Source organism: Labeo rohita, chromosome 11 (assembly GCF_022985175.1).
Source record: "Labeo rohita strain BAU-BD-2019 chromosome 11, IGBB_LRoh.1.0, whole genome shotgun sequence".
NCBI classification, from domain to species: domain Eukaryota; kingdom Metazoa; phylum Chordata; class Actinopteri; order Cypriniformes; family Cyprinidae; genus Labeo; species Labeo rohita.
In genome coordinates this window covers 9,160,302-9,231,602 of record NC_066879.1, presented here as the reverse complement: position 1 = coordinate 9,231,602, position 71,301 = coordinate 9,160,302, and the positions used below count along the sequence as shown (strand labels likewise).

The 71,301-nt window shown below is 36.5% G+C and overlaps 6 protein-coding genes across 8 annotated transcripts in view; 4 read left to right on the top strand and 2 right to left on the bottom strand.

Annotated features, from left to right (window-relative positions):
* The first annotated feature begins 1,608 nt into the window (after positions 1-1,608).
* nr2f6b (nuclear receptor subfamily 2, group F, member 6b) lies at positions 1,609-13,873 on the top strand. The gene is made up of 5 exons (XM_051122215.1): positions 1,609-2,088; positions 4,405-4,756; positions 9,366-9,460; positions 9,633-10,208; positions 13,137-13,873. The coding sequence occupies exons 2-5, from the start codon at positions 4,488-4,490 to the stop codon at positions 13,409-13,411; spliced, it is 1,215 nt and encodes a 404-aa protein (XP_050978172.1). The 5' UTR covers positions 1,609-2,088; positions 4,405-4,487; the 3' UTR covers positions 13,412-13,873.
* Positions 13,874-17,220: 3,347 nt separating this feature from the next.
* On the top strand, positions 17,221-22,781 carry tax1bp3 (Tax1 (human T-cell leukemia virus type I) binding protein 3). The gene is made up of 4 exons (XM_051122218.1): positions 17,221-17,381; positions 18,175-18,294; positions 18,395-18,472; positions 22,516-22,781. Exons 1-4 carry the CDS (start codon positions 17,343-17,345, stop codon positions 22,648-22,650), a joined length of 372 nt encoding a protein of 123 aa, XP_050978175.1. The 5' UTR covers positions 17,221-17,342; the 3' UTR covers positions 22,651-22,781.
* Positions 22,782-28,825: 6,044 nt separating this feature from the next.
* On the top strand, positions 28,826-47,614 carry slc1a6 (solute carrier family 1 member 6). Of its 3 annotated transcripts, none has more exons than XM_051122213.1 (10): positions 28,826-29,048; positions 31,752-32,009; positions 33,129-33,266; positions 36,191-36,398; positions 36,485-36,527; positions 36,722-37,035; positions 39,105-39,338; positions 42,080-42,274; positions 42,411-42,545; positions 44,243-47,614. In XM_051122213.1, exons 2-10 carry the CDS (start codon positions 31,793-31,795, stop codon positions 44,439-44,441), a joined length of 1,683 nt encoding a protein of 560 aa, XP_050978170.1. In that variant the 5' UTR covers positions 28,826-29,048; positions 31,752-31,792; the 3' UTR covers positions 44,442-47,614. The 3 variants fall into 3 exon arrangements, 2 of the variants coding, with proteins under 2 accessions (XP_050978170.1, XP_050978169.1); XR_007828678.1 differs by lacking the exon at positions 28,826-29,048 and adding an exon at positions 29,621-29,679 and having other exon boundaries at positions 42,411-42,607; positions 44,243-44,327; XM_051122212.1 differs by lacking the exon at positions 28,826-29,048 and adding an exon at positions 29,621-29,679.
* A 2,895-nt stretch (positions 47,615-50,509) lies between these two features.
* ccl44 (chemokine (C-C motif) ligand 44) lies at positions 50,510-53,733 on the bottom strand. The gene is made up of 5 exons (XM_051122217.1): positions 53,105-53,733; positions 52,630-52,759; positions 52,166-52,313; positions 52,047-52,079; positions 50,510-50,884 (listed from the first exon to the last, which is right to left on the bottom strand). The coding sequence occupies exons 1-5, from the start codon at positions 53,163-53,165 to the stop codon at positions 50,876-50,878; spliced, it is 381 nt and encodes a 126-aa protein (XP_050978174.1). The 5' UTR covers positions 53,166-53,733; the 3' UTR covers positions 50,510-50,875.
* A 4,252-nt stretch (positions 53,734-57,985) lies between these two features.
* On the bottom strand, positions 57,986-64,622 carry pole4 (polymerase (DNA-directed), epsilon 4, accessory subunit). The gene is made up of 4 exons (XM_051122216.1): positions 64,249-64,622; positions 60,451-60,535; positions 60,314-60,355; positions 57,986-58,237 (listed from the first exon to the last, which is right to left on the bottom strand). The coding sequence occupies exons 1-4, from the start codon at positions 64,489-64,491 to the stop codon at positions 58,224-58,226; spliced, it is 384 nt and encodes a 127-aa protein (XP_050978173.1). The 5' UTR covers positions 64,492-64,622; the 3' UTR covers positions 57,986-58,223.
* A 4,316-nt stretch (positions 64,623-68,938) lies between these two features.
* The window catches only part of LOC127172807 (serine/threonine-protein kinase NIM1), a 15,826-nt gene continuing 13,463 nt past the window's right edge, over positions 68,939-71,301 (top strand). The window contains exon 1 of the mRNA XM_051122214.1: positions 68,939-69,246. Coding sequence (XP_050978171.1) covers positions 69,225-69,246 — 22 coding nt within the window. The 5' untranslated portion in view covers positions 68,939-69,224. The remainder of the gene's footprint in view (positions 69,247-71,301) is intronic.

Below are 71,301 nucleotides of genomic sequence, written 5' to 3'. Positions count from 1 at the left end.
TTTTGGGTCTTGATGATGGCAAACTTAAGCCAAGGGTGCTGGCTCTAAAGAATGACTTGCTGATTCATGCCAGGTATGCTAATTTTTTTTTTGTTGCACAGAACTGTGGTCACAGTTTTTGTTGGCATAATGGCTGTTAAGGTAATATTTTAATGTAATTTATTTGAGCTGGTGTGCCTTTTTATTGCACAGAACTGTTTTAATGTCTCATGTTTTATAATAAATTTTTGTACTTTGTTTAATGATTTCAGATTTGTAATTTGTACTGTTAAGTTGTAAAATGTAGATATTTGAGTACAGGAAACTTAAAAAAACAAGGCAATCAGTTGCCACAAAATATTTAAGTAACATTACTACTACAATTTAAGTTATGTAAATTATATAATTTGATTTAATAACACTTAAAGCTCCTTAAACTAAGTTTAGATCAATTAAAAATTTTGATATATATTTGAGGGATATTTTAATTAAGTGAAATAATTAAAGTTGTCAGTACTCAAAACTTTGAGTTGCACTAAAGTAAAGATGAACAAAACACTAAATATATATTTTGATTTAAATTAATGTTTGTTTATAATTTACAGGTACTCAAAGTAAGTAGCTATATGCTTACTGATGATATTTAAGTTTGCAAACTTAAAAAAATAGCGGCAATCAGTTGCCTCAATTTTTTTAAGTTAGTAGAACTTATCCGGGTTTACAGTGAAGAAAAAAAGTCAGAATTGCGAGATGAAAATGAAATTGCGAGACAAAAGGGCAGATTTGTGAGGTTAAAAGTCTCAATGACCTTTTTTTAAATTATTTTAATTTAGTGGCTGAAATGAGCTTCTATATACATAACACAAAAGTGTCCAAGATAAAGAAAAAGGAATGAAAAAAGTAGTTTGCATAATTTACACTGTATGTCACATTGTCAAGTTTTTAGAAATGTATTAAACATGTGGTTAAAAAGCTTTTTTCACACTTTACACATTTTTAAATTTTTCAATTTTCTTTATGATTATTTTTTCTGTGATCAAAATCATTATGTCCAAAAAGTTAAACAATTTTTTTTTTTTGTTGAAAATCTTTAAATTATAAAAATCTTTTCAATTATAAAAGTTTTAGAAAAACTTTTATTGGGTTGTACCATCTGACATTTTACCACCTGAACTGGTTTGCTGGTTTCAGATGAGTTTTGACCCCTCAGGTCACGCTGAGAAACCAGCCAGACCATCCTCCAACTAAGACCAGTTTTGCTTGCTTTAAGACTTTTTTTTTCAGCAGTGCAAAAGCCAAACCAATCAGATGAGAAGACAAAAAGATTCCTCCAGCGAGAGTGATCTAAAGAAGCTCTAAATCAGATTAACAAAGCAGCCCAAAGCTCTTCACCACACCAAATGTCACATTCACACCAAAAAATAAATAAAAAAAACATATTCACATAAACATAAAACAATCATTTCTTACATGTACACAACAATTGGTGAAACAGAATGAAATGCTGGAGTTTTTTGACAACAACGTTTAATCTGAAGTTTGCTGAGGAACTTTCTACAGTTGTGAAACTAAAATCTTCCGCCATATTCTTTGATTTCAATCACGATGACACGTCTTCTAATGTTTGGATCTTCACTAAGGAGGTCTTCTCCGTCCTTTGACGCACGCTAAGTGTACCTATGGTCATCCCTGGAGGGGTTAACCGTGTGTGTGGTAACGCATTCCTGGTTGTTTGTGTAGAGTGGCTACAGCCCACTCACTGCTCTTTGACTCTATTACCCTTATAAGGCAGCCGGCACCATGGCAACCAGAGGGCTTGAATAGCAGTGTCAAATCCCTGAACACACAGACACACGCTCGCTCGCCCTCCACCACTCAGAGAGAGAGAGAGAGACAGAGACAGAGAACAGAGCGAGGCTTGTTGGCCAGTCACCACAGACGCTCGGGTCAGCTGTCTCTCCTGACCGTTGGATCTCATGATTTACTGATGAATGGAGAAAGGCAGGGCACGGGAAACAGCGGACGGCTAGAAGAGCTTAAGGTCGGTTCTTGGGAATGCTGAGGCCCCGCAGACCGAACGGCTGGACCAACCGGCACTGACGAAATAAGGTACGGAAGGACTCTCTCTCTTGTATTTGCACAGAGTGTACTGAGACTCAGCCAAAAGGTGCTTCCGTCTCTGCAAAGTTGCAAGAGCATTCAGGATTGTGTTGTTTAACCAAGCGAAAGAGCAAGGAACTTTCTTGAACTTTGATCCTTGAGGAACAGGGTGGGGGCTGAGCTCTGTTTATCATTAGCCAGGTTGCTGTCTGCATGTTTGGCATTGTGGTTTTCTGTTGTTTGGAAAGCAGCTCTTTATTAGCAGTTCAACCCTTGTGTGTTAAGCATAAAAAAGTTACACAGATGTTCTTGGAGCAAAACAATTTAAAAAAATTTTACTGTCCAAAAAATGGTCATAAAAAAAAAGTATATATATATATATATACAGTATATATATATATAGTTTGTTTACATTATGTCACTGTTGGTTTATGAAAACAGAAAAATTCTAATATTTTCCATATACTAAATGCTAAGCAGATTTTTAAAAATTATTTTTTTTAGATTATATATATACAGAGAGAGAGAGTGAGATCATATATAAATATATCTGTGATATAACTACTAAAAATACAAGAAAAAATCATTAATTTTCAGGATTTTAATCCTCTAAATGTGAGTTTGTTTACATGCTAAGCAGATTTTTTAAAATGATCTATTTTTAGGTTTTTATCTATCTATCTATCTATCTATCTATCTATCTATATATATATATATATACATATATGTATATATATATATATATATATATATAACTACTAATAAAAATCATTCATTTTCAAGATTTTAACCCTTTAAATGCCAGCTGAAAACACACAAAAAATATTATTTTCCATATACTAAGCAGATTTTTATTTTATCATTATTTATTTCTAGGATTATTAATCTTAGATATTTACAGCATTAGCTTTAATGCATTATTATTTTTGTGCACATATTTTTTTTAAAAATTACTTTTATACCTGTGCAAAAAAAAAAAAAAATAAATAAATAAAATAAATAAATGAATTGTAAAAATAAAAATATATTTTTTTATTATTTTTATACTTGTGCAAAAAAGCAGGTATTCGGTCCATAGGTCAAACCTTAGAAAAAAGTTATATCAGTTGGATAATAGCAAACAATAATAATAAAAATAAATAAATAAATAAATAAAAAGCACTGCAATCAGAATCAAGGCCTACTAACAAAGAATGCATGATTTTATGCTTAAATGGCACTAGGGTTAAATATTGCGATTTTAATGGGGTCATTTTTGTCCTTAGGTCATGAGTGTAGCTTTTTGTACCTAGTGTAAAGTAGATTAATAAAAGAAAATGTGGGGGAAATACGAAAATTTCCAATAAAAATAATGCTATTTGCATTAACACAGCCAAAATGATTAACAAAAAAATGTCCATGAGGATGCACAAGGGTTAAAGGAAGCAGTCTCTTTTGGATTATATGATGTTTAGATAACCCCAGAAGACCAGTTTATTGCTCTGAAATTGTTCTTTAATAGCTGAGGGAACTGCCGTTCTCAGTTATCAACTTTGTCTCAGATGTTTCTCTTAAAATTACTGAGGAAAAATAAAAGTAGGCACAAATGAGATCATTGCTGATGTACCGTAAAACCATAAAGCTATAACATGAATTCTTGGAAGACTCTGATGAGGAATGTTTGACTTTGGTATCTTCTGATCACAATGTTCTTCTGAAACTAGAGGAGACACTTATGAGATTAGAGGGGAGTTCTTCACATAAGCAAAAGGCTTAACTTAGTCTCCATTTACTTCCCTTTTAATCTCATTTCTGTTTAGGAGGTGATCTCATTTGCGATTTTTCTGACTAAAACGTGGACAAGTAAATACGATACACTCTGGCAGGTTGAGTCAAACCTACCCAAGTGACCTACAATACCCTCAACGTTTCCAAACACGGCCGCATGTTTCTCAGTAGCGAAGGAACTGGTTTAACTTGTCGGTTACTAGGGGGCACGTAGAGTAGGTTTTTCCTAGTGTAATGTCACGGCGGCTGCTAGCTGAGAAGGTTTCATTTCATCCACGTCTCAGAGCTGTGCAGCATGTGGATGAGCTTGTCTTTCTCCCTGAAGTCTGGGTGCGTTTATGTGTAATTTATTGTTTCCTGTGAAAAGGGCGAGGTAAGCTGTCCAACTCTGAAATGCTCATTGAATCAAAGGGATCTTGAGATCTTCAGAGAGGTTTCTGGTTAGGGTACAAAGCAACATGGATTGTGATATGACAAAAACACGTCAGGCCGGTGAGCCTCGGAGGTCTTCATAGAGCTGTTAAACCGAGTCTGACTTGTTTGACTTACTGTCTGCAGCTTAGAGGGATTCGCTCCGGGGGCGGCTCTGAATTCTCGACGCGGGAAGGTTTCTCAAGCAGCTCCTGCTGGTGAACACAGAGATGGCCATGGTGAGCGGGGGATGGGCCAACCCCAATGGCGGCGCTAATGGACTCGGTGAGAAAGGTTACCTGCGGGGGGAGGAGGAGAGCAGCTCGCCCCGGGCGGGGAACAGCGACGCCGAAGGTGGCGAGGAGGACAAGGCCTGCGTGGTGGACTGCGTGGTGTGCGGGGACAAATCTAGCGGGAAGCACTATGGCGTTTTCACCTGTGAAGGGTGCAAGAGTTTCTTCAAGAGGAGCATCAGACGGAACCTCAACTACACCTGCAGGTGAGAGACACACATTTGATCTATCATGACGTTAGCAGACAGGTTTATGTTTTCCACTTACATTACAGCAAACTAGCACACTAGACAGTTTTTTAGCAGGGAACTGTGTTGAGGCTCAACACATCTGAAGCATAAATAAACAAAAAGATTTGCGACTGCTCAGACGCAACAGCCAATCACACGGCGCCTTTCCAGATGCAGCTTGGCAAAGGAATTTGGCTGAACTTTCTGTGAACTCTGTTAACCTCTTACTGACATTTAAATTAGAGTGTATGTAGGTGAACATTTACATACGCATGAATCAGAGCCTGTAATAAAGGAGATGAGTAAATCGTAGTAATCATACTATAATCAATGCATGACGCTTTTTCTCATGAAGCATGTGTGCAAGTAAAACTTTTTTTGCTTTGTTTCACACAAACATACATATACATACATTTTGTTGGGTGTTTAAGTATCCATATTACTCTTTAAAGACTTCTGGTTCTTTAGCCGCAATAGGAGAATAACAGCATGCAGTAAACAATAAAACAGTGTACTTATAATTAAGATTTAAAATAATTAAAATAATATGGTAAGACACACCAATTTGCAATATCAAGCAGCAAAACGAGCTATTTTGCACAGCTAAAAATAGCTGGACGCGGATGAGACCGAAAGCCAGAACCATTACATTTCCTAATGGCCGCGCCCACTCTTATGGGAAGGAAAAGGTGGATAAACAATGCCAAAATACAGTGGGACTCTTGTTTTGAAATGCATTACCTTGCAGATTATTCAAACAGATGAGGGAGATAAATATGCCTTCTTACAACCATCTCTACAACATATTACAACGTAAACATGACGTAAACATTGTAATAGTTTCATCAGGAGAAAGTCATAAACAATCGCTTGGCATAAATGCGTGTAATTCATTGATTGCTAACTGCTCTGAAACCGCGAATCTGTTGAACATGCAACAGCGCTGCCTTTTGACTTTGAAATGAACAGCGCTCATATTTAAAGGAGAACTCCACTTCCAGAACAACAATTCACAAATAATTTACTCACCCCCCCTGTCATCCAAGATGTTCATGTCTTTCAGTCTTCAGTCGTGAAGAAATTATGTTTTTTGGGGAAAGCATTTAAGGATTTTTCTCCATATAATGGACTTCATTGGTGCCCAGATTTTGAACTTCCAAAATGTAGTTTAAATGCAGCTTCAAAGGATTCTAAACGATCCCAGCCAAGGAAGAAGGGTCTTATCTAGCAAAACGATCTGTCATTTTTTTTTGGAAAATAAAAATTTGTTTACTTTTTAAACACAAAAGCTGGTGTAGCACAGGCTCTGGGATGCACGTTCACGTACTATTGAATCATGTCGAAAGGTCATGCGGAACGTAAGCTAAACCACAGACCCAGTGTTTACAAAGCCAATGTGCAAAGACTAAGAAAGTGCAAGTAAGTCAAACACTGTTTACAAACAAAAACGTACAACGATGTCAGACGATTCTGAAGTTGTAGGAGAAATTAACATGGAGTTTTTCACCATACTGGTGAACTTGTGGTTATTCGAAGATGTGATTCGTAGTAGTGATGGGAAGTTCGGATCATTTTACCGACTCTGATCTTTGAGTCTCGTTCAGCAAAATAAACAAATCTTTTCTCAAGTCATTTCATTCATTTTAGCAAAATCAGCATCAGGTGAACTAATTCCAGTACAGACCATAATAGGATGTTGCGCATGCGCGACTGAACGAATCACTCCCTGAGACGACTCATTTTTCCTGAGTCACAAAATGAACAAATCGTTCAAGAACGAACCTGTGAACATGCATCCCAGAGCCTGTGCTACACAAGCTTTTGTGCTTAAAAAGTACACAAATTTTATTTTTCGAAAACTATGACCAATCGTTTCGCTAGATAAGACTCTTCTTCCTTGGCTGGGATCGTTTAGAGACATTTAAAGCTGCATTTAAACTACATTTTGGAAGTTTAAATTCGGGGCACCAATGAAGTCCATTATATGCAGAAAAATCCTAAAATGTTTTCCTCAAAAACCATAATTTCTTTACGACTGAAGACAGAAAGACATGAACATTTCGGATGACAAGGGGGTGAGTAAATTATTTGTAAATTGTTGTTCTGGAAGTGGAGTTCTCCTTTAATGAAATCATAGCCAAGATTAGTAAAAACTCGTAATAATCACAAATTAAAAAACAAACAAACAAACCCATCCTATGATTTTTTTTTGTGATTATTATGAGTTTTTACTAATCTTCAAAAAAACAATTGTTTAATATGAGCTTAACTTTTATCAAACTGAGTGATTCCTGAATACATTTTATTCATTCATCTATTCTTAGCTGCAAATGTCACCTGCTATGAATTTGATCAAGTAAGATTAATACTAATGTTATGATTTAGGCCATTTTCTGCAAGTAAAGATGACTTTCTTTAACATTGCATCAAAACATTTTAGTTGAACAGTATACATCTTGTCCTAACCATGTGTAACTTGACAAACAACTATCACTCTCTTAGCTATTAAGCATGCTGACAGTGACTGAAGCAACCAACAGTCCATCATTTGCTACAAAAATTGAGACAACTGGACTAACAGGAACTGCTGGCAAAGTCACAAGCTGAGCATAGTTCAAATGTATGTAAATAAACCACAGCAAGATACATCACAATACAGAAGTCTAGAACAGTGACTCGGTGGCTTGACCACCAGCTAAGTTTTTGTCTTAAGCAACTGTGATTGCAGCAGGGCATTTTGACAGTCATAGTTTGGATGGCTTCTGGATATCATATTATGTCGAAAGCATTTCTTTGTTGAGCATAGCCATATTTAACCAAGTCAGTAAGGCTGAATGATGGTTTAACTTATTTATAAAATGTTCTGGGAGCAAACAGAATTACAGAAATATCCACAATGTGCCGTAATAGCAACATGCTACATTTTCATTTTTCCATCCTGAAAAATACCCAGCCATTACAGCTGAATGTTGCACAAAGGTACATGGCTGTCGAAACACAATTGTGCATGTTGTGTGTATAATTGGCCTAACAGCAGATCTAACATTAGCCTTGCTGCCATGGGAACTTAAGGAATGAATGAACAGAATTGTGTCCTTTGTGTTTGTGCCAAGGTTATGTGATAATTTACCTGAGAATCACTGGAGAGCTCTTCACACATGACAGCTCAGAAAAGACAGATTAATTCACATTCAGCTTTGTTTGTTGGATTAATCCTGCAAGTGAAAATTTTTTTATGTATTAGTGTGTTATTGAGTTAGAATTTGTATCTTTTCAACTACGAAAGACTCTTTCATTTACATGATTTTTTTCATTTACATTTTTTTTATGGATGCCTGTTACGGCCATTAAATAAAGAATAAAAAAAGGTATATGCGACTCATTTTTTTCTCACAATTCTGACTTTTTTCTCAAAATTCTGTGATATAAACCCACAACTGTGAGTTATAAAGTCAGAATTGTGAGATATAAAAATCACAATTCTGCCTTTTATTCCCTCTCAGAATTAGGCCTACATGATATAAACCTGCAATTTTTAATTATAAGATCGGAACTGCGAGATATAAACTCACAGTTCTGACTTTTTCTCAAAATTGTGTGATGTAAACTCGCAACTGTGAGAAATAAAGTCTGAATTGCGAGATATAAACTTGCAATTGTGAGTTATATGTTCGATTCTGAAAAAAAGAGTGATATTTTCTCAGAATTGTCAGTTTATATCTCAGAATTCTGATTTAACCGACAACTGTGTGTTGTAAAGTTTGAATTGCAAGATATAAACATCTGAGTTTATACTGTATATATCTCGCAATTATAATTTTTTCCTCTCAGAATTGCGAGTTTATATCACACATTTCTGAGAAAAAAAGTCAGAATTGCGAGATAAAAAGTCGCAATTACCTTTTTTTTATTCTTTATTCAGTGGCGGAAATGGGCTTCCATAATTTTTATTGATCAACATTCAGTGAAGTTAAATTACTCTTGTTTTTTTGTTTTATATTAAACATACATATTGTGACAATTTATTGAGAGACACTCCATACATAATTTATTCATTCATTTATAAGGGAGATTGTGTCTTTAATTACTTTGAATCTGTTATGTAAAAACTAGTGTTTTGTGCTGTAATGTCAAGTCTCAATATAACAGTCTTCCCAATATCTGCCATTATTTTATAATATAGCATTCAGGGAAGATATGATCATAACTTTATTGAAATATTTGATATTTTTAAATCATGCAATTTGTAAATATTGATGTTCACCCTGTTGAAAAAACAGCATATGCTGGTTAGGTATGTTTTGAAGCATGGCTGCTGGTTTAAGCTGGTCCTGGTCATCTGCTGGTCTTGAGCAGGAGCTAGTTGCTTAGGAAAGCACATGACCAGCTTATGACCAGCTTAAACCAGCTCAAACCAGCAGCCATGCTTCAAAACATACCTAACCAGCATATGATGTTTTTTCAACAGGGCACACCTAGCAACCTTTCACTGTTGATCTGAATGCTTGTTATCTTTTGAAAAGTGCTAAATCTTAAATTATCTCATGTATTTCTTGGCTTAAAGGTATATAAACTATCTTCACAGGTCAAACAGAGAGTGTCAGATTGATCAACACCACCGTAACCAGTGTCAGTACTGCCGTCTGAAGAAGTGTTTCCGGGTCGGTATGAGGAAAGAAGGTCAGCAAACCAGTGATTTATATTTGTATTTATATATCTGACCGTTGTCCTATGTAACTTGCTAGTTTCATGTTACTTGTATCATTGTTTCTGTTTTTGTCATTGTATTGATCTTTCCTTCCTCTCCATTGTTTCTTTTTTCTTTTATTTATCTATTTTATCTATTTTCCAGCGGTCCAGCGTGGTCGAATCCCTCCCTCCCACGCCGGCATCAGTCCAGCCTCCATGGTTGGAGCGGGTGGTGATGTTGGAGGTGGTCACGGCATGGGTGCTGAATTCTTCAATGGTCAGCCGGTGTCTGAACTCATCTCTCAGCTGCTGAGAGCAGAGCCGTACCCCAACAGCCGCTACGGAGCCCAGTGTGGCCAGCAGCTCGCAGGAGGCAACAGCTCAGTCATGGGCATCGACAATATATGTGAGCTGGCGGCCCGGCTGCTCTTCAGCACCATAGAGTGGGCCCGGAATATTCCCTACTTTCCTGACCTGCCCGTATCGGAGCAGGTGGCCCTTCTAAGGCTCAGCTGGAGTGAACTGTTCATCTTGAATGCAGCTCAATCGGCTCTGCCGCTGCACACGGCACCCCTGCTGGCAGCTGCCGGTTTTCATTCCTCTCCCATGCCCGCTGACCGCGTCGTGTCCTTCATGGACCAGGTGCGGGTTTTCCAGGACCAGGTGGACAAGCTGACACGACTGCAGGTGGATTCTGCTGAATACAGCTGTCTGAAAGCCATTGCTCTGTTCTCACCAGGTGAGTGATGGACCAGTGTAAAAAAGTATATTCAATAGCACTATCTTCGATCCATTACTTTATCAGGATATTCGCAACAATGCATAAGTATTATCGTTGTTTATACTTAGGGTTACAAATTTGAACGCGTTTAAACTTTGCACATCTTTTGTACTACAGACACTTTCTTTGAGGAGAGCTGTAGTTATGTTATCAAATATATTATTTAAGCCTGCCAGATGGAACAAAATCCCATAGACTTGTATTCAGAGAGGGTTCAGTATCTATGATTATCATCTATATGACCTTTAGGGTAAAATGCTTGACTTGAAACAATGAGGAACCACATCGCAACCACCCAAATTATCCTAATATTGCATAGCCACTTAGTAAAAAACCACTAAGAACATTGTAACCACTTAACAAAATAGTAAAACCATTTAGAACACTTTTAATGTATATAAACGTGCTGAAACCTCACTGAAAACAGTGCATAGGAGCATGCTAAAACCTCTGAGAAAACATTACTAAACACATAACGAAATGCTAAAATGCATTAGAATGTCATTAATTGTGTAGCGACATGTTAAAACCACTCAAAACATGTTAATAAAAGCACAGCAACATGCTAAAACCACCCAAAACATGTTAGTAAAGGCATAGAAACCTGTTAAAACTACTTAGAACACGTTAGTAAAGACAAAGCAAAATTCTAAAATCTCTCATAACACATTAGTAAACACATATCATAGCAATAGTAACCACTCAGAACATAGTAAAGTTAAAGCAAAATGCTAAAACCACCCAAAACACGTTAGTAAAAGCATAGTGATTTGGTAAAACAACTCAGAACATGTTAGTAAAGACAAAACAAAATGCTAAAACCTCATTATTAAACACACAACACAGCAATAGTAACGTTCTAAAACCACTCACAACACACATATGTCCGCAAGATGTCTGTTAAAGATCACTTGATCTGGAAAGCATTTGCGGTGTACAAACATCTGACAGATGTCTGTAAGATATCAGTTTTACATACATTCTAAATCATAAACAGTCTAAAGACATCTAATAAACGTCTATTTGACGTGATGTTTTATTAACAAATTTCGGGAAGAGCATGCGCAGATAATTAACATGGCCAATTCATCCTCAATTCATTACACCATCTATCCAACCAGCACAAAAGAAAACCCCAATAAATAAACAAAGCAGTCTTACCTTCATTATCTCTAGTCTTTCAGCATCCCTCCACCACCCCGACTCCTCACCTTCAGCCCGTTCCTACCCCAGCATGCGGAGCAGCAAGGGGGGTGCTCTGGGTCCGGGCTAAAATGCCCTCTCCTGGACAGCACGCCAAATATGCATAACCTTTACTCAGTTTATTATATGTAAATGTGAACTCGTGAACTGACAGGAAACATCCTATAAACGTACTGCAGATAAGCAAACACTCAAAAAAGAAGAAGAAAATAAAACGTCTTCCAGATGTAAATGCAGACATCAACTAGGCTTTGATATATGTGTGCTATCAGGGTGAGAACATGTTACTAAAGGCATAACAAAATGCTAAAACCTCTCAGAACATGTTATTAAATGCATAGCAACATGCAAAAACCTCTGAAAACACATTATTTTATGCATAGCACAATGCTAAAACATATCAGAATATGTTATTAAATGTTTAGCGACATGCTAAAAAACCACCCAAAACATGTTAGTAAAGGCATAGTGACTAGGTAACCACTCAGAACATGTTAGTAAAGATAAAGCCAAATGCTAAAACCACTCATAACTTGTTAGTAAAGACGAAGCAAAATGCTAAAACCTCTCAAACACATAGTAACATGCTAAAACCACTCAGAACACATTAGTGTAAACATAGCAAAATGCTAAAACATATTAGAATGTTATGTGTAGCGACATGTTAAAACCACTCAAAACATGTTAGTAAAGGCATAGCGACTGGGTAAACCCTGGTGAAAAAAACAGCATATGCTGGTAGGCATGTTTTGATGCTAGGATGCTGGTTACGTATGCTTTGGTGCTGGTTTAGGCTGGTCCTTTGCTGGTTTATGCTGGTCCTTTGCTGGTCCTTGACCAGCAACATGACCAGCTTAAACCAGCAAAGGACCAGAAAAAACCAGCAAAGGACCAGCATAAACAAGCTAAGGACCAGCTTTAAACCAGCATCAAAACATACCTAACCAGCATATGCTGGTTTTTTTTCACCAGGGAAACCACTCAGAATATGCTAGTAAAGACAAAACAAAATGGTAAAACCACTCAGAACACATTAGTAAACACATAGCAAAATGGTAAAACATATCAGAACGTTATTAAATGTGTAGCGATGTTAAAACCACCAAAAGGTATAACAAAATGCTAAAACTGCTACTACTGTTAATAAAGGCATAGCAACTTGCTAAAACCTCTGAGAACAAACTAAACGCATATAGCAAAATGCTAAAGCATATCAGAACATGTTATTAAATGTGTATTGCACTCAAAACATGTTAGCAACGGGATAGCAAAATGCTAAAACCTCTCAAAACAGATTATTAAGCGCATAACATAGCAATAGTAACATGGTAAAACCACTCAGAGCACGTTGGTATAGCAAAATGCTAAAACTGCTCATAACGTATTAGTAAAGACATAACAACACGCTAAACTCATTCAGAACACCTTATTTTCAGTGGGCTTTCCACACACACTCTTTTCAAAATGTAAATGTTCCAGTAAGTTTGAAAATGAGTCAGCCGACAAATTTTAATTCTCTAGGAAGTTGTTCACAGATTTCTAAAAAGTTAACAGGACAAGTGTGGCTTTTTTTGAACCTTGGCTTTTTTAAAGAGAAAATATACTTGCCAAATATCCATCACATTTGCTGTTAGGATTTCACTTGCAGCTGTGTTGTAAACCATTTTTTCCTGTTTCCTGCAGACGCATGTGGGCTGTCAGATCCGGTGCACATCGAGAGCCTGCAGGAGAAAGCACAGGTGGCCCTTACCGAGTACGAGCGCATGCAGTATCCAGGTCAGCCGCAGCGCTTCGGCCGACTCCTGCTGCGACTGCCCGCCCTGAGAGCCGTTCCCGCCAACCTCATCTCTCAGCTCTTCTTCATGCGGCTAGTTGGAAAGACGCCAATCGAGACGCTTATCCGGGACATGCAGCTCTCTGGAAGCTCCATCAGCTGGCCGTACGTGCCAGGACAGTAGATGAACAATCAGAGGACTTGTTCCCGTGTCCCATCTCAGGCTGCTCCCATGATTCCACAGTAACCCTGTGGATAGATGTTGTGTTTGGGGTTTTGTTGATCGTGTATATACTGTATGTCTAAAAGAAGTTGACACATATGTTCCTATGCAGTTTAAATGAGCCATCCAGTACCAGGATACCTCATGTTTCACATCATGAGCAACAATTCTGTCAAAAACATTTGACGAGATGAATGATAAACAGGGGACTGATTATAAAGAAGACACAGATCTAAAGCTTTAAAGAAGAGCTTATAATACCTTCTTTTTCAGAGCATAGTGAGCTATTTTAAAGCTAGTGTAAATGTACATTACGAATCTTTATAACAGACTGCATTTGTGAGTTGAAAATGTTGGGATGTATACTTGAAAAAAAATCAACGGTGAACAGTGAATGGCTATGTTTAGAATGGAATACTAGCGTACTGCGCACTACTGTATACTGCTTTATATTGAATAGTATGTGAAACAGTATGAAATATGCAACATAACATGTCCCAAACACAGTACTATGCCACATTGTTATCACATGGCCTCATTATATCGCATGTTATATTATGTAAATATGGTACAATGCATTGTGGGATACAGTATTCTGCGCGGTGGGCTTTGGTTGTATACTGCATATACTGGCAAATGGGCATCCAGGTTTTACACACTATGCACGGTATACATACTATATACCAAAAAAATATTAAGAGTAGTATGGTAGTATGCTATTCTGAACATATACCATGTCTTTGATTGTTCTATTTAAACAGTTCTGGTGAAGTTTTCACTGGGGTGGAGAAATGGTACAAAGTTTTAGATTGCTGACAGTGGGGAATATCAAGTATTTTTGCATACTAGAAGTAAAAATGAATGATAAACGAAGAAGCTCTTATGTAACAAGACTGTTTATGAAAAAAAAAATGCATTTTCAGCAGTGTATTAAAAAACAAATAAACTGCAAACAAGAAAAAAAAGGATATTTGTACCAACATTTTGTCAGAAATTTATAACTATTTTTCCATAATTTAATAAAATGGTAAGCATCTATGCATTTGCTACTAATCAATAGTAACTCAAATTCTAGGCCCCAGGTAATCACAGTATGCTGATATACAGCCATTTCGCACGGCTACGAGTGTGATACGAGTTTGATGGCACAAGTGTGTAAATACATAAGGAACAACAATGGAGTGTCTTTAAGAACCCTCTTTTGTGTAAACTACTTCCACCACAAATTCAAAACTCAAGTTGACAAGGCCAAGCCTCCGTTACTAATTCGAAAACGTTTAGAACTAATAACGAAGGAACAATGAGTTGCTTCATTGAAAACTTATTGTATTACTATATTACAACCTCACTGTAATATGTAGAGTATTAAGAGAAAGAAATGGACTGAACAAGTGTGATAACCTGCACCTGATACAGCAATCATTCTTTAGCTCATTATCATATTCACGATAAAACTTAAGTTTGAATGTCCACTGAGTAAAGCGATATCTTTGTTGTACTATCCTTTCATCTCTTAAGGTTATTTCCATTGAGCAATGCACTGAGAAGTTGTTGGCTGCGTCTTACAAGGTGTTGTTAGAAGTAAAAATAACTTCCTTGTTTACAACCCTGTTTCAGTCTCTTTCAATATAAAAGTCTTTAGTCACCATCTATTGGCAGAACAATGAAACTAATCACCATCACGAACACACATGTCGTTTCCCAATACTACTATTATTTATATAAAATATTATTTCTTGAATAAAAATATGTAATGAACAACAACAGTCATAATAAAAGTTGCTAGGAAATTCAGTCAAAAGTACACAGACATACAGCATTAATTTTACATAAACATGATATTTTGCCAAAACTATTTGCTCTGGAACAAATAATAGATGAATGAGACCAAAGACTGCCCTTTAGATTTACCTGAAAATAATTATATCTCATATTTATCCACTATGAAGACATCAGAGCCAGCGGCAAATTCCAGAAGATCAGCCAAGGTAAGTCTGCTCTCAGCAGGTTCATGGGTTCAACGGCTGCTAACATTCTGGATGTTATCTTTATTAACAAACCACATATTTAAAGTCTAAACAAGTCTTACAACTCTTAAAACTATATTCCGTGACACAAAAACAGTATTATTTGTATAATTATAGTGGATTTGGGTGTTTGGCATGACACTCTCTATGAGAAATACCACAAATGGAGTGATACAAATGGAATGGTGAAACGTTTGGCGTTCCTATATCAATATAATATCTCATTCTTCTCAGCCAGTCAGATTCGAGGACCAGAAACAATGGTTGTGTGTGTCTATGTATACACACACACACACACACACATACATGTACATATATATATATATATATATATATACACTACCGTTCAAAAGTTTGGGGTCAGTAAGACTTGTAATAGTCTTTAAAGAAGTCTCTTATGCTCATCAAGGCTGCATTTATTTGATTAAAAATATAGAAAAAAAAAACAGTAATATTGCAAAATGTTTTTACAATATAAAATAATGTTTTTTATTTTAACATACTTTAAAATAGAATTTATTCCTGTGATGAAAAGCTGAATTTTTATCAGCTGTTACTCCAGTCTTAAGTGTCACATGATCCTTCAGACATCATTCTAATATGCGGATTTATTATTAGAATGATCAATGTTAGATAATATCAACAGTTGTGCCGCCAAATATTTTTTGGAACCTGTGATTTTTTTTTCAGGATTCTTTCACGAATAACAAGTTTAAAAAGTACAGTGTTTATTCAAATTATAAATAATTTTAATTATTAACTTGATACATCCTTGGTGAATAAATTTCTTAAAAAAATATTAATTTTTAAAAAAAAAAAAAAAAAAAAAGTAACAATAAAAATGTACTGACCCCAAACTTTTGAACGGTAGTGTATACACACACACACACACACACACACACACACACATATATATATATATATATATATATATATAATAACAACCAGTCACTTTTTGGAATCCACTTAATATTAAAATACAAATTTAATTGCGGTTTAATTCTACTTTTATATTATATTCAATCTGTTCTAAGGTCACTCAGGTGTGAGGTAAGTAGGTGTGGTTCATGTTGTTGTTCAGGTAGTGGTGCCATATATGGTCGTAAACAGCTGTGCCATAGGATGTGTCTTATATATATATAGACACACACACACACAAACACACACGTTTCAGGGAAATAAGAAATTAAGAATTTGTCATACTGCACTGATTTGGCATATGCATTTTTTTTAAAAATATTGATTTAAAAAAAAACTGCTTTTTAATTTAATAATAAACAAAACAAAACAAAAACTATAAACCTAAACATTATATTAAATATTTTCTTCATTATGATCACAGGATCATTGAAATGTTTATCAAAAATAACTAACCAAAAAAATACATTTTAATTCAGTTCAGTTCCACCTACAAAATCATTCCTCATGGGTACAGAATTTTCACACAAAAATTACTAAATTTCGCAATGAATCAAGAAAAACTGGAATAGCATTTTTTTTTCTTCACATATGAATAACGATCTACATCCGCCATCTGCTGGTGAATCAGTGCTGGTGATTGTTGTTTAAATGACAGGGAAATCACTGTTTTACTCGTAAATACGCGTATAAATAAGTCGCATCAACATTTACACATGGTTAGCTGTTAAATAAGACGAAGCAAATGAATTAATATGACGAATAACACGAGAGCAGTGTAATGTAGACTTGAGGGCAGGGTGTGTGTAGCGCAGCCCAGCCCCAACATGACACACAGCCAAAGGGGAGGAACCGAACACCCTCATTCGAATTATTATCAGTGAAAATCACTGAATTAAACACCCAAGAGACCCAACAGGGAATAAAAGTTTTATAACAAGCAGAAAATGTCGTTCATCCCCGGTCAGCCTGTCACAGCTGTTGTGGTGAGTTTGCGTTCAGTATGAGAAAGTTTTAGCATATGAAGCTTCACTAGCATCAGTGCCTTCAGCTTTGTGGGCGATGGTTTAGTGCTTTTTTAAACGATGACAGTGATTCATTTTTTAAAATTTTACTTGGAAAGCTAATTATTTAAACGTGATTGTTGCTCCCAGTGCTAATCTGTGACATGACAGGACAGTTTGGATAAGTTTATTTGAGTTGAAGCTAACAGTTGATATAATGGAAAGGGTTAGCAAGCTAGGCTAACCTTAGCCCAGGGCAAACAATAGTTATTTGTTTTTCTGTTATTTATTATTCTGTTTTTATTTAATTATTATTATTTAGATTAGAAACAAGTATTATGGTGCAAAATATAACAAAACAAAACGTTTTACAAGTAAATTAGACCAAAACCAGTGTGTTCATGGGGCTTCATTAAAATGAAATATTGTTTATACAAAGCTTACCAGTCATTTTTGGGATCCGCTTAATATTAAAATACAAATTTAATTAGGGTTTAATTGTACTTTTATATAATATACAGTCTGTTCTGATGTCACTCAGGTGTGAAGTAAGTAGGTGTGGTTTATGTTGTTCAGGTAGTGCTGCCATATATGGTCGTAAAAACAGCTGTGCCATAGGATGTGTCTTAAATCCTAGTTAGCTGCCTACCTAGACAGCATTTTAGGGCGTTGTTCTTAAAATGCTGCCTATGTATATAGCTCACTACGTTTTGAGACACATACTTGATGTGCCTGCCTTATAACTTTGTCTTGTGTTTTCCTTTCTGTGTTTCAGCAACGAATTGAAATTCACAAACTGCGGGATGGTGATAATTTAATATTAGGATTCAGCATCGGCGGGGGAATCGACCAAGATCCAAGCCAGAATCCATTTTCCGAAGACAAGACAGACAAGGTGAAAAGTCTTGTTTAATGAATTGAATTCTATTTAGAGTAAGGCATTTTTTCCACCTGTGTCATTCAGAATGACTCTTCTAACTTTATTAATGTCACAGGGAATCTATGTCACACGTGTGTCTAAAGGTGGACCAGCAGAGGTGGCTGGTCTCAGGATGGGAGACAAAATCATGCAGGTGAGACATCCAAACCAGTCAGCCATAAAATAAGAAATTATCGGCTTTGATTTCCCTCAGTAATGGAGAGTTTTGTCCAGGTCACAAAACAAAACAATTCCTGATTTTACTAAATGAATCTCAACTAGAGGGCACTCTGGCATCATCTTTTTTTTATTCATTTTGAGCAAAAAAAAGGAAAGTTCTGTCATTATTTACTCACCATTTTACTTTTGTTGTTTGCGTCTTTTCTTTTGTGAACATCAATGAGGATTAAGGCTAACAAGTGTCAAATTTAAAGGAAAAGCATCATAAATGTAGTCAATATGATTCATTAGGGGCGGTGCTGGGTTGGGCTAAGGGGGCTAAAGCCCCAAATGTTTTATTACTGTGCCCTGTAAACATCATAATTGAGTTTTCATGCACGTTAAAATATAATTTCTATAACCGCAGATTTGCTCTCTGCACATTCACCAGCCTGTCACCGGGAAACAATAAATATAGATATTTAATCAGTTATATGCAGTCTTCCTATAGGACACACACACGCATATAGAGTGATTATATGAATGGTTTGGTTAGCACATGGCCTGTGGCAGACTTCGTGTCAGCACAACAATTTAATAAACAAGAAGGTAATATTAAGTGACTTAAATTGTAAAGACTGGTCCATTTTTTTTAACTGGTCCATTCATAGTTTCGTACTTTCGTTCCTTAAAGGAGAAATCCACTTCCAGACCAACAATTTACAAATAATGTACTCACCCTCTTGTCGTCCAAGATGTTCATGTCTTTCTTTCTTCAGTCTTAAAGAAATTGTTTTTTGGGGAAAACGTTTCAGTTTTTTTTTTTTTCTTATAAAGGGACTGATATGGTGCCCCGAGTTTGAACTTCCAAAATGCAGTTTAAATGCGGTTGTAAACGATCCCAGTCGAGGAAGAATGGTCTTATTTAGCAAAACAATCGGTTATTTTCATAATAAAATGAAAATAATACAATTTATATACTTTTTAATGCCAAATGCATTGAAAAGTATTGTCTTACTCTCCCTGAACTCTGTGTATTCTAGCTCATGTTGAAAAACTCAGACGGTATTTTCTCCCTCAACTTCAAAATCGTCCTATATCGCTGTTTTGCCTTTTTTGTTAAGGGTGTTTGATCTTCTTTGCATGTTCACTGGGACAGTACTTCTGCAGCGATGTAGGATGATTTTTGAAATGATTTTTGAAGTTGAGGGAGAAAATACGATCTTTTTCGCTAGATAAGACCCTTCTTCCTCGGCTGGGATCGTTTACAAACGCATTTGGGATCATTTGAAGCCGCATTTAAACTGCATTTTGGAAGTTCAAGCTCGGGGCACCATATCCATTACATAAAGAAAAATCCTGAAATGTTTTCCTCAAAAAAACACAATTTCTTTATGACTGAAGAAAGAAAGACATGAACATCTTGGATGACAAGGGGGTGAGTACATTATATGTAAATTGTTGCTCTGGAAGTGAACTTCTCCTTTAATGAATCAGTCGTTTAGAAAGAATGACTCAGCAACTCACTTACTGGCAAAGGGTTACTGGCAAAGGGTTCTTTTTATGAAACTACTACTATGAAACTACTACTATAATTTCTCTCATTTCACATTTCTATATTCCATTTTTTATATTTTAAAACATTAATTAATTATTTATGCAACTGTAAATGTGGAAGTGCTACAAAAATAAGTGAATAGAGTCCTGCATGTCTATATGTATCTACTTGCCCTAGATCCGCCCCTATGATTCATGCAATATATCCTAAGTTTTAATTTTTCACCTTTTGCCCTCTGCTCTTAGTACAGAGTGAACCAGTTACAATGTGATAAAGTTCAAGCCAAGGTTGCCAGGTTTTCATTTATCCCTTCAATAAATATTATTTGTAGCATGACTCCCATTTAGTAATTGCAATGAGCTTTGTGCTTTGTTACTTTTGATTAGAAACAAAGCCTTAATTCTCAAATTCTATCCATTTTATCACAATTCATAATTCATTATCGATCAGGACTGGATGGACAGGCAGTATTCTGAAATGAAAATCAAATTTCCTTGTTCAAATGAATATTACTTACACTATCAGAAAAAAAGTATATTTTTACATTAACAATGTAATCAATATTCTATTTATTAAAGCCAAGTATGAATCTCATCAGGTTGATGTTTTTAAGCATTTTACATTTATTCCAAAAAAAAAAAAAAAAAAAAATAGCTCAAGGCAGTAACAATATATTTTATTTGTGAACTTATGTTCAGCTATTCTTTATAATAGTTAACTTTTAACTATTTTTGAACTTTTCAGTTCATCAGTTGTCAGAGCTCTGTAAATATTTGTCACAGACATGGAGATTTACTATAAATTTCACCAAGCTGATTACTCAATGAAAACTCTCACAGATGATGTTTTCGTGCCATTTTAAGTCTTATTTTAATGTAATGTACCAAAGTGGGTATATCCAAATGTATGAGTTCTTTACTTACTTTGTTCTTATTTTGCCTAACGCAGTTATATTGTTCATTCAGACTGATTCGCGAATGCAGAACGTGCACAAACTCAAGAGGCGGGATTTATTGCATGAACCAATCATAGCCGAACATATCCAGTCATATCCAATCGTATCACAGTGGAAGCATTGCCTCCTTTAATGTGACTTTCTCCCATTCATTCTCAATTACCCCCCACAAACTCACTGCATGCTTTAGGGGGTCTGTTAAAACTCAGTGGGCTCAGGGGAGGCGAGAGAGAGGCGAACTCCAGCTGTAACTTTACCTGCTGGTATCGCTGTTGGACAATGCTTCTTTAGAAAAACGAGTGATTTATACACTTTTTAATATTATACTTTGTAATATTGACATTGTTTTATTTTTGTACTATGAATTGTTTTCTCATCTAATAATTTGATGAGGCACTGCCTCCCTTGCCTCCATGGAGGAAACACCCCTGATATACAGTATATATATATATATATATATATATATATATATATATCATAGGATCATACATTATGGGTTTTCACTCATTTGGAGCTGGAGTGTCTCAGGCATGTCCGAAAGTGATCTTTGAGTATCTAACATAAATCCTGTAGCAGATCTAGACAGGTGGAGCTGGGGGAGATGGAGGGTTTAAAAGGAACTCTGATAGTGCTCTGCAGGACCAGCTTACAGCAAACGCTGAACCAGACTCTCAGCCAATCAGCTTGTGCTGTGTTGCAAATCATGTGTTTGCTAGCTGATTGCCAGTGTTGGGGAAAGTTACTTTTAAAAGTAATGCATTACAATTTTGCGTTACTCTCTGAAAACGTAACTAATTATGTTACTACATTACTTTCTATGGAAAGTAATGTGTTACGTTACTTTTGCGTTACTTTTTAAAATCTGGGCAGGGCTTGCTTCTTTGTTTTTAATATAAAACAATTCTAATGTAAAACCCCTTTTACACCAAAAGTGAAATGAATTCACCTCAGGCTGAAAGAAAAGTACATTTATGCAGGAGATCACTCTTCAGCTATAAAAACAAAAAAAACAAAGCACAAATGTTAGTTTATCTAAAGTAATTTTTGCGTATTAGTACGGTTGAATTGTATCATCGAAGGTCAGCAGTAAAGACACTTGTTAATAAAATGGGATTAAATACATAAAGGATATTTGTTTTAACATATTTAATTACTGCAGGGTTGCTTCATATTCTGAGTTTGCATTTTTATTCATTTTGAGGAATACTGAATATGTTTTTTGTGAGTGAGATGAATTAATGCATGTTCACATTTAGTCTAGAATACAGTAACATCATGTTTACTCCCAATTTCCCGAAAGGAGACTTGTCAGTCAATAAATGGGGAAAAAAGTAACTGCCAGCTAATTAGGATCTCAAGGAGCACTTGATAATTACAGACAGGTGTGTTTGATTAGGGTTGGAACTAAACTCTGCAGGAAAGTTGATCTCCAGGAACAGGGTTGGGCACCCCTGCATTAGAGTTTTGTGACTGAACTAGATATTTATTTGACATAATATATTAAAAATATAGATTTCAATTTCAGGTGAACGGCTGGGACATGACCATGGTGACACATGATCAGGCCCGAAAAAAACTCACCAAGAAGAGCGAAGATGTGGTCAGGCTTCTTGTCACCAGAAAATCCCTGGAGGACGCAGTCAGACATTCCATGATGTAACATAAATGCAGATCTGAAACATGCTCATTTGAGCTAATTGAATGTCTTTATTGGTTAATCACATGTTTAGAGCATGTTTTAACTAATAAAAAACAATCAGCCTCTCTCAGCCAAAGAGTGATGCCAAGAAACACTCCAGTATGGACTAACAAGGACTTGTGTTAAAGATAACTGATGTATTGAACTCTAACTGAACCAGTGTGTGTGTGATATGTGAGTACAATCCTAAAGATTGTGGTTTGCATTCCATAATTCGCTACACTTCTTTCCATTTAGCTACACTTTATGCCAAATACTACACTATCTTTACCACATATACTCCTGAATGTATCATGGAGTCTGTAAACTCCATATCATTTCATTTATGGATTTCAAGGGCTACAGTGAATTGTGTTCAGCTCATTTCTCGTTAACGCTTACATCTACATATACGCCTGTTAATTGATTAATCAAATAATATGGGAAACAGCCAGCATACAGTTGTATTTCAATGACCACTAATTTTTTAATCTTTGGTACTCTTCATCTTAAAGCTTTGTTTTTGTATTTAATTAAAACAATATTAGCCTAATGATGCTATTGAAATATCATCCTCTGACCAGATAAGTGGTTTCATGTGGATTTGGCACAATTGAGAACACTGCAATTTTGTATTTAGCGATTTTTTTTTTTTTTTTTTTTTTTTTTTTCACATTTTGCCTGTTTTGAAATGTTTTTGATACAGATTTTTGGCGTTTGATTGTACGAAGATATATTTTCATGTAAGCGAAATAAAGGAATCTTCTAGCACATGCTTTGTGTGTTTTAATGTCCTAAATGACATCTCAGCTCTGATGTCTAATGAGTCTCTGACTGGCACTTTTGTCGGGCTGTATGTGTGTCTTCACATTAAGCTTGAAGACGGTGACATTTCAGAGCAACAAATCTATTTCCTGACCTTTTGCTGTTTGTCCAGGCAGTTTTGTACTTCAGGCTACTTTCATCTCTTTAATGTTAGCAGGCAAAGGTGAGCATACAACCAGGTAGCTCATAATGCAACTCTCAAAGTGCTGTGAAAGTGAGGCTGCTGGTAATTATAGGGCAACACGTCTAATGCTTCAAACACTCCTCCATGAAGGAAATGTGATTCATGCTTCATTCAGGGCTGCATTTATTTGATTAAAAAAAAATACAGTAAAAATAGAAATGTTGTGAAATATGATTACAATTTGAAATAACCATTTTCTGTTTAAACATATTTAAATAATATTCCTGTGATGCAAAGCTGCAGTATTACTCCAGTCTTCTGTGATTTTTAGCACTACACAGCTGCATCTCAATAAATTAGAATGTTATGGAAAAGTTCATTTATTTCAGTAATTCAATTCAAATTGTGAAACTTGTGTATTAAATACATTCAGTGCACACAGACTGAACTAGTTTGTCTTTGGTTCTTTTAATTGTGATGATTTTGGCTCACATTTAACAAAAACCCACCAATTCACTATCTCAACAAATTAGAATATGGTGACATGCCAATCAGCTAATCAACTCCAAACACCTGCAAAGGTTTCCTGAGCCTTCAAAATGGTCTCTCAGTTTGGTTCACTAGGCTATACAATCATGGGGAAGACTGCTGATCTGACAGTTGTCCAGAAGACAATCATTGACACCCTTCACAAGGAGGGTAAGCCACAAACATTCATTGTCAAAGAAGCTGGCTGTTCACAGAGTGCTGTATCCAAGCATGTTAACAGAAAGAGTGGAAGGAAAAAGTGTGGAAGAAAAAGATGCACAACCAACCGAGAGAACCGCAGCCTTGAGAGGCTTGTCAAGCAAAATCGATTCAAGAATTTGGGTGAACTTCATAAGGAATGGACTGAGACTGGGGTCAAGGCATCAAGAGCCACCACACACAGACGTGTCAAGGAATTTGGCTACAGTTGTCGTATTCCTCTTGTTAAGCCACTCCTGAACCACAGACAATGCCAGAGGCGTCTTACCTGGGCTAAGAAGAAATGGACTGTTGCCCAGTGGTCCAAAGTCCTTTCTTCAGATAAAAGCAAGTTTTGTATTTCATTTGGAAACCAAGGTCCTAGAGTCTGGAGGAAGGGTGGAGAAGCTCATAGCCCAAGTTGCTTGAAGTCCAGTGTTAAGTTTCCACAGTCTGTGATGATTTGGGGTGCAATGTCATCTGTTGGTGTTGGTCCAGTGTGTTTTTTGAAAACCAAAGTCACTGCACCCGTTAACCAAGAAATTTCAGAGCACTTCATGCTTCCTTCTGCTGACCAGCTTTTTAGGATGTTGATTTCATTTTCCAGCAGGCCCACACTGCCAAAAGCACCAAAAGTTGGTTAAATGACCATGGTGTTGGTATGCTTGACTGGCCAGCAAACTTACCAGACCTGAACCCCATAGAGAATTTATGGGGTATTGTCAAGAGGAAAATGAGAAACGAGACCAAAAAATGCAAATGAGCTGAAGGCCACTGTCAAAGAAACCTGGGCTTCCATACCACCTCAGCAGTGCCACAGGCTACTCACCTCCATGCCACGCCGAACTGAGGCAGTAATTAAAGCAAAAGGAGCCCCTACCAAGTATTTTTATTGGTCTTATGAAGTATTCTAATTTGTTGAAATAATCACAGTTAAAAGAACCAAAGACTAATACTACTTCAGTCTGTGTGCATTAAATTCATTTAATACACAAGTTTCATAATTTAAGCTGAATTACTGAAATAAATGAACTTTTCAACGACATTCTAATTTGAGATGCACCTGTATATCCTACTTTCTATAACGGCACAATGATTTGTCACTGCTTAGCTAATTTGTAATAAGAACACCAAACCTTTTATAATTATTTTCTATAGCTAGCTGTGTCTAATGTGTTTCATGTCTGTTTTTCAGCAGCTGAATGTGTAATTACAGTAGCTAAATGGAGAACATGTATGCAACATACCACCCACTCTCTGGCAGGCCCATTGTGTTACCATAGCGATGCAATCTGCTGCTGTCACCTTTCAGAAATTTGCACTATTTTGTGTTAAAGCCACGTTTATGATCCTTGCACTCCCTGAAGAATGGATACACAAACGTTTGTTGTAAAAAGCACATCAGTGCTTACATTCCCTGTGAAAACAAGATTGTGTATGATTGTGTATTTGATAACCACACTTAATTATATGTAGTTATAACAGAAAAACACAGAAATTAATGCATTTAGATTTTTTGTTATTTTGCATATGTTTTCTCACATTGTCTTACCAAAATAGTACACTGTTGCACATTTTGCTGTAAGTTGCCTTTAGGAAGCACTGGAGATTTAGTCTGAATGAGCCAGTAGAACACAGTGCAAGATCTTCTTAATTATTAAACTTAACAATTATAAAATTGAAATGCATTGTATCTTATTTCTGTTGGGTTTTAGTAGGAAACTTGACACTCCCCATTTCCTACACTTCTTTGAAGTAGTTCTACTTAGTGTTGTTACCTTTAAAAGTAATGCATTACGATAATGTGTTGCTCCATTAAAAAGTAACTAATTGCATTACTTTTTATGGAAAGTAATGCATTGTTACTTTTGCAATACTTTTTCTCATCTAAGTTGGGCTTGCTTATTCATTTTTATTAACTAAAAACCCCCAAATTATATTTTTGGCAACTATGAAGGCACCAAAGGTGAAATGAATGAAGAAGTGACTCTGCCTCTGCATTCACACCATGTCATAATTACCGTAATTCTGAGATGACAACATGTGACATTTTGCTCAGAGCTTTCCTTGTTCCTAGTTAGTGCCTAATTAGCACCTAAATGAGCCTGGTGGTGGTCAGGTGGTACAACTGTCACACAATCCAAGTCTTAGCACTCAGAATCACATATTTACGACATGATCCTGTCCCCTCAAGATGGGACAGGAGAGGCATCAGTGAATAAATGGCAAAACAAAGGAACTTGCATTACTTATTTGAAGTAACTTTAAAAGTAACTAAAAGTAATGCAATAATTGAAAAAGTAATCTGATTACACAACTCACATTGACACCATCAATGTAATTGAATAAGAATGAATACTTATTTGTAGAACTCAGGTAATGTGCCTGACCTGACAAATGGCACGACACATCAATGATATTCATTGAAAAAGAGAACAGTGGAATGACTTTCGGCAATTTCTTTTTAAAAGCTATTTACCTAATAAAAAGCATATTGTTTATATTTCTTTGACTTCTCTTTGTTCTTCCAAACTTCTCTAGTTCCTGTATAGTGCTGATAATCTTATGTTTCTTCTAAATATGCCAAAATTGTAGTTACAGATTTGTAGGACAGCATTTAAAAAATATACAGCAATATGGCCGACCCAACACAAAGTATCATTTGTTGTGTTGTGGAATTTATTGTGCATACAAGAACTGTTTGGAGTATTAAAAAACTTTTCATGAGTTTTGGCCAGTATAGTGACCAATATTTGACCAATATATATGCTGAGGAAGTATATTTTTCAAAATGGTGGGAAAAACTGCATTTGACACAAGTGAAATTTTGAGCTTTCATGGTGCTACAGGCTTAGGGTGTAGAATTTCCAAATTCCCCATGGTATATGACCCAGACAACAAGGATTGGTCTCTTTCACAACGTTCACAACGTTTTTAAAAGTTATATAAATTTTAGGACAAAACATTCTTAAAGTGGCCTAATGTATATGGAACATTCTTATGCAATATTAATATTTGATATACGTTCTCATTATGAGAGAACAACATTCTCGGAACATCCTCATGATGTTATTTTGTACTTCAGGAAAACGTTTTTCATATAACATTCATCTAATCATGACAAGAAAACTGAACATTTAAACATTCTTAGAATATTACAAATAAACGTCAAATAGCGTTATATTTTGGGTAAAAACAACGTTAGTAGAATGCTGGAAAAACATTTTTGTAACCTTTAAATAACTTTATAATCACAACAAGAAAACCGGACATTTCAACCCTGACAGCACACATACATCACAGAGATGTCTATTTGACATCTGCATTTACATCTGGAAAGTGTATTTTTTAGAGTGTTTGCTCATCTGCAGTAAGTCTATAGGACGTTTCCAATCAGAAAATAGACGTCTATTAGATGACTTTAAGATGTTTATGATTTAGAATGTATGTAAAACTGACATCTTACAGATGTCTGTCAGATGTTTGTACACAGCAGATGCTTTCCAGATTAAGTGATCTTTAACAGACATCTTGCAGACGTTCCCTGGTGAAAAAAACAGCATATGCTGGTAGCTATGTTTTGATGCTGGGATGCTGGTTAGGTATGTTTTGATGCTGGTTTAAGCTGGTCCTTTGCTGGTCTATGCTGGTCCTTGACCAGCATGAACCAGCAAAGGACCAGCATAAACCAGCAAAGGACCAGCATAAACCAGCTAAAGACCAGCTTAAACCAGCATCAAAACATATCTAACCAGCATCCCAGCATCAAAACATACCTACCAGCATATGCTGGTTTTTTCACCAGGGTTCGTGTGCTATCTGAGAGTGTTGCCAAAACGTTTTTATAACCTAAATTTGTTAAAACTCCCATATACTTCCATTAAATCAGTGATTATCTCCTATAAACACTATTCTGTACATGACTAATTATTTGTCAGTCTAGAAGTAAAACACGATTATCTACTGATATTCCTGAACAACTGTTCCATAAAATACATTAATGCAAACGTACAATATAATATATAAAATTAAACGAACCCGTATCAATGTGCTGCAAAAAACGTCAGATTCCCTGGGGAAAGTTGCAAGAAAAAGAGCGAGAGTTTATAGAGACCTAAGACACGTGTGTAGGTGGTGAGTGGGTAGATCGGAGCAGAAGGTCACACTCTCGCTCTCTCTCTCACACACACACACATACACACACGATCTGAAGGCTGGACCTCAACAAGCGCGAGCAATCACGTTGTCATGGTAATGAGATACGCTGAATATTTGTCTCTTGCCCTCGAGTACTACAGTAAAATTTAACTACACATTTATTTATCATTGAATAAAGATCATATTTCACACGTAATAACTTTATGTACTGTTAAATGACAGTGCGTCACTAGTACTGAACAGTTATTAGATGAATCCAGCAGTATGAACGCTCAGCGGGTGTTGTCGTTGCATACGCACAGTATTAAACGCCTCCCCCAATGAGACTTTATTAACGTGTTGATTCTTTGCGCTGTCGGCCAGTAGGTCGTTGTTTTTTCTCTCAGGAAAAATCCTTAACCCTCTCTTCCCACGCAAAAATCACTTTCTCCGCCGTTTTCGTTTCTTTAAACCGTGAGGATTTCGGATCTCGAGCATCTGTTACGCGCGACGTTACCAGAACGCACACGGAGGACAGAAGGGATACAAGAAGAGCTGCTACGAAATGGTAAGTAGTGTTCTGTTGTTTTAAAATAAAAAAGTGTATAAATATACTGTAATTTAAATTATAATCTAATATGTAAACGAGCTAGCTTTTTGGATCAAGCAGCAAAGTCAATATTATTACTTATTTCTTTCATTGTTTGTTTTAGTTTGTTTGCCTCACCAAAATGTAACACCCAAACATTAATTCTGTCTAAAAATTCTTGTAGTCATAAAACATGCTGTTCTGTTCACAAATATATTACCAATCCTCTGTTTTCTTGTGATGTTTTGGTTCAAGTGTGGATCTTTTGGTTCACTATTGGAAAGTGGACAGGATGGGGGCAAGATGATGGTGCGGGTCAGCTTTGTAGTGCCCACCTGGGGTGTTTGTTGATGTGTGTATTTATGCTGATTTAAGATCAGTGATCAGACCATCAAGCAGGGATCAATGGAGGGAAAACTGGCCCTAGATCAGGTCAAAAGGTGTGCTGTGTACCTCTGCTGTCACTCAGTATGGGGTCACATGGAGGGTGAGAGAAGGTCAGGCTGTATAATAAACTGTTTCATGTGTGTTTGGCACGAGTTGAGCTTTACCCGTGACCGCTTCAGTCCAGTCTCTCCAGCACTAACCCACTGCAGAGCAACCATGAGTGGTGAGTGAACCCATATCAAGGTTTTATACCATAGATTAATAAGGAAAATCTGAGGTGGAGTTGCTGGGTGATAAATAGTTTAGGTACTAAAATTTAATTGATATTTTTCTTTATAGTGTATTATGGAGTGTATTGTATTTTTATGTCTTTTGACATTAGACAAGCAGTGATTGGTATCAGTGGTCTCTATGATGGTTGATTATTTTGTCAGCCAGTTTATAATTTCAGGTTTTTTTTCTAGAACCCTAAGGCTCTGAGTTACAATGCATTCAAAAATGAAGATGATGTTGTAAGATTAATTTTATTCATTGGAACAAAACCTGAGATGTTTTGGAGAACTATGGCCTTAGGTGTTTTGCAATATAGAGCAGATATGGTGCTTTTTTGTCATTTTTGGAGCTTGACAGCCTCGATATTCTTTTACTTCCATTGTATGGAAACCAGCAGCCTGGACATTTTAATAAGGATACTGTGTTCCACTGAAAAAATAAATACTATATGGATTTAAGATGACATAAAAGTGATGAAATGCAGTGATGGAATTCAAATTTTTGAGTGAATTGTTTTCTTGGCAAACCCTTATGGGATTCCTGATAGAATTGCTTTAAATGTTTTCCCATTTGTAACACCATGTTTGAAACATGCAAGCCTGTTTCTGCCTCAGACTGAAAAATTAAAATATGCAATTATGAGACAAAGTTTGAAATAATAACTAATATGAGAAAAAGTTCCGCTTATGAGAATCAGAAATACAAAAATAAGGCTTTAACGTGAATTAGTGTAATATAAAGTCACACTGTGAGATATAAAGTTGAAATTATGCTGAAAAAACTATAACAAGATATCAAGTCACAATGCAGGATATAAAGGCACAATTACAAAATCGTAATTGAAAAACTTAGCGCCACTAAAGTTGAAAATATGTGAAAAAGTCATAATAGGATATAAAGTGACTGTGAGATATAAAGTTGAAATTATGTGGAAAGAATTAATTACAAATTATAAAAACGCAATTTCAAGGTTGTATTTTTGCAAGATTGTGAAAGGTAAAAGTCACATTGTGTGATATAAAGCAAAATAAATTGCGAGATATAAAGTCATTTCAAAGTCATAACTACAAAATTTGAAGTTGCCTCGTAAGATACAAAGTTGAAATTGTGCAGAAAAAATGCATTGCAAGGTATAAAGTTGCAATTTCAAAGTCGTAAAGTTGAAATTATGTGAATGCGTCATTGTGACATATGAACTAACATTGCAATATAATAAGTCGCATTGCAAGATATAAGCCACTATGAAGAAGTCATGATAGCTAGACATAAGAACCTATTGTGAGATGTAATTACATTGATATACAAAATAACAATTTCAAAGTTGAAATTCCAAGTCAGCTGTTGTGGGTAACCCTGTGCTTTCAGCAGGTTCTTCACACTCTCAGCTGACTCCAGAACAGCCGTCAGCTTACACACCTTCACTTCCATCCTGGTGTGTGTCTGAAAGAGAATATACAATGACTGGCTCAGTGGAGACACTGTGTACTGCTTATCTGGAAGTCACATGATATTTGTTTATTGTCTTCGGAATAAGCACCTCAATATGACATTTATTTTGTGTTTACAGTTTTCATAATCAATTAGAGCATATCATTACCATAGCCTCACATCAATATGGCGTCAGCATGTCACTAAACAAGTTGGGATTGAAGTTGGTGCTTAACTGCAAGAGTAGGTGGTGAATTGTAATGGACTGAACGCCCGAAAATGATAATTCTGTCATCATTTACTCAGCCTCAAATTGTCCCAAACCTGTATGTATTTTGAAGGATGTTGGGAACCGAACAGCTGATGGTCTCCATTGTCTTCCATAGTATTTTTTCCATAGTTATGGAGTCCATCAGCTGTTGTTCTTAAAAATCTATTTGTGAAAATCTGTTTGTAAAAATGTGTGGTGCAAAAGTGATGTTTAAAGAGAGGTTTATTACAAGATCATCCATGACCAGGAGCAGTAGCTTGTGCCATAATGCTGAATATCACCAAAAACCCCCACTATTTTTCTTTCTGATTTCTTGGTCACAGTTTCCCACGAAACTCTCTTGGACCATGTATTAGAGCTGATTATGAATGAGAAGCCTCCAAACAGCACTAGTCTGTTTCTGAGTGAAGACTCTGAGAAGCCACAGCGCGCTGAGGAGGGGCTCCACCGTTTGTGCCGAGTGTTACAGAAGCAGATGTCAGGAAGCAGACGAAAGATGGGCGGCATAACACGGGACAGTGTCAAGACGTTCCTGCGGAGGAACACCTTTGTGATCTTCACAGTGGCTGCTGTGGCTTTAGGTAACCCTTACCAAAAAGTAGTATACTTCAAGTTTATTTTAAGTATACTTAAGTAAAGTTCAAGTATATTGTTAAGTATATTTTATGTAGTAAGTATACAAATGTCAGTGTAGTACACTGTAAAAAACAATTTGTTGAGTCAACTTAAAATAATTTGTAACCTGGCTGCCTTAAAATTTTAAGTTCAATCAACTCAAAAAATGTTTATTCAACTTGAAACGTTAAATTATACTAAGTGACAACTTAGATATTTGAGTTGAATCAACTTAAAATTTTAATGCAGCCGGGTTACTTACCCATCTGTTAAGTTTAGCAAACACAAATATCTAAGTTGTTACTTAGTACAACTTAACATTTCAAGTTGAATAAACTTATTTTAGTTGACTAAACTTAAAATTTTAAGGCAGCAGGATAACAAATTATTTTAAGCTGACTCAACAAATTGTGTATTTTATTTTTTACAGTGTAGTAGTATACTTGTAAGTGTACTATCTGGGACTAAATTGGCCCACTTTCTAGTATATAAAAGTATACTTGTAAGTATGCTTCAAGTTTAACTGTAATAACTGTTTACAAACTAGTTTACATCTAAGTTTTTAGTTTGTACTGCAACTATACTAAAAGTCAACTTATAGATATACTGATAAGTAAATAATTGTTGCATTTTTAGTACACTTTGAAGTATAGTCTCAGTAAACTACTAGTTTAGTAGTTTCATACTGCAAGTATTCTGGGAAGTTTTCTTTAAGTGAACTTTACATCATATGAATATCTGAACATACAAAACATTAAAAGAAAGAACAGGGTATCTGCTTGTAAACAAAAACATTTCATTTTAGCTTCATGCATTATTTTTTTATAAACACTTCAATGTGAAACTTCAATTCAAGTTTCATGAATAAAAAAATAAAGAAAAACAATATTTTTAACAAAACGCTGAAAAAAGACTGAACTGGATTCAGAATGAGAATCAAAACATAGATGGAATCGATCAACAGTCCATTAGTGGGCAAAACAGTAGGAAAAACATCATGTTGGGGTTGTTTTTTAGTTAGGAGGGAAGTATGAAATTTTAAAACAGCTCAATTTGAAGTTTTACATCTGTTTAACTGTATACAGGGGTGGTGTTGGGTTTTGCCCTGAGACCTTGTAACCTGTCCATCAGGGAGGTAAAGTATTTCTCATTTCCTGGAGAGCTGCTGATGAGGATGCTTCAGATGCTCGTTCTACCGCTCATCGTCTCTAGTCTTGTCACAGGTACACCACAAATCACTCTTTCGTTAACACTATAAATTCCTTTGCATTAGTTATAATGAACTAACGGTTAAAGGATTAGTTCACTCCAGAATGCAAATTTCCTGATAATTTACTCACCCTGTGTTATCCAAGATATTCATGTCTTGCTTTGTTTAGTCCGAAAGAAATTAAGATTTTTGAGGAAAACATTACAGGAATTTTCTCCATATAGTGGACTTCAATGGGGATTAGCGAGTTGAAGGTCCAAATTGCAGTTTCAGTGCAGCTTCAAAGGGCTCTACACGATCCCAGCTGAGGAATAACTGTCTTTTTTTTAAAAGTTACATAAGTTTTAATCACAAATGCTCGTCAAGCTTTAGCTCGACTCCACATGTTGGAAAGGTCACGCTTGACGTTGGCAAAAGTACTGACCCAGTGTTTACAAAGCGAACATGCAAAGACAGTCAGACGCCCTTTACAAAAAAAGGTAAAACGATGATGTCGGACAATTTTGAAGTTGAAGGAGAAAATTAGAGTTTTTTTATCCCACCCTATCTTTGTGGACCGGAGAACGCAGATGGAGAATTAACCACGCATGATCTTTCTTACATGATTATGTAATGCGTTAAGTCATAGACGCGTATCACAGAGCTAGCGCAATTGGGTTTAAAAAGTATAGAAAGTTTTATTTTTCTTAGAAAATGACAGATGGTTTCGCTAGATAAGACACTTATTCCTCGGCCAGGATCGTGTAGAGCCCTTTGAAGCTGCTTTGAAACTGCAGTTTGAACCTTTAACACATTGGCCATCACTATATCCTGGAATGTTTTTCTCAAAAAAATAATTTCTTTGCAACTGAAGAAAGAAAGACATGAACATCTTGGATGACATGGGGTAAGTAAATGATCAGGTAATTTTCATTCTGGAGTGAATGAATCTTTAAATGGTTTTCATCATTTGCTCACTCTCCAAACCTGTATGAATTTCTTCCTATTAAAGTGGGCCTACAGAGGCAAAACTCACTTTTACTTGTTGGTTGAACATAAATGTGTGTCGGCAGTGTGTGTACACAACTACCCTATTATGATAAAAATCCCAGTGGTATTTTTGTAATCTTTATAAGAAATATCCTCTTTTTCAAATCAAGCCATTCTCAGCTTCTAGTCGATGTGACGTCACACCGACAAAGGCCGCTCCCACAATAGCTGATTGACATGACCGTCTTACCTTAGATCCGCCCTGACTGAGCTGTGAACAGTTCGACTACGAACGCCATTGGGTCTACTCCGGTGCAGGAGACGAGAGAATGTCTCTGACTGAGCTGGATGTAATAATGTTCATAGCAGTCATCATTTACTTCCGGCATCTGAGCCGCTGAAGACGCAGATACTTTTGTTTTAGAAGAAAATGTGCCTGGCGATTTACATAAATGCGTCTATGTTCGTGTAAATGCGGCTAACATAAACAGACCAGCACTTCACCAGGGTTGCCAGGTTTTCACAACAGAACCCGCCCAATTGCTAATCAAATCATGTTTTGAGGGGTGTCCACCATTAAAAACCATGTTCCGGTGGTAAAATACACATTTTTTGGCAGGGTTCCCCTGGGAAAATTAGCATTTCAGGGACTAAATATTACGTTATTGGGGTCACTTCAACCCGCGGACATGAAAAACAACCCGTGGCAACAGTGTCAAAGTAGCCCAATTCCGCGGGAAAACCACAGACTTGGCAGCACTGCTCGTCACCCCACAGAATAGAGGGATGGGGTGAGCAGAGCTCATTAGCATTTAAAGGAACATGCAGTAGAATGGCACTATCTGAACAGGGCTGATTTTGACAAAGTAAAAAACGGTGTGTTTTACACTACCACTGAGAATTTTTAACCAAAGTATGTTATAGTCTTCTCATTAAGACCATAGAGAATCATCAGTTTGTGGAAAATGGGCATCTGATGACCCCTTTAAATATAAAAGAAAATATTTTGAAAAATGCTGGCAACCAAACAGTAGCTGGTAGCCATTGACTTCCATAATATTTGTTTCCATACCAATGGCTACCAGCAATGGTTACCACATTTTTTCAAAATGTCTTCTTTTGTGTTCAACAGAAGAAAGAAATTCATACCGGTTAGGAGGGTGAGAACAAGATGACAGTTTTCATTTTCGGGTAAACAACCCCTTTAACATTTCTTTACAGCAGGGTTTATTGTGCATTGTTAATTTATATTTCATAAAACATTAACTGTTGGTTGTTATGTATTCAGTGTCTGTATTCTGTGCTTTTGTGCAGTTGTACTATATAATTCAGTTCTGTTACTGTTCAAAACTTTGGGGTTTGTCAGTTTTTTATTCAGTTTTTATTCTTTTATTCAGAAAGGACGCATTAAACTGATCATATGTGCAAAAGCTAAACAGTAAAGACATTTAGTTACAATTTTACAAATAAGTGCTGTTTGTTTCTATTCATCAACAAATCTTAAAATGTATCAGACTTTATACAAAATATTAATCATCACAACCATTTTAACATTTATAATAATAAGAAATAATTTTTAAATGGCAAATCAGCATATTAGAATGAGTTTTTAAGGATCATGTGACACTCAAGACTGGAGCAATGATGCTGAAAATTCAGCTTTGATCACAGTAATAAATTACATTTTAAAATTAAAAATGTATTTTGAATTTTAGTCATATTTTGCAATATTTATACTTTTTTTATTGTGTACATTTCACTGTTCACATAAATGCAGGCTTGGCGAGCATAAGAAAAGTCTTTTAAAAAATCTTATTGACCCCAAACTTTTAAACAGTAGTTTATATAATGGCTACTATAACAGTAATGAGCAATGAAACCATGTTATTTTATAGTAAAACTGTCACTTCTGAAATGCTCAAGCACAGATTTTTCTGTCTCTTGCTGCTGCTGCATTGCTGTCTTCAGGAATCTCCTCTTTAGACAGCAAGGCCTCTGGGAAGATGGGAATTCGGGCCATCGTCTACTACATGGTGACCACGTTTATAGCAGTTTTCATCGGTATAGTAATGGTGATTATTATCAGGCCAGGTAAAGGGAGCAGGGACAGTCCAGTGGCCTCTAGTGGCAGCATTGAGCCAGTGCAGGCTGCTGATGCTTTTTTGGACCTGATAAGGTGATGAGAAATTTTAGTTTGACTGATGTGATACTTATTTGTTTCTTAGACGCTATGGGATCTGATTCTTCTCATTGTTCTTACAGAAATATGTTTCCACCGAATTTAGTTGAGGCCTGCTTTAAACAGGTTTGTCTGTTCTTAAATTGTTCCCTTAGTTGAGGTTGATTTGGGATTTAGAAAGTATTTAGCAAAGAGTAATGCAATGCCTTTTTATACTGCAATTTAAATGGCAGAAAAACAATAAAAAATATTGTTTTTCTTTTATGCAGACCCGTTTGGTGCAAGTAACAGACATTACTAATCACCCATTTGTCTTGCAGTACAAAACACTGTACAAGAAAACTGTGTTGACCAAAAATGTGACCATCATGGTCAATGCGACAGACAGCTTCAACGCTACAGATCTCAGCCAAGTGTACAACCTCAGCACAGTCCTGCAGACCATTCAGGAGACAGTGGAAGAGGTGGTGCCTGTTTCGGGTTCCTCGAACGGGGTGAACGCCTTGGGGTTGGTGGTGTTCTCCATGTGCTTCGGATTAGTGATTGGAAACATGAAACAGCAGGGCCAGGCTCTCCGGGACTTCTTTGACTGTCTGAATGAAGCCATAATGCGCTTGGTGGCCATCATTATCTGGTTAGTGTGTGACTATGATGTTCTGATAACCTTCCTGCTGAATCTTTGATAACAGTAGGGCAGTTATGTAGGAGTTATGTAAAAATACATTAAAAATGCAATTCTTACATACAGTGACTTGGATACACTTCTTCAGTGATTTTGTTTTTCATTTTTGTAGTACAGTTTTGTACTACAGTTTATTTTGATATTTTTAGGGACCACAGAGTAAAAATGCTAGTGTGACACTGTGTGGATTTATTTGCTCCAAAGCACAGGAAAAACTGTAACATTTTGAAATATTTTTACTTTTTAAAATAACTCTCTTTTATTTGAATATATTTTAAAATGTAATTTATTCCTGTGATTTCAAAGCTGAATTTTTAGCATCATTACTCTAGTCACATGATCCTTCAGAAATCATTCTAATATTCTTATTTGCCGCTCAAAAAACATTATGTTGAAAACAGCAGAGTAGAATTTTTGACACACACGTATTAGTGTAGAATGTTACAAAAGCTTTTTATTTCAGATAAAAGCTGATCTTTGGATTTTTTTATTAATTAAAGAATCCTGAAAAAATTTACTCAACTGTATTAAATATTATTATTATTAATAATAATAATAATAAAATGTTTCTTGAACAGCAAATCAGCAAATTAGAATGGTTTCTGAAGGATCATGTGACACTGAAGACTGGAGTAATCATGCTAAAAATTCAGCTTTGAAATCACAGAAATAAATTACATTTTAAAATATATTCAAATAGAAAACATTTTAAATAGTAAAAATATTTCAGAGTTTTACTGTTTTTGCTGTATTTTGGATCAAATAAATTCAGGCTTATTGAGCCTGAATTAAGAGACTTCTTTAAAAAACGAAAAAAATCTTAATGTTTAAAAACTTTTGACAGGTAGTGTGTAATGATAAAAAAGTAACATAAAATAAAAACAAAACCTATATGAAGCCTGATTAAACCTTATTAGTTTGTCATAATCGTATCATTATTATAAAATATATATATATGTTTTACCAAAAGTTATAGTGTGACTCACCAAAGAATTAATAATTCATGAAATGAATTAAATACTTAAAAATATATGTTAAAATATTGTTGAAAATAATGATTGGACTGTAATATATTCAAGGTGTAAGGAACCTTTCTTGAATGTATAAAAGTTTTTTTTTTTTTTAAACTAAATGAAACTTGAAACATGAATGCAGCTTTTCAAGAAGGTTAAGAAAGATTTTTTCGATATTTTTTTCTTGAACACATTGGACAATATGTTTTAAAAGCATAATAATGAGAAACCTCTAATAAAAGTCTTATAATTATGCATTAGCATTATCTTATAAAGAAACTGTTTTATAATAACATATAATAATAATATATCATAATTATATATCATTAATATGTTTTTAGAAAATGCTTGTAACTCACTCTCTTGTAATAATGAGAACATTACTCATAATCATCTCATATAAGAAGAAACTTTATCTTAATAATGTTAATATATGTATGTAAATGAAATATATATAAATATATATATGTAAATGATCATTATGTTTCTCATTATGTCATAATTGTTTTGTAATATCGTTATCTTAACTGATAATTATGAAAACCTTTATATAATTTAAACTCATTATTATGAACGTCATTTTTCCCCTAAATATTATAACGTATTACCTGATAATGTTTATGATAATTAAGTTTCATTTAAAGTGTCAGTTTTATGAGTAAGGTTCTTATTATTATGATATACTAAATTATTATTATGAGAAATGTTCTCAATATAATAAGTCATGATTAGATTTTATATTTGTATAGATATATGTATAATTATAATTATATTTGTAAATTATATTTTATAATAATTATGGCATATTAATTTGTAATCATAAGACAGATTCTTTTTATGACTTTATTTTAATATTGAAACAAAATGACACATATTACAAATATCATGTGATCAAATTGAAAGTTGATTAAAGAATAAAGGCTCTATTTATGCATGTATTCAAAAGTTATTTATAAAAATTCAACTTACATTTTTTAAATACTTGTAAAATACTTGTAAAATTTGCAGGTATGCTCCGGTGGGAATCCTCTTCCTGATAGCAGGGAAGATTGTTGAGATGAAGGATCTTGCTCAGGTGGGCGGACAGTTGGGGATGTACACGGTTTCTGTCATTGTCGGGCTGCTCATCCACGGCCTGTTCGTTCTGCCTCTGCTCTTCTTTGTGGTGACCAAGAAGAACCCTTTTACCTTCATCGCTGGGCTGCTTCAGGCTCTGATCACAGCTCTAGGCACCTCATCCAGGTAAACACGTTATAGATGTCTATGTAGAGCAACCCACAGCAACAATGCAGAGCAAATAATTTGTTGTTGTTGGTCCCACGGAATGATAAAGTGCTCCTATTATGCCATTTTAAAGGTTGCTAATATTGTTTTATGAGTCTCTTAAAACAGGTTTACATGTATGCAAGGTCAAAAAACACTTTAGTTTTCTCCAAAAATAGATTTAATTTTACCTCACTTCTAAATGATTCGTAAACGACTCGTGCGAAGCAGTTCAAAGAATCAGTCTTTCTAAACCCCTCCTTTCTGTGAGCCCTCACTGGTGTGATTGGTCAGATGGCGCAGTCCTTTATGATTTGTCTACCGCGTACAGCGCATTTCGGGAAAACGAAACGCCCATTGCCATAACTGAATGACAGCCCTGGAGACTTGTCAATACATAGAAAAGAGAGAGGGTGCTCGCTGCAGAGCCAAATGGAGGTAATGGGTGGAGACAGACACCTAACCACACCCTAACCCTACCCCTTACCCTATCCTAAACATAGCTCCACCCATTAATTTACACAGAGGTGGAGCTGGACATCCAGAGAGGGGGAGCTGGAGGCCATTCGGCTCTGCAGTGAGCAGTACTTGAGAAAAGATGGCATCGATTTTACTTTACCAATTCGAGCTGGAGTCTGGCGATGAAACGGTTATTCAAGCTGGAGTCTGACAATGAAATGGTTAAAGTGGCCGATCGACAAGTTAGCACAGTCTACTGTGGAAAGTGGTTGCAATTTGCTTATGTAAGTGAACCGGGTACACCTCTATGTTGTAAACTTCAACATTGTATAATGCATTAAGCGGCTTTTACACCGAACGCGGATTTGCCTAATTTGAACTTTGACCGTGGCATGTGCGGCTTGCGCGCCAGTGGTGCACTTGGCTGCGCATTCGCTTTGGTCGATGCAGAAACAAGCCGTCCTCGTGCAGCGCAAGCAATTGAAATGAATAGGTTTCATAGCGCAGCACTTTTCGCACTCGGTCTGAAAGCCGCTTCGCACGCCATCCTTTATCATTACTCCAACTAATGAGACAGACAGACAGTCGAGCTGCATCAATCACAAATTTTTGACTACAGTGGGCCCACAGCTGAACAACAGAACTACAGAAGCATGAGTTAGCCAGTTAGCAAGACATGTGCAGGGTTGTTGTTACACAGCATAACATACACAACTACGTATTTTGAATGATCGCTAGAAAATACAATCTTTGTAGATTCATCTTTTGGAAGTGTTCTCTGTAGGATACAGCGTCTTGTTGACATGATGTAAACCACATGGAAATTTTACTGTGTTGGTGGACGGGCAAGTTGTTTGCGACGTAGAACGTGGGCGGACATTATGCAAATGTGTTACTTCGTGACGTATAGCCGTAACAGAATAAGATTCGAATTTCTGACAACTCGTTCAGGTGATTGTGAGCCGACTCTTTTTTTGATAGACAATAACTTTATTTATCGTGCACTGTCGGCTTCACAACTTTGCAGATAGTTTATGTTCACATACAGCTACATGACACACTGCATGAAAGGCCATATTTGAAAAGGCATAATAGGAGCAGTTTAGGAACCCATGGAATGATTTTAGGAATGTAGTGTGGATATATTTCCAATTCAAACAGGAAATAAAACAGCACATACAGTATGAATGGGCTTTTTTTATATAGCCAATAGCTTTTAATTAATATTAAAGCTTAATAAACTACACCTGACATGGATAAAAGCAACACATTTTTAAAACAAATCAATTCCTGCTACTTTCTTCACAACCAGTTGATGATTGGACAAGGAAATAAAATATATGTGAAGTAAAGAGCATTTTATTGGACAAATATTTGCAAGATGAACCCTAACCCTAACCTTAATAAAAATGTTTTTATTATATTTTAAAATGTGATTATATATACAGTGCAATATTCATTTAATATGATATTATATCAATAATATGATATTTTTGGTCTTTTCTCACAGATCTTAAATGTCTATATCTGCTAAAAGTTTATTTTGTTATACTTTAGCACTAAGCTAGCACAGGGTTATTATAATTAACTAAAACTAAAACCATTAAAAACTGTTACTTGAAATAAAAAATAATGTTAACTGATTTAAAACTTAAATAAAAAGGAATAATTACTATATAGACATTTAAAAACCACAAAAACTAATAAAAAGAAATACAGCAAAATGTATAAAACCTTAAATAAAATTAACATGAAATCAGAAAATATGAAAAAGAAAAAAATTAATTCAAAATGTTACCAAAAACTATAACAACTATAAGAGTATCTCAATGATACTAAAACTAGCACATAAATTACCTCAAAGCTAAAAATGCTACAAATCTTTGGCATATGATCTGATTAACAAGTACTGAATTTCATTATTTCCCCCATTAGCCCCTGCATAATTTGCTTGTCATTAAAAAAAACACTTATTAATCAAATAAATGGCCACAAGATTTTCATCCTGAATTATCATTCATTGTAATCTAATCATAGGTTGCAGCGTTTATTTATTTATTTATTTACACTTAGCTGTCCTAATTAAAACTCTAAATGTATAAAAGTTCTCAATTTTTCAACTAAATTCTCAATTTCTGTGCTCAAGGGCACAATAGCAATTACATCTTCGTAATTCAAGTCTCCCAAATAGATTTCAATTGATATCTTTTGTTCTAACTGCACACAATACTATGGTATAGTTATCTTACTGTCTTTCTCAGCTCTGCCACCCTGCCCATCACCTTTCGTTGTCTTGAAGAAAACAACCATGTGGATAAACGAGTGACACGTTTTGTGCTGCCAGTTGGAGCCACAATCAATATGGATGGCACTGCTCTGTACGAGGCCGTGGCGGCCATTTTTATTGCCCAGGTCAATGACATGGACCTGAACTTTGGGCAGATCCTCACCATCAGGTTAGTTTTGGCAAGCACAAGCACTGAAGAAGTGCTTATCGCGTCTCATTGGTTTTTACTTTTTATTGCAAACAACATCTCCTGTGGGCTATTTTCCATCAAAGTCCAAATTAAAAAGCCCTTATGTTTCTTGCAGCATTACGGCGACCGCCGCTAGCATCGGAGCAGCAGGCATCCCTCAGGCTGGGCTGGTTACCATGGTGATAGTATTGACATCGGTGGGACTGCCCACAGAGGACATTACACTGATCATCGCGGTGGACTGGTTCCTGTGAGTCTCTCTCAAATGTCACGCTGAAGCATGCGGCTCCAGTAGAGAGCACTCTCTCAAAGGTTATTGATACATAATGCAGACTGCTAATCTGAAGGAGTGTTGCCAATGTTGACATGTTCAGCTTTCATATTGAGCTTCTATAATACTGAACACTGAAGTGAATATGTTGAAAATTTCTCTTCAGAGACTTAATGTTATATGCAGAAAGTTTATTTAAATACCATTCAGAACACCTTAGCATCTGCATAACAACACACTAGCAACACCCGGGCAACCACCCACAACACCCTAGAAACGCCAAAGGAACATACTAAAACACCCAGAACACCTTAAAAATAGAACCAGTACAATATTCTAGCAACCACCTACCAACACCCTGGCAACTGCATAGCAACAACAAACAAAAAACACTCTGAACACTTTAACACCTGTCACCTGTCTAGCAATACAATGACAGCCACCCACAACAAACTAAGCTGGTTTTAGCTGGTCATAACTGGTCAGCAGGCTGGTTTTAGATTTGACCTCGTCTTTAGCAGGCCAGGATGCAAAACCAGCTATCTCCAGCTTAAACCAGCCAACCAGCTTAGTTATACAGTTTCCCTGCTGAAAACAAAACAAAACAGCTAAAACAGCCTAGGCTGGTCTTAGCTGGTTTAAGCTGTAAGAAGCTGGTTTTAGCTGGTCTTCAAGTCTGGCTAGGCTGGTCAGGCTGGTTTTAGCTGGTTGTTCCAGCTAAGACCAGCCTGGAAGTAGCCAAAACCCCTCTAAAACCAGCCTGCTGACCAGCTATGACTAGCTAAGACCAGCCTGGATGAGCAGCCTAAGCTGGTTGGCTGGTTTTAGCTGTTTTTTTTCCAGCAGGGTTGTTATAACTACTAAGGAGTAAGTACAATAAGTAACCACCTATAAGTCATATTGATTATTCCAGCAACCATCTAGTAATGCCTTGGCAAATACCCTCTACATCCTAGTAATTGCAAAACAAATTTTAAAAATCAGTCAGAACAACACACTAAAAACTACTCTAAACACCTTAGCCACCTACATAAGCAGTATGTTGGCAACTACCCACAACTGCCTGACAACAGCCCTTTCACACATACAGTCTTTACTGGTAAATTACCGGTAAATTACTGTCAAGAGATTATGTGTGAACAGGACCTTTTAAAAATACCGGTAAATTCATACCAGCAATGTACCGGTGTGAGAAGTTGAAACATTACCAGTAAATTACCGGTAATGTGCTCTGTGTGTCAACACAGAACTCGGTTACTGATATGAGCAAGTACAAATTTAGAACGCGCTGACGTACAGCGTCTATTCTTGGCCAATCATAAAAATAAATGTGAATGTTTGACACAAAAATGAAAACATCAACAAAAACACAGCCGTTTAGATGTCATTTCCAGTTAATGATGTCACAGAATTTACTTGTGTTTTTAAACTGATGTGTGAATGATACTTTACCAGTAATCAGATGGAATATCATTGCCTGTTTGAACAGCAAATTTTTGTATTTATCGGTAATGTTGTTCCAGTAATTTTACAGCGATTTACTGGTATTACTGTGTGAAAGGGGCTAGTGACTCATAACACCCTAGCAACACATTGGCAACCAGCTGCCAGACTCCAGGACCACTTACATTTGCAGAAAATGGCTTTAATGTGAATGTTTTTGTGTGGTTCATCAGGGATCGACTCAGGACCACCACCAATGTGCTGGGAGATTCATTCGGCGCTGGGATTGTTGAGCATCTGTCAAGACAGGAACTCCAGAACCAGGATGTGGAAATCAGCAACTCTGTGATCGAGGAGAATGAAAAGCCATACCAGCTGATCTGTCAGGAGAACGACTCTCTCAAACATCGCAACAGTGAAACCACTATGTAATTATCCTCAAATCATTAGAGTTCACACCCATAGACTGTAAAAAAAAAAAATTATGGATGATGTATGTCCACGTCCATCAAGGATAGAAAAGTGAAACCAAAATAACCCAGTATAGCCCTGTCCCAAATGGCACACTTCACTGTTAAGTCCACGAGACCATAATCTTCATCATTTTATCCTTCAGAAGGGTGCTCATGAGTGCCCCCTTAGCTTTCTCTTCATCAGTCCAAAACAAGTCCAATAATGTGCATAATTCTGCTATTTGCCCTCGATACACACTTCTTTCGAGCCCTTGCTGAGGTGAGCTCCACGGCAGATTTCTACCCAAAAGTCAAACCGGCATTACATCACAAAGGTGTGGACTCTGCAAGAGTTTAGGTTGTGATTTGGGACAGGGCCTATGGCTGCTGTCATCTTGCACTGATGATATTATTTGGAGCCCAAGTCTACGCAGTAGTGATTGTGAGGTGTCAAAATCCTGCCCAAGCTGCAGACCCAGTCACAAGCTCATAACACTACACACCATTTTTAGAGAAGGGTATAACTGCAGCCTGGAGATCTCCAAATGGGGGTGGGAGCTCCAAAACGGCATGGCTACCTCCCATTGACAGACAGACACGATACACGTGTGATTTGTCTTCTAGGGCTGCCCTCGACTAAAGATTTTTCTGGTTGACTAGTAGTCATTCATTTTAAGCATTAGTTGACTATAAGTTGCATGTTTATTAATAAACCGTATAAATCATAATAATGAGACTTTAAACTGCCCACATAGCCTAATAAGCGCTCAAGGACACACATAAAGCTTGCCACAGCGTACCAGTAGGCATAATAATTATGAATGTGTCAGGGAAAAACAGTAAAGAGCATTAACGGTACATTAACGTTTAACAATTTATTAGTGCTTGCTTTGTTTTCGGCGTAAGCGATAAAGTCGGCGATGGCAACACTGACTGACTCGTCATCTCCACAGAAGTTGATGCAACTGTATGCAGGTTTTATACAGATTACATAATCGGATACGGATTTGTTTTCCATTTGAATTGGTTAATTTAAAAGACATTTTGCTCTCTATAGATATGTTTTCCATTACTGTACGCATACTGTACGCAATGTGTCACCATACTTGGCCACGTCACTTCACTTTCACATGCTAACCGAGTGTGGACTTGCCTAAAGTTCACCTGGGGCTTTGGCCAACCATAACTCAGCAATTCTTAATTGCACTCAGCATCACTTTCCTGTCCTACCATGCAAATCTCCAGCCCCAGGGCAACCCATCGCAGAGAACAAAACGATACAGATTAATGATCTCAAACGCAACTCTGGGATGTCTAGCGGGAGAGATCGCAAGGGATATCTCAGATAGAAGGGGGGTCCCGGAGCTTCAAACTTGGCCCTGTCCGAACGTCACCAACCATGAGCTCCAGGCCCTCCTCTAAAGGAGCTATCAAAATTTAGTTTTGCGTGTGGAGACTCCACCCACTTTTAAAGTGACCACCCAGTTTTTAGAGTTCAAACCCAGGCTGCAGTTATATCTACTTGTTTTTTTTTTAGAAATTTATTAGAAAAACAAAAACTTGAACTAGGGATGTGCTTGAATCTGAATATCATGTTCGGAAAGGAAATGATGTGTCCTACGGAACCCCTAAAGGGAATAAATATGAGATGGGAGGAAAATATATGGGAGGCTAATTATACTTTGGGCATCAGGGAGCCGCTATTAATATGTGAGGCATTGCAATCGCTTTTGAATGCATACACTGCTTTTTACTTTCACTTTCAAGATTCGCAATCACACATACTCTGTGTATACTATGGAGCGACAGTACTTACCACTCATTTTACAAGATTAGATTTTTGTCAGTGGTGCTCAGGATCTGCAAAACATTTGCCATCATCCTATCAGTCATCTCTCCTTGTTTTGTTTATCTGGTAAGTTTTATTTTATGTAATGTAATGTAACAGGCTACCGCTAGCAAGAGGCTAACCGTGCCGTTTTAGTTATTTGTTTTCTGTGCTTTTCCGAACAAGGATTTGCTATTCGGGCACATCCCTAACTTGAACATACATAAACATGATAAGAACTTCCTAAAATGATGGAAACCGTCTCTGGGAAAAATTTATTTGAAGTGTAATTTTATTTTTAGTTTGGCTCAAGTCCCATTGGTTTACATGGAGAGGGCGGGGTTTATGACATATACTGCAGCCAGCCACCAGAGGGCGATGTTTTGACTTCACTTTTCAGGAAGAGTGAGGGACACTTGTTCATACCTAAAGCACTGTTATTTATCTACATATATATTCTGAAAATCAGAACATGCTCAGTAAAAATATATAAAAAAAAAAAAAAAAAGACAGATGTATCAGTAAATTGAGAATGTTATGTGACACTCCAACCGGAATGTAAGTTTTGTGGGTTTATCTGTCAGTATTTTTACATTTACAAGGTAGCACCCAATTAAAATAACACTATGCTAGTTTTATAATGCTGATTTTAGACTGTTAAAAACACAAAGGTCTTTGTAAATTGTTTAAAGTATAAATATTGTTTTAGAGTCAGTTAAACCAGCATTATTACTCAATGCTATATTACCTCATACACAGAATGCCAAACTCATAGATGACACATGTAGAGACAAAGGGAACCTTTTTAAGTTACTTTGATGTCTTATGGTGGTTTTGTCATCCAGTTTATCAATTATGTTATTTTTGTAGATGTTTATATGATATTGAATGATACTGTAATCAGTTATTTATATTATGTAATGTTTCTTTGATGAATTTAGCTTTGCCTTATTCACTGTTTTGCGATGGACTGTGAAGTACATACGTATAATTCCTCCCTTAAAGGGACAGTTCACCCAAAAATGAAAATTCTGTTATCATTTACTCACCCTCCAATCTCCAAACATGCATGAGTTTCTGTATTCTGCTGAACACAAAAGAAGATACATTAAAGAATGTTGGTAACCAGACATTTGATGGTAGCCATTGACTTCCAGAGTATGGAAATAAATGGCTACCATCAACTGTTTGGTAAATGATGACAGAATTTTCCTTTTTGGGTCTATCCCTTTAAGAATGGCTTCTATTGAGATTGTTTGGATTCTTTCTTAATAGCAAATATCAGGATGTGAAGTTTTGGTGGAAAGTGGTTTATGAAAAATAAGGTTTTTGTTTTGTGGTGGAATTTGACAGATTATTCAAGCATGTTCTGGTTCTCCAGCCAATTTGTGTTGTGCTTTGCTGGTTGTTTTAAGTACTTAAGATTTTGAGATCTGTTTGCCAGCTTTATAAATATCCTCAGACTGTGCTGCCCAACTGTGTCTGTGTGAAATACTTGAATCTTTACCACAGTCTCGAAAGGTCCCATATCAGTATTATTATGGATTCACTTCACAATCCTCTCTGCTGGGTTTTGATAAACAGTAGGCTATATACTTTTAGAGATTGCTTTTAAATGCAAACTGTGTGAAAATGGTGTAATGATGTTTAATATTTCTTATTTATGAGTATTTATCTGGTACCAGTTTATATTGTACTTATTCTATTATTTTGAATTTGCCCTTTGAATTTGAGTTAGTGTGGGCAGTAATTTGACTTGAATTGTTTGGTATTTTGAATTCTGGAAGGTGATAAGATGAATAAATGTCTCAGGAATAAAATTTCTCAGTTTACAGTGTTTGTTTGGACAAAACAAGCCACATCACACTTTCAGAGAATGCTAGCATAGGACTTTACATCATCCACAAAACAGCATCCTCTAGTGGTGTGTAATGGTATTAAAGTTATTTATTTATTTATTTATTTATTTACCTTAATGCGTGTTGATTGTTAGATGTTAGGCCCATAGCATGGACATGCCTATCATCCATCCATCCACTGAAATGACCAAATATGTTACTCTGAGAAGCACTTTTCTATATCATTACTGTAGCTCAAACAGTAGAGCAAGCATAGAACTGCCAAGGCCATGGGTTTGATTCCCAGGGAAAGCAAGAACTGATAGCACTTGAATGCAGTTGTTTTTGATAAAAGTGTCTGCCAGTTGCATAAAATGTAAAGAATCTGACATTTGCCTATTCTTTTTTTCTCTTTCTTTCTTTTGATCCAACAAAAATTACCTTAATATAAATAAATGAATGAATATTTTAAAGAAGTCCACTTCCAAAACAAAGTTTTATAATGTACTCACCCCCTTGATGTTAATTTCTTTCTTTCTTTAGTCGTAAAGAAATTATGTTTTTTGAGGGAAACATTTCAGCATTTTTTTCTCCATATAATGGACTGATATGGTGCCCCAATTTTGAACTTTCAAAATGCAGTTTAAATGTGGCTTCACACGATCCCAAATGCAGTTGTAACCCAGCCGAGAAAGAAGGGTCTTATCTAGTGAAACAATCGGTTATTTTCATAAAAAATAATACAATTTATATACTTTTTTTAAAATGTAAAACACTTGTCTTGTCTTACTCTGCCTGGGCTGTTTTGTTCTGGTTTATGACAGAAAAACTCCCATCTCATGTTCTCCCTCAACTTCAAAATCGTCTTATATTGCTATTTTACCCTTTTTTTGTGGTGTTTGATCTTCTTTGCATGTCCACTTTGCAAAGACAGGGTCGGAACTTCTGCAGCGATGTAGAATGATTTTGAAATCATTTTTGAAGTTGATGGAGAAAATACGATTGGAGTTTTTCGACATATCCTAACTGTCTTGAGGCAGAATACACAGAGTTCAGGAGAGTAAGACAAGACGAGCGTTTGGCATTAAAAAGTGTATAAATCGTATTGTTTTTAATGAAAATAACCGATTGTTTCGCTACATAAGACCATTCTTCCTTGGCTGGGATCATTTACAACCACATTTGGGATCGTTTGAAGCTGCATTTAAACTGCATTTTGGAAGTTCAAGCTCGGGGCACCATAGCAGTCCATTATATGGAGAAAAATCCTGACATGTTTTCCTCAAAAAACATAATTTCTTTACGACTGAAGAAAGAAAGACATGAACATCTTGGATGACAAGGGGGTGTGTACATTATCTGTAAAATTTTGTTCTGGAGGTGGACTTCTTTAAGTATACACTTACACTTGCATTGGCAAGCTCAAGTCCATAATGGCATGATGAAAAAAAGAGCAGCCCAGTGATTAATTACAGAAATGTTGTTTTGATAAGTCACAGGAATACTGTCAGTAAATAATGATGTGCTTTGTAGTTAAACCCATTATTAGCCCAGTTATTTTGCACTGCAGAGATGAATGCTGGAATGTGTTATTGATACAAATATTTCTGTTAATATTTTTGGTTAGAACTATTTTTAATAAAGTCTAATTTTATATCAACATTTTAACCTGCTAATGTTACGAAAGAAGAAGTAATTTAAAATGTTTTCAGTAGGGATTTTCATAAAGGGAATCCTGGGTTTTCTTGTTTCACATTTCACACTGCTCATAATTTAGCCGGGTTAACAATCTCGGGTATTTATAAACTGGCGATTTAGACTGTATGTAACTAACCCCGGGTTGGTGTTCTTATTTGCGTGTTCACTGTCGGTGTCACTGATTGGACGACGCGACATGTTTACATAACGGCTCTAGCATTGCGGGTCATTCATATCAAGCTTTTCCTGAACGGACTTTTAGCTTCTACAAAGGTAAGAATGAAACAGTCTTTTCTTAACTCCAGTTACCTTGTTCTTTCCAGTTACCATCCCCAACCCCTGGTGAAAAAGCATATGCTGGTAGGTATGTTTTGATGCTGGAATACTGGTTAGGTAGGTTTTGATGCTGGTTTAAGCTGGTCCTTTGCTGGTTTTTGCTGGTCATGTTGCTGGTCAAGGACCAGCATAAACCAGCAAAGGACCAGCATGAACCAGCAAAGGACCAGCATAAACCAGCAAAGGACCAGCAGTGCTAACCTACTTCTAAATTACAGGTGTGAAACGTGGTTTAGCACTAGTTAAACCTGGGTTAAGCACACTGTGAAAAGCCCTTCAACCTCTTACCTACTAGGAGAGGAGGGAAAAGGTATGTTACAATAAAAACAAAATCATAATCACTATTTTCATTTATTTTTATATATAAAAATTAGTTGTGTTTTAACATACACAAGATCATCTGTAATTGCACTATAAATTGGTTGAGAACAGTCATACCAGCTTACTGGACTCTATAGAAGAGCTTGTATAAGTTATATAGACTATACATAGCTGCAGAGATTATAAACAACCTTTAACAAGTCTCAGAGAAGAATACTTTGGCATATAGATTAACAGTCATTTGAGAGGACATCTAAATATCACAATATATCTGGATAACATACTGTTTGGTAGTGAATGCTATGAGTCTACATACATTTTCTTATACATATAAGAAAACAGTGACACACGAGAAGGCTGGAGTTTCATGAATCGCTTGTCCTCCGTCAACTTTCACTTGGTCTACAAGGAAAGAAAACGACAACTGTGATTACACAGTTCAATATTCACATAGATTACAAAGACATGAAAGCATAAGACTAATACAAAAATGTTACACTAAAATATTTTCTCCATTGCCAAAAAAAGTTCTAAACCATGAACCAAACTGACTAGCACTTAGATTACTCACACACTATAAACTTTGGTTTAAAGCAAAGGAAAGAAGCTTTACAAATTGTGTAATTAAATAAGAAATTATGGTACAATATAAAACTACTGACTGTAAGTTGTTAATTATTGGCATGAAATACCATATATTTGAGGTGTATTGCAAAATATATTAAATATATGTGATCCTGGACCACTAAACCAGTCATAAGGTACATTTTTTGAAATTGAGATTTATACATTACATGAAGGCTGAATAAATAAGCTTTCCATTGATGTATGGTTTGTTAGGATAGGACAATATTTGGCAGAACTATTTGAAAATCTGGAATCTGAGGGTGCAAAAAATCAAAATATTGAAAAAATTACCTTTAGAGTTGTCCAAATGAAGTTCTTAGCAATGCATATTACTAATTAAGTTTTGGTATATTTATGGTAGGAAATTTACAAAATATCTTAATGAAACATGATCTTTACTTACACCTGTGCTACCTATGGCTGGGTTTGTGCTCCAGGATCACATATAGAAATCTAAGTTCATTGAAAGTGTCTGGAGTCTTGATTTAGCCTTTCACCACTTGGCACATTGATACGATATTGGCTGATATTATACGTTTTTTGTTTTAACGATGAAGTTGGAAATGTACATTAGCTTGGGTAGTCTCAAATTTTATATCAGCCATAATATACACAGGTCATTTATTGGCCAGAATTATTTATATATCCATGCATTCTTATTAGTGACTCTTCATTTCTGTTTCCATGGTAACAGCGACGTTTCTGATTGGTGGATGTCTCTTCATTATTATAGTAGTGTAGTTCTGCACTGGAAATTTACTAAGTAAGTTGAAATCACACCGACTGGGGCTGTATACGGAATCACGAGCCTCTGAGCTTATGGTAGGTCTGTCGAGTTTTACATTATCGCTAGAAATCGATTTAGTGATGAAAGAAGAAATGGCATTTTACGTCTATAACTGTTGCACTGAAATGACATCCTGCGGATCTTGTTTACCTTGTTCATCTTGTGGGGGTTAACGACAGCGACCTGTCAATAAAGAGAAAATGGCACTTCAAGGCATTCAGTTTCTGGAGGTTTATTTGGACAGCGATGATGCCAAATGGAGATCTTACCTCCGACATGACGGGCAGATTCATATGCGGATGTAGCCACATGGTCCTGCGGGCTTTGGCTCCCATCCTCTGGTTCAGTTTCCGTAGTAACCTCTTCACCTTCCTGTCCCTTGGATCAGCGCACTTCACCGCCTTTTTGGTGTACAATCTGTCGTGATTGAAACAAGCGAGAACGTGAGCGCCAAGATCTCGAGAGCTCCCTCCAAAACCTCTCTTTTTACATACGGCAAATCCCAAATCTCTTAATCTGCTATGCTTGAAGTCAGCGCAGGCCAAATTGGCCTCAGTGAGGAAACAGTTTGGGCATTGTCCACCCAGCCTGAGTGCATTCTTTTGCTCTACTTGCCTGACAATTACCGCTCTCAGTAATAAAAATCTGACCTGCTTAGACGGCAATGCCTGTGAGCTTTAATAGGGCATATTTTCCATGTCTGTGATTACTCCAGAATGCCTGGAATACTTGCATGATGGCTTTTATGCTGCAATCCGGCCCCTCCGTCTGCCTCTCATACCTCAGGACGTCTTTGGTCCGGACTTTGCCGTGAGAGTACTGCATGCAGCACTGAACATCTCGCTGCATTTGCACACCCTTCCCTGGCACAGACAGAAATCACAAACCGGCAGCAGAATTCAACACCTGGAACCCAGCATTAAGTATTGTAAACTATACGTATCAACTGGCGCGCTCAACAGTTTGCAGAAGAAATCATGAGTCATAATCAAATTCAGACTCCTTTTTGTCCTTTTTGGAGCTTCCTGTGCCTCCCATCACGCTTTAACACACCTCATATCTTCAGACATGCGTGAAACTCCAGCATCCGAAGCTCCTGAACCGGTCTGGCTATCATAGCATTATGCCTCTTTCCCTCCCACCGAGATCTGGTCCCAACCGCCCCGTTCCAACATCACAATCAGATGCGAGGGAGAGTTTCACCTTACCTTCCAGGCAGCCGAAGAGGACGGCCGAGAGGAAGAGGATGGAGACAGTCTGCAGGAACATGGTGGAACCTCAGAGGGATTTTTCCTCCGTGCTGCCTGCTGTCCTCTTGTGCTGTTTTTATTTCTCTCCTCTCTCCCTCCCTTCCCCTATTTTTTCTCTCACGCGCTAACACACCCACAATCTCCCTCGCTCCCCCCCTCGTGTGCTGTTTTCACAGTCGTAGCATCTCCCCTCACTGTTGAGAAACGCACAACTCTCTTCAATTAACACATTGAGCTGTGAAAGCGCTGGTGCGATGCGTGGCATAATCGCTGCAATTTTGAGCCCATCATTCCTGTTCGCTTGGGAATTTACAACTGCAGCGCTCTCGATAATAAATTCGTACCGAATTCTACCAACAGTTGAAGAAACGAGATTAAAAACAGCAATCTACAATGATATATGGGTCTGAAGTGGAATGCTGACAGGAAGGAAACACCTTACATTAGAATGCCCAACTTTTTGCAAACTTATGATTTATTGCAGTCGAAACTGTTGGAGCAGGATAAAATACAGTCCTGAGGTCTGTTTTGCAGGGAGGAGTGTGAGAACACATTCGAATGAACAAAACATAAGGAATCAATGTGGACACTCATGTGCAGAGCCCGTTCTCATGTCGAGTTCTTGAATCATATGGAGATACTGTGTTGGGACTTTATGGTTTTGGCATACCTGGGATCATTATCAATATGCCATCTGTGTGTCCAGAGTGGGTGTTTAAGGCATGCAAGAATTCAGCTGCAAAAACACCCTGTCCATGACCTCACTTGATTCCATGGGCCAATCGTCTTGCCTGCATATCTCGTTGCCAATTAAGGTATCATGCTGAACAAAACATGCCAGCCAATGCTCAAAGAAACCTCTAATCATTTTGTGAACAAGGAACAAGTTCACAGGCTGTTGACAAATGCGTCCAACTTGAACATAAGGGTTAGGTTTGGGGATCATCTAGTTGAGCTTGTTGTCTTTGTCAGATAACGTTTTTTTTTTGTTTTGTTTTTTTTTTTTTTTACTGAAAACACCTGCATCATCCCAGGTTAATATTCAGATTCTGTAAACTCAGCATGTGTCAAACTACACTGCCTGGCCAAAAAAGTTCCAGTACTAAAGAGTCTAGGATTGCTTAATTATTGCAGTGATTAATGTGTTTTCAGGCATTAAACTTCCTGCAGAGTATAGCTCCAACTTGCCTCAACACACCTGCCTGGAAGTTTCTAGTATCCCTAGTAAGAACGTGATTACGTTATTCAGGTTTCTTTAATTGGGGTTGGAGCTAAACTCTGCAGGACTGTGGCCCTCCCGGACTGAGTTTGATGACCCGTCTTAAACAATACACGGTGTAGCTTTTCATTTCTTAAACAACCATACCCATGTCCATATTCCAGGATGACCATGTCAAGATTCATTGAGCCCAAATTGTAAACAAGTTACTCAAGGAGCATGAGGAAGCATTTTCATGAATGAATTGGTCACCAATTCTAGAGTCCTCAGCTTAACCTGTTTGAAAGTTTGGACAGGACTCTCCTTTTGTCAATTCAAGAACTCTGCCAAGATTTCTGCGACTCTTAATGGAAACAAATGTTGTGATGTTGCAAAACTTTGCCGAAACAATACCTCCATGAAAGCATGCTATCCAAGCTAAAGACAGACCGCGTTTGGACAGACAGTGTAAAGTCGACTCCAGCACATCCCAAGACTTTCAGTGGGGTTAAGGTCAGGACTTTATAGTGGCCAATCTTTCACAATTTGAACTCTGATAAATCTCGGCATTGTCATCCTGGAATATGGAGAAGCAAACTTCTTCTAAAATGGTTGTTTAAGAAATGCAAAGCTACACATTGCATCAGTTAAGATGAAAAGAATTGTTGCAAAACATGCTGGAAACATATTAATCACTGCAATAATGATTCAATTCTAAAATTTGTGAAGATTTGCTTATTTAAATCCAGGTGGCTTTTTGATTTTTTTTTTTTAATTTTTGCCAGGCAACGTGCGTTGGACATCTTAATAAAAGGTACATGATCTTTGCTTTTGCTAAACTCGCCACAATGCAGAGACATGGTTAAGTTTTGAATGCTTTAGCATGTTTCAATGTGAACTCTAAGTTGTTTGGCTCTAATCAAAAGTGTGCATTCTGGTCTACTTTTATGAATTACCAATTAAAAATAAATTAACGCCCTTTTTACAAAAGCTGTATGACTTGGTGTTAATGTAGTACAAAAATGAAGAACATGTACTGTAAACATTTAATACTTTGACTTAAAGGAGAAGTCCACTTCTAAAACAGAGATTCACATATAATGTACTCACCCCCTTGTCATCCAAGGTGTTCATGTCTTTCTTTATTCAGTCATAAAGAAATTATGTTTTTGAGGAAAACATTTTAGAATTTTTTTCCATATAATGGCCTGCTATAGTGCCCCGAGTTTTAACTTCCAAAATACAGTTTAAATGCGGCTTCAAACGATCTCAAATGCAGTTGTAAACAATTCCAGCCGAGGAAGAAGGGTCTTATCTAGCGAAATGATCAGTTATTTTCATAAAAATAATACGATTTATATACTTTTTAATGTCAAACGCTTGTCGCTTTGCCTGCACTGTTTTTGTTCCGGTTCATGACAGTTAGGGTGTTAGGTGATCATCTTTGCATGTTCACTTTGCAAAGACTGGGTCGGTACTTCTGCAGCGATGTAGGACGATTTTGAAATTATTTTTGAGGGAGAAAATACAATTGGAGTTTTTCGACATACTCTAACTGTCTTGAGTCAGAATACACAGTTCAGGGAGAGCAAGGCAAGACGAGAGTTGAGATCAAAAAGTATTTAAATTGTATTTTTTAAATGAAAATAACCGATGGTTTTGCTAGATAAGACCCTTCTTCCACGGCTGGGATTATTTACAACCACCTTTTGGATTGTTTGAAGCCGCATTTAAACTGCATTTTGGAAGTTCAAAATTGGGGCACCATATCAGTCCATTATATGGAGAGAAATGCTGAAATGTTTTCCTCAAAAAACATAATTTTTTATGACTGAAGAAAGAAAGACATGAACATCTTGGATGACAAGGGGGTGAGTACATAATATGTGAATCTTTGTTTTGGAAGTGGACTTCACCTTTAAGGATTTATTCAAATTCCTAACCCTAACTTTGAGGAGCAGCGATGTTGTTGCACACCAATGAATACTTCTAGCTCTCCATAAAACAAAGATCTTGAAGTTTGCAGCTGATGAGTTCAGTCCCTTACAGTACAGCATCTTTCTGTCATTGAAGCATATTACAAAAGTCCATCCACACAAAAACAACTATGCAAAGAATTCTCAGCATGCATACTAGAGTTCTTCATCACGGTCTTAAATTGCTCATGTAATGACTCGCATACTTGCTTGTCTTCATCTAAAATTAATTAACTTTATGTCCTGGATCAAGACAGAAAGCCAACTTAACAAACGTAAAATATTGGTTTTCAATTTTTTGGCAACGTTTTTATTTCTGCTGGATCGACAGCATCTCTCACACTGTGAGACCACCAGGACTATCCATTCAGGGCAGACTGTTTTCCCATGGGGACATGCTTTAGTTAAATCTCTGGAATAACACACGCTATGCTGCGACGATAGTGCACACTCTACTTAGTTTCTCCTGACCTTGTGATTCATAAAAATCTTTGGATAAGTTGGCATGGAAAAATCTTGTCTTTAAGCTCCATGCCTGAAGACAAAGTCCTAGATATTTAGAGGAAAACAGTGATACCCATCTCATCCTGGATATTGAGGTAGACTGGCGGTCTGCTTAGGGAATAGCCTCAGACGGCACACTGCTCATAGTCCTTTCACTGACCGTCTGATGCATACTGAACAAATACCTGCAAAGCACTTGCCAAAAATCACAAGCTTCAGTTAGATTTGGTTCTACACAACTACCGGAAGTCACTGCACAACCCAATGAGAAACAAAATAATTTTAAACGGTATTAATTACAAACGGCACCTAAGGACTTATATTTTTGCGCTGATTTGCCTAAAAGACTGTAGGTGTCCCATTTGTCATTTGTGACCCTGGACCACAAAACCAGTCAGAAGTAGCACAGGTATATTTGTAGCAATAGCCAACAATACACTGTATGGGTCAAAATGATCGATTTTTCTTTTATGTAAAAAATCATTAGTATGTTAAGTAAAGATCATGTTCCATTAAGATATTTTGTAAATGTTCTACTATAAATTTATCAAAACTTAATTTTTGATTAGTAATATGCATTGCTAAGAACTTCATTTGGACAACTTTAAAGGTGATTTTCTCAATATTTAGATTTTTTTGGACCCTCAGATTTTCAAATAGTTGCATCTCGGCCAAATATGGTCCTATTGTGGTCCAGCGTCACATTTTAGGTTTCAAAAGGGTGCCAAAATAACAAAAAAGTCGTTCTTTAGGCAGTTCCTGAAATGAATAGTTTTTACAGTAAGAAAGGCCTTCTCCCAGTTTAGTGCAATCAAATATATTGTGGTTCATTTTCTGTTTGTGAAGTAATTGGTAGCAATTAATTTTGGGTCTACATGCATTTTACTGTACTTTTTACAATTATTTACAGAGAAGCCATAATTTAAATGTTTTAATTTCCAATCATTGTAATATGATTAATCATGGCCTGTAAAAACAATCTTGTTGGTTTCTCACATGTTGGTCAAATGATTTTTTCTCATCTTAGTGGGCAGAATAACTCACGCCAGCATAAGACCAGACTTTCTGCTGATAATCAAAAGTCTATCAATGCAAGACACACAAGAAGCACAAATTCACACAAATCATTTCATCCAATGAACACACAACACTCTTGAAAAATAAATAAAAGAGCTTCACTTTATTCAAACACTAAACATTGTCATAAGAATCGTAGAATATTGAAAAATACAACTGGCACTTTACAACTTTGACAACCGTACAATTTTATCAAACTGCTCAAGCATTACCATGATATAACATGTCCCAGGGATTTTTATCTCTTTTTATCTCTCAGATCCGAAATGAAACTTCAGAACTTGTTGACTGTCTTTATATTCATACTTATGCACCTTTTCAGTCAGTCCAGTGTACCTACACAAAAGTGATACAAAAAGCACATAGTTGAATTTAAAAATACGACCACATGCTAATTGCTTCATTCTACCAAAATCTAATTCAGGGGTGGGGAACGTTGATCCTTGAGGGTTGGTGTCCGTGAAGAGTTTAGGTGTGTTCGACATAAACTATGGCTACAGACGGCGATCAACAAAAGTAGCCGAGAGCAGTCGGGGGCGGAGTTGAAAACGGAGCCGTCATGTCAGACACTTTCTGCTCGCCTTAGAAACACTCTCGCGGTGTTTGCTTACTCCATCACAGATGAAGTGAATTAAATGCAATATTTGTTAAATACACAGACGTTTCAAAAGTGTTTTCATGAGCAACAGAAACACCTTTCATATACTGCTTAATACAGCACCATCTCAACAAGAATAATGTTCAACATAAACATTCTGTTTAAATGGTAATAAAGTGGGGTTATATATGCTTTTATCAGTGTTTTTTGACAAACGTAACTCAATATAACACTGCGACTACAGTAAAACACTTTTACTGTTCTAAAAACACAGATTTGTGAGCATGATTGGATTGATGTTAGAATAAACCTGAAACATACGTGATCATTGCCAATTGCAAAACAGCCGTGTCGTCATCAGCTCCTGCAGCCGCTCTAAAGAAACTGTGCCAGCTGAGTCGGCTGCTCTTGAATCGCTATCGCGGTACTTTGATGCCACACGTGACAGTCACAAGACGACGGCACCGCCTCAAGTCGGACAAAATTTCTAACCGGCATACACTGCTTCAGGTCAGAATTTGATCGAGCTGCGCACCACTGCATTAAGTCGAACACACCTTTCAGCTCCAACCCTAATCAAACACACCTGAACAAGCTAATTAAGGTCTTTAGGATACAGGTTAGTATTTTTTTTTTAGGGTTGGAGCTAAACTTTGCAGTGACACTGGCCCTCAAGGATCAATGTTCCCCACCCATGGTCTAATTCAATCCCCCTTCACAGGCTGTGTCAAATTGTACTTTTGGGTCTAAACCAGGGGTGCCCAACCTGGAGATCTACCTTCCTGCAGAGTTTAGTTCCAACCCTGTTCAAACACACCTGTCTGTAGTAATCAAGTGCTCCTTCAGATCCTAATTAGTTGATTCAGGTGTGTTTGATCAGGATTGGAGCTGAACTGTGCAGGAAGATAGATCTCCATCTCTAGGAACAGGGTTGAGCACCCCTGGTCTAAACCATGGTAAGTTTGCATCATCTGCAACACTGTGTGTGTTATTTGCAACTGTTTACCATTAGGGGCTTTCTCACCAGAGGAACCTTTTCATAGTTCCTAGAAGTATGGGCAGAACAAACCCACTTTTTGGGGTGTTCGCACCGCCGAAACTAGAAACGGATTTAGTTCTGGAACTCCATTTGGAGCATGTTAGACACCAGCTGCATACTTTTCTCAGCCTCGATGATATGTAACACTGCAATGTAACACTGCAAGCTGTTATAAGCGATTAGTCAGATTTTCATGCTCTTTTATTCGGGTAAATTGTGCGTTTACATTCCACACAACAAAAAATAAAAATAAATAAAGACTTCGCTGTCGGGTGCTTCAGAGTTACTGCTGCCGGCGCGAATGCAACCGGGAAAACGGACAGAGGCAGAAACTGGTTCTCTAGGAAACACCATGCTGGCTAGTTCCTAGAACTACGCGGTACGAAAGCCCCTATTGTAACTAATGATTCAGTAATTTAGGACAGACTGCATCTATACTATGAATCATCATATGAACTATACCCAGACCACCTTTGTGAATAGATTCACTGCAGGTTGCTGATGAAATCTTGACAACAAATCAGACTATATTTATTGAAACAGCCATTTTATTGCCCACTGCCTTCGTTTCAGAATTCCTAGAATCAAAGGCCTTTGTGGTCACATACAATCTGACTCCATGGCAGAAAATTGTTTGGTTTTAGGTTTGGTTCTTGGAAAATGAGGTTTTGAAGGGAGGAAAGAAATATAGGCCATCATAATGATCCATAAAACCCTCTCTCACTTCTTTAGACCGTTGCCAGCAGGAAATAACATTAAATTATGACTCCCTTACCTTCCAAAAATGCAAATTCATCTATTGCTTCAATAGCATTGTCTGCCAAAAGAGAAAAAGCACCAATCATTATAGCATCATCGCCACTGATGTTTTTAGTTAAAATTCTATCTAATCAATTTTAGAATTTAACTTACCCAAGTCTTTGCGTTGAAGGGTTTTTCTTTTTCCCTGTTGTGCATATACGAGAGCATCTTTGGCAATCATTTCAACAAAAAGCTCCTGTAGGCAGACAGATAATTATTACCTTTTTATTAACTAAAATATAGTATACATCTTAACCCACCCAAGCGTATAGGTGGGGCAACAATTTTTGTCCTTGGCACAGTGAATTCCAGTTGGGCCAATCAAGACTTACATATCAACAGATCCACCCTAGTTTGAACTGGAATTCAGAATATCCAGACAGACAAGGACTTGTATCCATGAACATGACAAGTCCAGACAAACTAGTATTAAACTGTTTTAAACACATCATCTCCTCCTCTCTCATACATGTCATTATGGCACTGTGAAATCTTTATCAGAATTTTTATTGCTAGGGCAATTACAGTAATTGGCTGTCAGTGAGCATGTCAGACTTTATAAAGCAGTTAGTTATGGTCCTTGGATCTGATCGTCAGAGCGGCCTTTCAGAAGTGCTTATGCTGTCTTCACAGGCAATCGCAATTATCATAAATGCGAGTTCCCAAGTTGGAAATTGGACATGAACCTCATTTCAAGTCACATTTACAACTGGGACACTCTTGAGATAATTTTGATACTTGAGTTTCCAAGTTGGGCGGGCCATATACTTTAAAGACGGAGGAGGAGATAAACATAGCTGTAGTACTGTAAAGTTTTACTTGTTTCCCCCACAACATCTACATTTTTTTTTTCTGCCTTTACAGTCTTGTATATTTACACATATAAATAACCATTTATTGCATACTGTATTAAACACAGCAAAAACTGCATTTATTTGAGTGAAATTTAGGAATCGTCAGACAGCTGAGTATTTAGAGAGCGCTGTGAATGTTTACATGGTTACCAATGAATGGGGCGTTACATTTTATTCAAAATCTGTTGAATATTGACTACTGTAAATACCTTCTATACCTTTTGGTTTAAATAATTTTGCCAAGAAACGGGTAAGAATGAAAACATGAATGGGCTGTCAACCATGATTTCTGTTCTTTTGAACAACTAAGCACTTGAACGTGATAAACTCGTAATTTTGCGTAAAACTTCAAAAGTAGAAAGCTACCGATAGCATGTGAAGGCAGCCTAAGTTATTAAAGGGTTAATTTACCCAGAAAAGAAAATTCTGTAATTACTCACCCTCATGTCGTTCCAAACCTGTAAGACCTTTGTTTATCTTCAAAACACAAATTAAGATTTATTCTGGAATTAAACGCATCCATTGTGGTACTGTCGTGAACGCTTGTCGAAGACTGACACGAAAGAGAAGAAATTGTTGATTAAAGTCGTTATTTTTGTTTTCTTTGCTGACAATACTAAACGTATTGCCATAGCTTCATAAAATTACAGTTGAACCACTGATGTCACATGGACTATTTTAATTGACGTCCTTACTACCTTTTTGGGCCTTCAACGTGTCAGTTGCATTACTGTCTATTCAGAGTCAGAAAGCTCTCGGATTTCATCAAAAACATTAATTTGTGTTCTAGGTTAGGTTAGGTTAACTTTATTCGTCTCCCGTGGGAGAAATTTGGCTTGGACAGAGGGCGTGCTGCACAAAAAAAGACAACATAAAAAGACATATTAACAAATATAAAAATTTCTGAAGATGAACAAAGGTCTTATGGGTTCGGAATGACATGAGAATGAGTAATTGATGACAGAATTTTCAGTTTTGGGTGAACTATCCCTTTAATATTTAGTCATATTACACTTGCTCATTGGATAGTGCTTAAATGTGATCTGAGGTCTTATGATGAAATAAATATTTTACAACCACAACCTCAGGCAAATAAATTGCAAAACCAATAACAAACCAATCAGTAATGTTTTCTCGCATGATTTACATTTTTCATGAAGTTATATTATGCCTGTTTAATTTCCAGCTTTTTGTTCTTTTTTGTAAACGTAATACATATTTTTATTGAGGAAATGTTGTAAATTTGTGTTTTTGTAAATTCTGTATTTCAGAAAAAGCTTTCAAATGATGATTATTGTCATTATTATTATTATTACTATTATTATTACAGTTTTTTTCAACTGCTTACACACAAAATCTTTACTTGTCACACAGTTTCTAAAACCTGACACTCAAACACCAGAACCACACACCAAATCTGCAAAACCATACACTAATTCTTGGCCTTTGACTCAGTTTTCAATTTCATAAAACACTTTTTGCAAAACACAACACACAATTCTTTATGTAACACACAAGAATCTAACAGGAAGTATCTTGATTTTCTTTTTCAAACACAACCAATCAAAATGCCACACTAATTTGTCAGTGCCTCACACTAACACCTCACTTGTGCAAACACTTATTGCTTTACTTAACACCAACCAATCATGGTTTTAGAATAGGCCTAATTCTGGTTTTAGAATAATCACCGTTTTCAAAATTATGAATTATGCAATGCATATTGTGAAATATTTAAACTATTTAAAATAACTGTTTTCTATGTGAATATATTGTAAATATGTAATATATTGTGATACAGACAAAAAGCTGAATTTACAGCATCATTACTCCAGTCTTCAGTGTCACATGATCCTTCAGAAATTTTTCTAATATAATAAACATTTATTATTATTATTATTATTATTATTATTATTATCATCATCAATATTTTCTGAGTAGCAAATCAGAATATTAGAATGATTTCTGAAGGATCATGTGACTGCAGTAATGATGCTAAAAATTCAGCTTTGAAATCACAGGCATAAATTACATTTTAAAATATATTCAAATAGAAAAAAGTTATTTTAAATAGTAAAAATAATTCAAAATTTCACTATTTTTGCTGTATTTTGGATCAAATAAACACAAGCTTGGTGAGCAGAAGAGACTTCTTTAAAAAAATCATTAAAAATCTTCCCGTTTAAAAACTTTTGACTGGTAGAATATGTATTGTCTTTCGTACTGTGTAATACTGTATTCACAACCACAAATGCTTACAGTAAAAAATAATAATAATTACAGTTTGGTTTCCATCTTACTTTTTTTATGTTTACCATATTTTTCAACATCTCTCTGCCAATTACTTTCATTCTTGTACAGAAATATACATAGAAGCTCATGAAAGAAGAGCTTTAAGTTTTGAATAAATGTGTGTATATGATACATACAAAAATATAATATTATGGCAAAGGTGTTTCCAACTTAAGACAAATGTTTGCTTTTGAGACGTGTTTGTGATATTTTGAATGCAGTGCTTCATTTTGCAGATGTGAGGCATTTTACATTTTGTGTGTGCAATTCTTAGATTTGTGTGTAAAGTTTTGAAAAAAAAGAGGCAAAGTTTTGAAAATGTGTGTAAGCAGTTGAAAAAAACTGTACTATTATTATTATTATATTTGTAGAAAAAAAAAACTTACCATTCACTAAAAATATCAATATTGTTTTTATATAATATAATACATTTTAAAAACAAACACTGATCACGTTTGTGGTGGGGCCAGCAAAAACATGGCAAAGCAAATAAAAATTTAATCTACAAGCAGAAAATCCTACAGCTGAAACCTTGACAGGGTGATGAATAGAAATAAAATATATCTGATATTTTGTATTTAAGTTAGATAGATAGATAGATAGATATTGACATGACAGACATATAAATAAATAAAGACAGGCAGACAGACCAGAAATAGCATCACAAAAATGAGACGGAACTGAAATAAATATGATAGACAGCGAAACAGAGGAAGGGAGGGGAGAGAGATGGATCTAGCACGTGTATGTATGTGTATCTCACCGTGGCTTTAGCTATGATGAACACGGACTCTTGACTGGCCAGACTCACGTCCGGATCAGCTTTCATCAGAGCTTTGATGCGGGACAGCGGTAACTTAGCGAGACGGTGCTGCTGCGCACCCGCGGTGGGCCCAGGTTGCCCGTTCCCTCCGTCCTCCTCCGGCTCGGCGCTTCGGGGCTCGTCCTCAGCTCCGCTGCGGTCCAACTCCGACTCCGCGGGAGCTGCAGACGCAGTCGCCGCCATTGACGCACGCGGCTCTCAATAGAACGCTCTCTGAACCGAAAGCGGATCGTGTAATCCTCTCCCGCCAAATCTGACTGTAAACACAACCTCGAGGCGGACGGCGGAACAGACGTCACAGCTCCACGTCATGTTCGCGGGTCGACTCATTCCATTTAGTAAAGGTCAGGTAAAGTCCATTAAACAGCGCCCTTAACAAATTAAACGTACTTCAGGGAAGGCTGATATTTAATTGATCCGTTCAGAGAGAAAAATTAGTGATAAGAATAAGAAGTACATTCTGTAAAAACTCCACTAGTTCCTTTTGTTACATAAAAGGAAAAGAAATGTTGAGGGACTTTCTGAATAAAAGGAAATATTGGAGTAAATAATCTGAATAATGCTTAAAGCCTATTTTAAATTTAAAACCATTCCACTAAATCTCAGCCTCATTATATCTCAAAATTCACTTTCAGTGCTTGTCATCAAATACTACGATGAAAGAATACTGCGGTATTCTTTTAATAATTCATTTTTTGATGAATATGGTAACTATTCAGTAAAGTAACTGAGTAGAATTGAGCTAGTTGTTACATGTTTTTTTTATTTATTTTTATTTTTTTACACTAGTTAAGCTTTCTTTTGGTATTTTCAATTTTGTTTGTGCATAAGCATTTTCTTCAAAACAGCAGTTAACCCTAGAATTCATGAACCTAAATGAATTCTGTCATCATTTAACAGCTTCTGGTCCCCACTGACTTCCACATTACGGAAAAAATACTATAAAAAGGAATGGGGACCAGAAACTGTTTAGTTACCTTCTTTTAAGAAAGAAATTCATACAGGTTTAGAAAAACTTGAGGGTAAGAAAATCATGACATGATTTATTTATTTTATTTATTTTTTTGTGAATTATTCCTTTAGTGTACAAATGAAAATGATTGGTGATACAGTAATGTTTCAGTATATCAAACATGTTTATTTGTCCACACTCTTAAAGAGAACCCCGGGTACACTGTCAGAAAAAAAAGGTACAGTTCTGTTGCTGGGGTGGTAAGGTACAAAGTGAGAAGGTACAAATCTCTACTTCTAAAGTACTAATATGTACTTTTAAGGTACCAATATGTACTGTTTAGTTGTAGGTAAGGTACAATGATGTACCTTTTCACTTTTGTACCTTAGAGTACCACCCCATCGACAGAACTGTACCTTTTTTCTGAGAGTGTAAGACTTGTATGGCTTAATATAACTTAAATGATGTCTCTTACTGAAATATGTAGTAGAAAACCTGTGAAAGATTTAAAAATCCAAATTGTTTTATACATACTTTGGACTGTGGGGGGTTCCTTTATTTCGATGACCTGAAATGGTTGCACTCAGTGAGCTACTGGCGCTACCTCTTGCTATTTTTACCACAACACAACTCGGATTATAAAAATACTGATATGATGCCATATTGTGCGGCTTTTGGTTTGTAGTTTTCAGTTGAAAGGCAACAAGAGAAGCTCTATAAATCATCACTGCTTTCTTAGCGATAAGAAAAGGAGAAAAGAATGGGAAGATGCCTGTGGACAAATAAAACTACTTGAAGACCACTGTCGGAAAAAAAGGTACGGTTCAAATATGTACTTTTAAAGAAATAATATGTACCTTTAGGATACAACATGTACTTTCAAAGTACTAAAATGTACCTTTAATGTACTAATATGTAATGTTTAGGGGTAGGTAAGGTACAAAGGTGTACCTTTTCACTTTTGTACCTTAGAGTACCGCCCTACGGCCGTAGCCCTGATGCCTTTGGGGCTTTTAGTAGAGCACAGCTACTAAAAAAAGCAAATGCCAGTAACAAGAAACGCTAGATGCCATCCTGGCAGGATGTAAAGATGCCGACACTTGTCATGACGCCACAGCCACTGAAGCGGTTCATTAGCACAGATTTCACTTGATATCCAAGGCGTTTACACTCCTTGTGGGAAGAAATCATTGATACGGCATTTGGTTTAAGCCATCACCATCTGTAAGCTCTTTCATTAGCTGTAGTCATCCTATCATTATTTTATTTTCTGTGTTGTGTTGCGGTAAAACTAGCAACAGGTAGCGTCAGCAGCTCACTGAGTGCAACCATTTCATGTCATTGAAATAATGGCGCCCCCCTCCATAGTCCAAAATATGTATAAAACGATATGGATTTTTAAAATAATGTGGGTTTTCCACTACATATTTAATGAAGATACATCATTTGCGTTACATTAAGCTATACCTGGTGTTCCCTTTAATGAATATGGATCAATTTGCCCAGTTTATGCGTTCTTGGTGTAGGAGCTAAATGTAATTTTTTAACCACTAGATGGCGGTGTGGGATGGGAGGAGTTATTGTAGGTCATATGGCATTTAAACCTCATGATTGTGTGTGTCGGTGAACAGGTGGTGGGAGTACATGGTTCTTACCGTCTTCGAGCCATGAATCTGTTTTATTGTAAACCACCTTTCTTTAATTAAAAGAGCAAAGTAAGAGACGTGTGTGGACAATGATATTATTTCCAGCTGGCGAGATGAGTAAAGAACATTTCATCCCCTGTTCCTGGGCGGATAGGAAGCCGCAACACTTGGGGTACTGATACACACTTTTTTCCCCCATGATATGACCAAGAATTTGAAAATGACAAGGGATACAATTTTTTTTTTGAGGAATTTGTGGAATTCAAGTGTTAATTATTCACACCATTATTGCACGAATAAGATAGTCCTGGAGTATATGAGTATATATAAGTTGTCACAAAATGGGAACCTGACATTAAACATTTTTTTTTCCAGTTTATTTTTCAGCTAAATTTGAACAGTAAAACATTTAGAGCAAACAAATAATTTCATGAAATTCTAAAATTGCAAATTAAAGGAGAGCTCTGCTTCCAGAACATCAATTCGCAAGTAATTTACTCACCCCCTTGTCATCCAAGATGTTCATGTCTTTCTGTCTTCAGTCGTAAAGAAATTATGGTTTTTGAGGAAAACATTTCAGGTCCATATAATGGACTTCATTGGTGCCCCGATTTTGAACTTCCAAAATGTAGTTTAAATGCAGCTTCAAAGGGCTCTAAACGATCCCAGCTGAGGAAGAAGGGTCTTATCTAGCGAAACGATCTGTCATTTTTTTTTTTTGGAAAATAATTTTTTAAAATACTTTTTAAGCACAAAAGCTCATGTAGCACAGGCTCTGGGATGCGCGTTCACGACGCTATGTACTATTGAATCACATCGGAAGGTCATGCGGAACATAGGCAGAACTACAGACCCAGTGTTTACAAAGTAAAGTAAAGTGCAAGTAAGTAAAGTGCAAGTAAGTTTGTAAACGCTGTTTACAAACAAAAAGGTACAACAATATCCTCTCCAGTTGTAGGAGAAAATTATTTTTTTTTAGAGGTTTTCGCCATACTCAGTACACAGACGATAAACTTACACATGATTCGTAGTAGTGTTGGGAAGTTCGGATCATTTTACCGACTCTTTGAGTCTCGTTCAGCAAAATGAACAAATCTTTTTTCGAGTCATTTCAGTCATTTTAGCAAAATGTAATTAAAATGTTACGTGTTACTTCCCTAACAGATCTACTGCTTACACAAACGTTGATCACACTACAAACAAGACAAAACTATAATGCTATAAGAAACAGAAAAGATTAATTCATTGTTTACCTGGGTCTTTAATCTATGATTAGCTCACCTCACCTCTTATCTGACAAGTTTTCGGGTTTGAGTCGTTCGTTCATCACATGACAGCCCCATAAGATGAACGAACGACACGAAAAACCCGAAGACTCGAAAGAGGTGAACTAATAGGAACCTCGGAACCTAATAGGATGTTGCGCATGCGCGACTGAACGAATCACTCCCCGAGACAACTCGTTCTTCCCGAGTCACATTAAAGATTCGTTCAAAATGAAAGAATCGTTCAAGAATGACCCATTACTAATTTGTAGCATTGTGGACGCGCATCCCGGAGCCTGTGCTACACGAGCTTTCATGCTTAAAAAGTATACACATTTTTATTTTTGTGAAAAAAACGACTGATCGTTTCGCTAGATAAGACCCATCTTCCTCGGGCTGGGATCGTTTAGAGCCCTTTGAAGCTGCATTTAAACTACATTTTGGAAGTTCAAAATCGGGGCACCAGTGAAGTCCGTTATATGGAGAAAAATCCTGAAATGCTTTCCTCAAAAACCATAATTTCTTAACGACTTAAGACAGAAAGACATGAACATCTTGGATGACATGGGGTGAGTAAATTATTTGTAAATTGTTGTTCTGGAAGTGGACTTCTCCTTTAAGTAAATACAGAATATAAAATCATTGTTTTGGCCAACAGAAATCGTAATTAGTAAAGTGTAACTCAAATTATAATACACATATGACTGCAATGACCTGTCCCAACCTGGCTTGTATGAAGAATATTTTATTCTCAGAATGCAGAACCTAATCATCTAGGTTAAATATTAGTTAAAAAAAAATAGTCCTAGTTTAAAAAAAAATAAGTTTTTAGTAGTCATTACATGTGTAACTGAGCTGGTCTTTCCTATATCAAGTACCTTCATCAAAATAGTATTTTGTTGCGTGAGTCGGCTATTTGCGCAGCTTCATTGGGGTGTGTTACAATGGATATTACATCGATCTAATTGGATTAAGCGCCGGTGATCGCTGGAGGATTGAAGACTGTAGAGTGAGAGCTTGTCGTGCTGCTCATTCATTCATACAGACGCCAGCATGAAGGATCCACAGCTACCAGGTAAAGTTTATTTATTCATGGAATAGAGCATAGGGAGAGCTATTAATCAAACGGAACAACATTTTTAAATGTTCTTTTGAAATAAACCATCTTTTAGAGCTGTAAGTGTTATGCTAGACCTGTTATTTTTTGTGCAATCGTTATGTGCCACTATATCAAAAAAGAAGAGATAATGCTAAAGATATCTACTTACTAGATGAATGTTCATTAACTGCATATCAATTACAATGCATATGCATAAGATATGAGTTTTTCATTGATCTTAAATGTTAAATATTAAATCTTTAATTTTAACAGTGTTTGCTCTTCAACACTGCTGTTTGTGAAATACAATTTTACAGTACAAAAGAGTGTCCAATGGATGCACATTAAAGAAAATGTTGATTTTGTAGATTTTAAGTGATATTTATGATGACGCTTACATAGATTTCTAGTTATTAAGTGCAAAACATTGTATCAAAAGTCATTAATGAAAAAGAATGTCTTATGCATTTCCAAATATTTGTTTTCATCCTGCAGTTTTGGTGTTACTGTTATTGTAAGTAGTTCAGTGGATGTCCTGAGTATTTTTAGAAGTGTGTCGAGTCTGCAACCTGTGATGCATGGTCTTAAAGTGGCTCCTAATCCACCCTTCTTAAAGACTTTTCTATTTAGACTTACAAGGCTGATCTTGCCTCCAGTGCAGACATACTGGACATTTGAACTAAAATAGAAAGGACATGCAGGCATGGATTAGGAATTATATAAGAACATCTAGACGGATGCGACAAAGTGCTGTTCGACATGTGATTTCAATATGCTGGTCTTGCAAGTTTCACATTGTTTGATGGTCTTTAATGAAAAAAAAGGGGAAATTTTTGTGGAAAAAAATGGCAGCTGCGGTTGCCAGAACTTCACCATAAAAACAGAGCAGCAACATGTTTACAGAAATACATTTTCTTGAAACTACATTAAAAAACCCATCTCAGTCCAGAGTAATTTCCCCAACATTTTGCATTATACAGTGCATCTGGAAAGTTTTCACAGCGCTTTACTTTTTCCACATTTTGTTATGTTACAGCCTTATTCCAAAATTGATCAAATTCACCATTTTACATTCTATTCATCAAATTAATTTATTTTTTCTCACAATTCCTACAAACAATACCCCATAATGACAACATGAAACAAAAAATGTGAAAAAATCACATAAGTATTCACAGCCCTGGTGAAAAAACCAGCATATGCTGGTAGGTATGTTTTGATGCTGGAATGCTGGTTAGGTAGGTTTTGATGCTGGTTTTTGCTGGTCCTTTGCTGGTTTAAGCTGGTCCTTTGCTGGTTTTTGCTGGTCATGTTGCTGGTCAAGGACCAGCATAAACCAGCAAAGAACCAGCATAAACCAGCAAAGGACCAGCATAAACCAGCAAAGGAGCCTTTGCCATGACACTCGAAATTGAGCTCAGGTGCATACTGAGCTGATCATCCTTGAGATGTTTCTACAACTTGACTGGAGTCCACCTGTGGTAAATTTAGTTAACTGGACATGATTTGGAAAGGCACACACCTGTCTATATAAGGTCTCACAGTTAACAGTGCATGTCAGAGCACAAACCAGGCCATGAAGTCCAAGGAATTGTCTGTAGACCTCCAAGACAAGATTGCATCAAGGCACAGATCTGGGGAAGGGTACAGAAACATTTATGCAGCATTGAAGGTCCCAGTAAGCACAGTGGGACCATCATCCATAAATGGAAGAAGTTTGGAACCACCAGGACTCTTCCTAGAGCAGGCTGTCCGGCCAAACTGAGAGATCGGGGAACCAAGAACCAGATGGTCACTCTGAAAGAGTTCCAGTGTTTGTCTATGGAGAGAGAAAAACCTTCCAGAAGAACAACCATCTCTGCAGCACTCCACCAATAAGGCCTGTGTGGTTGAGTGGCCAGCTGGAAGCCACTCCTAATTAAAAGGCACATGACAGCCCACCTGGAGTTTGCCAAAAGTCACCTGAAATTCTCTCAGACAATGAGAAACTAAATTCTCTGATCTGATGAAATAAAGATTGAACTCTGTGTC

What these genes read in the sequence shown, in the direction of transcription:
- nr2f6b (XM_051122215.1), top strand. Translation starts at nt 4,488, where the DNA reads ATGGCCATGGTGAGCGGGGGATGGGCCAACCCCAATGGCGGCGCTAAT. An exon ending in AACCTCAACTACACCTGCAG is followed by an intron (nt 4,757 to 9,365) that starts GTGAGAGACACA and finishes CTATCTTCACAG; the next exon opens with GTCAAACAGAGAGTGTCAGA. An exon ending in CATTGCTCTGTTCTCACCAG is followed by an intron (nt 10,209 to 13,136) that starts GTGAGTGATGGA and finishes TGTTTCCTGCAG; the next exon opens with ACGCATGTGGGCTGTCAGAT.
- tax1bp3 (XM_051122218.1), top strand. Translation starts at nt 17,343, where the DNA reads ATGTCGTTCATCCCCGGTCAGCCTGTCACAGCTGTTGTG. An exon ending in AGCCTGTCACAGCTGTTGTG is followed by an intron (nt 17,382 to 18,174) that starts GTGAGTTTGCGT and finishes TCTGTGTTTCAG; the next exon opens with CAACGAATTGAAATTCACAA. An exon ending in CCGAAGACAAGACAGACAAG is followed by an intron (nt 18,295 to 18,394) that starts GTGAAAAGTCTT and finishes TTAATGTCACAG; the next exon opens with GGAATCTATGTCACACGTGT.
- slc1a6 (XM_051122212.1), top strand. An exon ending in AGTGGCTGCTGTGGCTTTAG is followed by an intron (nt 32,010 to 33,128) that starts GTAACCCTTACC and finishes AACTGTATACAG; the next exon opens with GGGTGGTGTTGGGTTTTGCC. An exon ending in ATCGCGGTGGACTGGTTCCT is followed by an intron (nt 42,546 to 44,242) that starts GTGAGTCTCTCT and finishes GTGGTTCATCAG; the next exon opens with GGATCGACTCAGGACCACCA.
- ccl44 (XM_051122217.1), bottom strand. Translation starts at nt 53,165, where the DNA reads ATGTTCCTGCAGACTGTCTCCATCCTCTTCCTCTCGGCCGTCCTCTTC. An exon ending in CCTCTTCGGCTGCCTGGAAG is followed by an intron (nt 52,760 to 53,104) that starts GTAAGGTGAAAC and finishes TGTCTGTGCCAG; the next exon opens with GGAAGGGTGTGCAAATGCAG. An exon ending in TGCAGCATAAAAGCCATCAT is followed by an intron (nt 52,314 to 52,629) that starts GCAAGTATTCCA and finishes CAATCACGACAG; the next exon opens with ATTGTACACCAAAAAGGCGG.
- pole4 (XM_051122216.1), bottom strand. Translation starts at nt 64,491, where the DNA reads ATGGCGGCGACTGCGTCTGCAGCTCCCGCGGAGTCGGAGTTGGACCGC. An exon ending in TCATCATAGCTAAAGCCACG is followed by an intron (nt 60,536 to 64,248) that starts GTGAGATACACA and finishes GTCTGCCTACAG; the next exon opens with GAGCTTTTTGTTGAAATGAT. An exon ending in CCTTCAACGCAAAGACTTGG is followed by an intron (nt 60,356 to 60,450) that starts GTAAGTTAAATT and finishes CTCTTTTGGCAG; the next exon opens with ACAATGCTATTGAAGCAATA.